This window comes from Phymastichus coffea, unplaced genomic scaffold (genome assembly GCF_024137745.1).
Source record: "Phymastichus coffea isolate CEN01 unplaced genomic scaffold, Cenicafe_Pcof_1.1 PCOF00126, whole genome shotgun sequence".
NCBI classification, from domain to species: Eukaryota; Metazoa; Arthropoda; class Insecta; order Hymenoptera; family Eulophidae; genus Phymastichus; species Phymastichus coffea.
In genome coordinates this window covers 145,086-198,770 of record NW_026706937.1, presented here as the reverse complement: position 1 = coordinate 198,770, position 53,685 = coordinate 145,086, and the positions used below count along the sequence as shown (strand labels likewise).

Below are 53,685 nucleotides of genomic sequence, written 5' to 3'. Positions count from 1 at the left end.
GCATTCGAAAAAATCTGAGCTAACAATCGAGTCAGTGCGCATTCATTTCTAGCTGAAAAAGTCCATCCGTAGAGCGCGAGAGTGGGATATTCGAGTAACTGGGAGAGAGTTAACCCGCATGTGCGCGCACAGCTCTCTTTTGCTCCTTCTCTCGCTCGACGGTGGCAACGATACACCCGTAACAGCAGCTAACAGCAGCAGCAGCAGCAGGCACGATGGCGGCTCTCTCGGCACTCCGCAAATTTTCGAACGCGCGCAGCTCTCGTTTTTGCCGCCTCGGCCGCGCGTCCAGCGCAGATCAATGGGGTTGCTAACACGACTCCCTCGCTCTCTGCCCGTCGCGCTTTTTCGTTTTGCCGCTGGCCTTCCACTCTACCTACCCGACGATTATAAAGTCTCGACTAATTGTAAGCGCTCTCTTTTGGGCGGGGAGAAGGCAAACTTGGACGTCTTTTTTCCCACTTTCGCGTGCGCGGATAGAGAGGGTGGAGACGGCAGCGCTTTTAAGTGCGCGAGTTAGAGAGACGCGATACCGTGTGGTCGAGTTGGGCTTGTTCGGGACTCTAGTAAGCTTGTGTCTTTTGTTTGTCTTGTTTCGCGCCACTTCTCGCCTGGCCCTTTTATTTACGCGCTGTCGTCTTTTTAATCGAATGATAAATTCACTGGCTCTCTCTCTCTCTCTCTCTCTCTATGTTCATTCGTACCACTTGAACAAGCGGCCATTCTTCCCGACACTTTATGTTGATTACAGAAAAATACATTGCTTCGGTTTTTTTAACGTCAATCCAATGCAGCTATTACGATTACAATAAGAAATCTGACTTGAGCCCGCAAACCAATAAAATGCCTTTCGTTACAAAGATGTCTCGTCGAGCAACATCAAAGGCAGCGATCGAGTCGATGATAACCCAATTCCGATTAGCGGCAATTATCTACGCGTATCTTCTAGTCGACCACTAATCATGAGCCGACTCTATCATTCGTTGCACCACAGCTCTCGTGCCAGCGACGGACCTTTTGACGTTCCTCTCCCGTCAACAGATCTCTCTCGCTCTGTCGCCGCCTCTTCTTTCGCCAATTCACTGCAGAAAGAGAGAGAGAGAGAGAGAGAGAGAGAGAGAGAGAGGGAGTGAGAAAGGGGGGGGCGAAGGGAAAGGGGAAATCGATTCTCTCCGTGTCGACTAATGAGTCCAATCTACGTGTCCGTGAGTGCTGCAATTCGATTTGTCTACTCGGACCTCGAGGTTTATCGGGCTTTTGATGAAAAGTCGGGCTTTTTCTCTCTATAGTCGGCGATGCCCAAGCAAGATATCTGCTTACGACGAGTAACATATGTTTATTGATCTCGCTCGATTATGCTTTTGTTCACAACATTTTTTTGCATGCAAAAGTTGATCATTCGTCATGTCTTATAATTTGCAGCTGTTTTTATTTATAAGCTTGAACTGACACTTTTACTGTAAAAACCAGAATATTTCATTCCGAAGTGAAATCTTGCATCGGCAAACACGGCGAGTCAGACGAATAACGTTTATTGCCGATGAAGCTATGGGTGTCCAATGCACAAGTATAAAAGGCTATAAGGTAGAACGTGAAATTGGTCTTTCTTGCTTCTGGTGCCGAAGCGCGTTATATATGGTAACGGTTGCGCAGTGCGAGGGAATGCATCATCGCGCCCGCTGATCCGGCATCAATCGTCCTTCCAATTCATCGGCTTGCAAAACAATACGCGGCTGATTACTCGCCTCTGTGGCTCTCTCTCTCTCTCTCGCTCTCTCTCTGTCGACCATTCATATATTGCAAGCCGAATTCCGCTGCCTATACTCCCTTCGCCGCGCAATCGAATTATATCTCTCGGCGCTACGCCGCAGCAGCGACGCGCAACAACAACGACGACAAAAAAAGAAAAAATAAATAGCCGATTCGGCTGGAGAGCCACCGCCGCTGTCGTTGCTGCTGCATGCCCGCGACTGGCCAATCCGACGTGCATTCATACGTGCTGATTGACTGACTCCCTGATCGCGCCTGGCTATACGTATGCGTGTGGTCTTACGAATTTCGAGGGAGGTATTTATTTTTGGGTTTTCTGTAATTCCCTTTGCTTTTATACTTGAGATTTACTATCGTAATCTACAAGTCACCCAACGTGTTTTTATCAGAAAAGCATAGTAATTAGTAAGATTACAAGTTGAAGAAATAAGATTTACAACACGATCATGCACGAAATTAGTACTCCCGTGTATACCAGAGTGATTGCAACATATTTGACAAACACCTCTACTGTATTTCGTTTACCGATGACACTTGATTCCATTTACATCGTGAGCGTACTCAACCTTTGGAACGAAAAAGTGGATGGTTTTTTTTTTGAAATATAGGGAAATCATTCGGTAAAATATCCAATCAATCAAGCGATCAATAACGTGAAGTATATTTGAATTTCAGTACTCGAAGCTGGTAAAAACATAATCCCCTCCCGAAAGTTCCACGCGCAATTTCATTTCCGTCCATTAAGCTCGATCATTGAGATCGCACAACGCAAAAAAAAAAAAAGACAGAATCCCTCGATCCCCCTAATTCTCACGCTAATCCTCTTCAACGCGAGCAGAAAGAACAAAAAAAAAGTGCATGCGCGCGCGCGAGAGAGAGAAAAACCATACCGAATTCGCGGTGCGGTCTCGAGAAAACATCTGTCAGGTAGAGAGCAGCATCACTCCCCTCTAGTGTCCGGGTTCAACCAGCCGAGAGGATGCTCGCTCGTGTTTTCTCCTCTGTGTAGCAATGATCTATGTAACGAGTAGTATCCGCATGTACGTCTTTGTTCGAGTGCTACGAGATATAGTTCAATTTTTTCCCTTCTCTCTCTCTCTCTCTCTCTCTCTCTCTCTCTCTCTCTCTCTCTCTCTCTCTCTCTCTCTCTCTCTCTCTCTCTCTCTTTCCGAAAAGTTAAGTTTTACGTAAATATTTGGGAGCGTGCTGCGACTTTTGTGTATCATGTCCATTGTACGCCTCCCAAGAGAGCGGCGCAATGGACACACCTCGGGGGCGCGCGCGCGACAAATGCTCTTTTCTTCTATTCTGCTTTGGCTCTCGATGAATGTCACGCCGAAGTGCGTCGAGATATTGATTCGATTTTGACAAAAATGTATATGTAGAGCAATCGAGAGGCTTTGACGTTTTCATTGGTGGGCTTTCGGGCACGAGCTATACGTACGCGCTCCGGCCTCGCCAAGCAGAATTCTTTTGTCACGGGAAAACATTGAAAAAAAAGAAAACTACTTTCTCCGTAAACGAGGGAGTTACCTTACGGAATGAGTAGGCATTAGTGAACAGCGGGCATTACATTGTACATATTCCATTATTTTTCCTGAATCGGATAGATACAACGAAAATTTTCTTTTTCACTTCGGCACGAACAAAACATTTCACGGCGCATTTTTTTTGTACACAAATATTTAGCGCAATCCGTGTCCAGCTGACACAGTTGACTTTCCACAGTTTGTTTAGCCTCTGCAAGAGAGAGCGCAACGATACTGTACGAAAAGAAACAACGGTAAAAGTGACTTTTTTTTATTTATACGGATCTAACGCTCTACGTGTCGGTGTTCACACACAAAGAGTGATATGCACACTGTTGGACTTTTATTCATTAATTCCATAATTTCAACAAATGGCTCGTAATTGAAAGTTGAAATTCGTTTCGATGTGAGCATAAAACGTATTTGTATAACGAACAACGTAATGTTTACCTCCCTAAACTTACAAAAAAAAGACTATATTCAAACACATCAGCAGCCGTGAGTGCGATCCATTAATCCCGAAACTCCAGAAGGGTTCTCAAGACTTTCAAGAGTCTTCTATCTCGCGGCAACAATGCGTGAACTTCCAGCGCAGCGACACTAATCCGCAAACGCAACAAAAGTGTCATCGCAGAAGAAGAAGAAGAGAGAGAGAAAAAAGCCACCTACAAGCAGGTCCTCCGCCTCGCACACAAACGGCGAGTGTAAAGAAGGTGTGCGCGCGCGCCACGAAGGGATTGCACTCTCAGCTTGGGAAAACAGATTAAGAGTGGCGCCGCGAGGTATATCGCTTTACTGCGTTCTTGGCTGAGCGGGCCTGAAAAATTTTCGAACAGACGATATCGGTGTCCTAAGAAAATACGCCACTGGTGTTCTCCTGCTTCTTGGTTTTGTTTGCAGAAAACTGACACAAAGACCCAGAAAACACTGAGCCGCTTCCACTAAGAACGGAATCCAATGAAAGAGAGCCCCAGGCACTTACTGTAAACGACGACGATGCTTTAAAGCTTGTCATCGTTATTGCTTCTCAGATCCTTGATATACTCGACGCTCAAATAGAGCATGAATCTTTTATTTTTTTATTTGCGATTATATATCGGCGATATATCATTTTTTCTTTATCTCGTTCGTTCAACGGTCAAATTCATTCAAATGTTCAGTTTTCTTAAATGTTTTGATACATCAATCGAAAATTCGTAACACATTGTTCAAGTTTTAAAATCAGTTGCACATGACTTGTATGTAATGACTTTTAATTTCAACTCGAAATTCAGAATCTGTATGAAATGAAAACTCGAAGCGAGATTGTCAATGGTTATCAGATCGATTCAATTATACTTCGTAAAATAATGAAAATTCGGATAATCCAAAAATCTCTTTATTTCAATAAAATAATACGTTTTGCGATAAAGATCGAAGACTCAATTGTAGCAAAAGCTGCGGAGAGCTAGAATCAGCATAAGCTCCTTTGAGCGCATCCTCATCCCCTCCGATAACAATCATCGGTCTCGTCAAAGCAACACCGCCGAAGCAGATCGTTTGGTATATATCAGTTTCAGTAAACACCTTATTATCCTAAAAAAAAAGATAGAGGAAAAAAACTCGGATGAGGCTAAACAAGATCTCGTGCATTTTGCGCGCGCGTGCCCTCGTCGACAAACAAAAAATAAAAGAAGAAAAAGGAGACCGAACGCATCCCACAGCGGAATAACATCTGGCTCCCGACTTTTTTTATGAATGATCCCGCGGGGACATCTCTTCTCCACACTTGGCCCACGGCCCATCCGATTAACGCGTGGACGCGCACAAAGCGATGATTCTCGGCTTCTCTCTTTTTTTTCTGTGTGTGTCATCGCTCGGTGCACACGAGTGTCTTCATTGAGAGAGAGAGAGAGAGAAAGAGAGATAGAAAGATGCGCTCCGGAAATGGTTTAGTAGGGAGGGGTGACAATTGATTACTCCTTGTTCACTCCTACTTGAGTTTATGTAGCGTGATCTGATGAATGGTACTAAACACTTTTTTGTAAGCAGATAGCTTGATCGACGACCATTAAAATTTTCTCCCAAAAAATGTAAAATAACAAATTACGTGTCCGTGTACAGCCAGAATTACAAATCGCGGCATCCTCCAAATATTTACTTTTTGCCGCGAGACAAAATCTTATTGCTCTCGTTGTTCTCTTTTTTAGGCTCAAGTCGGATCAGCGTTGAAATCCGTTCCTTTCGAGTGGGGCCACAAAAGGCTTGAAGTAGGAGTCTTTTGAATGTCACGCTGTAAACTCCGAAAGGATTTGGCTTTTTCCAATTACAGACCTAATCGTAACTGGATTAAGGGCGAAATCCTCGTTTCAATTGAAAGCTCGAGCAGAAGAATAGAAGAATTTCAAGTAGTATGTATCAGCAACCGATAGTATACATAAAAGTGCTATTGGAAGGAAAAAAAGTCATCGTAAAGAAAGTTGAACAAGTAAAATGTATTATAATTTTGTAAGAGGTGAATATCGAATTTGAGTATTTTTCTAGTCTATCTTAGACATTATCTTAAATTCAATTATGAATAACTCTAATAATCACCAAATTTTTTAACTTTCCGAACTATAATTTCTCAGAAGTACAGACATAATGCCAGCGCACCGAACCATTCGCAGCATGCGTAAATACAAAATGCGAGCTAATTGTATATGAAATAGATGGCATTACGAAGTAAACTCAACTTGAATGAAAAAAAAAATTCTGAAATAATGCTAATTTAGCGTAGAAACATTTCCTGGAAAATTTGAATAAGAAATAGTCAATGATCTTGAAACTTGCAATGACAACCGTCAGAGATTGCAAGTATAGCAGTATGCACTCAACAGATATACGGCCTTTATCAAGTATCTGAAGCTATAACAAACTCGGTGATTTGAAGCCTTTCGTAAACGACGAATTCATTAAGAATCTTTCCTCTTTTTCTCTAGCTTGCCGCGTCGCGTCGTCGGTAAAGTTGGCCGACAAAGAAACTCGCGCAGAGCGATTGGAAACTCGCTAGACGCGGCAGCGTTTAAAGGTGCGATGAATTATAGAGCGAGCAACTCGCTTTGCGCGAGAGACATGAAATATGCAGCTCTCTAAGAGGGTAGTTTCCGAAGGAAGGGTCTCTCTCGAGCTTGAAATGGAATTAACACCAATGGCGAGCGGCCACCCTTAACCCGCCTACTAATACACACTACGATGTGCTCGTACAGTCATATAGCACTGGCAACCCCTTCGTTTCGGACGACTACTGTCGCCGCACTATTGTCTCTTTCTCTTCTACCCAAGACTATCCACGTGTGACTACGTCTTCTTGCAAGGAGTTGGATAGTTTCGCAAGATTGAAGTTATTAACTTGGTAGTCTGACGTTGGGAAGCTGGATTTTTCTCTACGAGCACGCCAAGCGCCAAATTTTCATGATTTAGTTGGACCACTTCGAGCTCTGATTTAATCGAGCAATAATCATACAGCACTAAAGCTCTCGGAAACTAATTCATCGCTATTCGGCACCAATCATGGTCCAGATGGAGAGACCCATCAAACTAGCGGACAGTAACACGCATCAATTTGCCGAAGATAGTCAAAGGCGACGTAATTGCCGACGAAGACGGTCACCGGAAATTGCGCGGGTGACCTTACTTAAGGAGCCTGAACCATTAATGAGATAATAGCGTGCCCCCTTGAGTATTACAATCTCCAAGTCGATGAGCCATCCGAAATGACAGTCCACGGCACTTGAACTGCTCACGAACCATCGGCCGATGCTATGTGTATGTGTCCGTCGAGAGACACTAGAACTGCGAGACGCTCGTAGTAGCGTCGGTCGCTTGTACTCGAGCGCGAGAGAGACGAACAAGCGCGTTAATTCGGGAAATCAGGCAGAGCTGCTTGACGGAGTGCCTTTGGCTTTGCACATTACGAGAGTGCGTGCACGTACGAATTCGCTTTAAAGTTCCAATTGCTTCCGTAGGTTCATTGAACGCTTATTACGAGCGACCGAACGGTTTGGCGAAGTGTGCAATAATTTTTAGCTTCTGGCAATTGCCAAAGGTCGCTTCACACATTAAAAACTGTCAATAAGTCGTCCAACGCGGCTGTCACTCATAATACTTTGAAAATGACAATTGAGGGCTGCTCATCAAAACGCCATAGATCAATCAGAGCAATTTAATAAAGCCCGAGAATATAGATCGCTGAAAAGTTTGTCGAGAGAGCGCCAAGTGTGCATTGCAATATCGCATAACAGAGGATAGAAACTGGCAGGCATAATCGGAGGGTAGGCGAGCTTCCCAATAAACGCGCGTATATCCAATCTCGGCTGTGCAGCGGCGCAGCTTTCTCCGCGCGACTCCCTCATCCTTAATTCGAGTCAAGATTACAAATTGATTCCGTAGTGGCGCAGTCCGTGTATGAATCAGGGCGTCACGTGTTCGGGACGCACCCCTCGGAAAAGCCAACTATATCTCCCTCCTCTCGCGCATGACTCCGCTCGCTATATGCGAATATGCTCTTCTCTAAAGCACTAGCTTGCACGAGACTATTATATGCACGTTGCTTGGCTCCGTACTAGTATAAGAGATGCGTCATTGTTTGTTCAACGATCTTTGCGATTCGAAGCGACGGCGCGCCGTCAAATTTATTCTCGCTTCCGAAGTATTGGACTTCGGACTTCGCGCGACAAGAGGGAATTCCGAAGATGTGCCAATCGCGAAGCCGCGCCATCATTATCGCGTCAGCGAGGGTCCGAAAGGGAAAAAATTGCGCGCATGATCGATGCGATTCGTCACGCCTTCGACTTTCGGCAACCGGGTAGAGCATTATAGCCGCGAGGCAGTAACCCTTGCCACTGTGAACGAGAGAGAAAGCAACCCCCCGCAAAGCGTGCAAATGGCCTGCCTACGTGACAAATCTTTAATTGAACAATGCGCCCGCCTCGTCGCCCGAGATTGCCGCGCCGCCGCACGCGCGTGCGTGCGATAAGGAGGTGACGCTGCACGAACTCACGTCTTTCGGACGTCATTTGCATTGACGCGCCACGGTGTATGCGTATCGTTAATTTGACGGGCGGATCGTTGCCGACAATGGGATTCCACGCTGGCGTACGTTTACATATGTTCATTTGGATAGGCTTATATAGGGGGTGCATTTAAATTACTGACTTACCGGGCTTTGCCGCGATTCAATACGAACCGAACCGTTCGGCGTATTATCGTTTTTCACGATATGCCGAGTTCAAGTTAGAATTTACCGTTGCGTCGTGAGTTTTGATTTGAGAGCCAGAAAACAGCTTCATCACCTGTGGCTTTATCCCACGAATCAACTTTACGGAATAAAGCTGACAAGCAGAAGTAAAGTCGTCTCAAAACAGCTTCTTGGTGTATACATCGTAAGAGAAGTGAGAGAATGAAAGAGCAAATGTAAATGATCCGAAGAACAAGTGTAACCAGCGCACGCAGCAAAGTTTACCCGGCGGGAGAGCAAAACAAGCTCGTGCGCGCGCGTGAAAAAGTGACAACGAAAGGGAAGAAAAGGAGGAAGCGTAGGTGCTGTGCACACGCGTAATCCACGAGACGACGCAAAAGAAGCAACTGGAGTGGCATCGAAAAATAGTCTACAGCGCTCCAACCGTAGGGAAGAGAACTCGAAAAGGTGGAGGCTCGGAGTGTAAAAAAAACCGTAACGAAGGGCGAAGCGCATGATATAGCGTACATAGTGGCAAAAAGAAGAGCGCGAGAGAGAGAGAGAGAGAGAGAGAGAAACGGAAACAAAAGCGGGAGGCGGCGCAGTATGGCGGTGCTTCCGGCTCGCTCACCGCACACAATGCACCGGTCCGTGTTAACTCCAGTCTCTCTCGCTCGCACTCTGTATACACACTGTGCTCTCGCAGAGTACACATGCACTTCGCTTTCTCTCTCTCTCTCTCTCTCTCTCTCTCTCACCCCTTTCACTCGATTTTTTTCTTCGCCACTGCACGCACGCCTGTGTTGTTGCGCGCTCACGCGTCGCCGGACAGAGCTTTTCCACGGGTTGACCAGCCGTGTGTGTGTGTGCGCGACTCTGTGTCTTGCCACCGCTGCAACGTTCGTTCGTTTGCACACGCGCGAGTGTTGATCTGTCCTAATGCATTGCTTCGAAAACCTGATTCTCGGCTGTTTGGACGGCGGATACCTTCATCAGCTATTTTCTCTGTACTCTTGGGAACCATTATGTAGCGACGATTTTGATGCCTTCAACGCCACAAAGAGCGCACGCTAACGATTCTTTTAATGTGAAAGAAAAGAAAGTCTTGCGGACGCAGAAAGCATCATTGTTACGAGCTTTTTCGTTGAATATTCATCGAACAGCAATGGCAATTGCATATATATGATTTCTCACGACGAACTCGAGCATTTGGAAAGCAAAAGAGCTTTAAGACTTTATCTTATTTGAAAACATTCGATTGGAAAGTACAAAGTAATCTAAGGTAGAAAAATTGAAAATTCTTTTACGTCGCTCGGAATCCGTCAATACTTTAAATAACGAAGTACTCGATCACATCTGAAACGAATCCAACAGCGATTGCTGGATTACCTGAAATTCAATTGAAAAGCCAAATTATTTGGATCGAGTATGACGAAGGGATTTGAGAGCCAAGTATAGAGATCGCAGGTATAGGTATGGTGCAATAGGTGCTAGAGGTGCGCGCGCGCGAATGTTTACGCTTTGGTCCGCAGGTATAGGTAGACGTGTGCGTGCGTGGGTGGGTGTATAGGTGGCGGCGGAACAGAAGTGCGACCGGCAATCGAAACGCCAGACGGACGTCGGATACGTCGAGCAAGTGATTCGCCGCCTTCTCTGCCACCTGCGGCAATCGACGTCGCGTGCTCGCCTGTGTGTGCCTTTCCGACAAAATATTCGACGTTGCGCTACTGTTTGCACATCAGCTTCGTTACGCTCAGCCTTGTACTGTGGGAATTCACCAAGTTTCCACGTATTGTTGGTCAACGATTATAAAGGGCTGCTCGAGCGCTGTAAAATTCAAGAAAAGTAGTCACTCTTACATTGCACAGCTTAAAAGTATTGTAAATAAAATTTCATGTTTTTACAACAACAAATTTGTATTTTTAAAGCTTACTGAAGAATTTATTTGTAATCATCTCGTCACTTTATAATAATTTTTCTTTTTCCTGTGCGAGCCTTTTGAAATAATGAAAAGGAGTTCAAACGAGCATACGCGTGAAATGTTTCTCCCTACATGCTCATTTTCGAATTGCGCTTGTCTTTGGCTGCACTAGACGATATTAAAAGAAACGACATCGTCAACGAATGGGGAGTAAAATTTTGTTCTTCCGGTGCACTGAAGCGGAAACGGAAGCGGTGCATTTTAAGAAATTAGTTCTTCTTATTTGCAGCATGAAAATGCCGTACCTTGCTCTTTTTTTACACCCTTGTGTTTTTCTACGCCGTTGTTGCCCTGGCTTTGTATTTTGGTCTACTTGTATGCCTTCAGAGCTTTGTTCACAATCATTCCTTCGAAAAGCTGACTTGTGTTGACATGCTACAGAAATTTTAGACTATGAGAGGAAGATTGCAAATTGAAAATGAGGATCATGAAAATTATTCTTTACGCAATGTTGTATTTGAAAATAATTATGCAATTTTCATATTTGACTAAAGATGGCACTGGCACTTTCATCTCAAAACGAAATATTTCAGATCTTCAATTATAAAATTAAAGGAAATTCGAAGATAGAATAATTGCGTGAAATCTAAAAAAAATTTTATGATAGAACAGGGACATAAATCCCAAAACTCAGCATTTACATAAATATAGTTTAAAATTTGGGCAACAGCTCCCTAGAGGCATAAATCACAACAAATACAGTTGTTGGTTTACGTAAGCCTTTCCACAGAACCGTTACCCCGTTTTTGCATCTAGAGGGTACCTACTACTGCGTAGCGAAGTGCTCTGGGTGAAAATCGTTAATCCCATCGAGACACTAAAACTTTTTTTCTCTGGCCTCAAAGTGCACACAAAGAGCGAAAGTATTTGCATAGGCGTCCTTGCATAAGAGATTATTTTCGGAGCAGAGCAATATTCCGCTACGCAACCGAGTTTTATTTTTTTTTTTTTCTTTTTTCAAGATACACTTTCCCGTAGGCAGCACGGCTACGGGAAAGTGTCACACCTGCACTTTCTCGGCTCTGGATTATATTGCCGAGCCTGCACTTTCTCGTAAAGCAAGGACTCAGCAGCGTTGACGAAGAGAAAGGTGACGTAACTGAAGATGCGCGCAGAGGATTTGAGAGAAAAAAATGGGGTGAATTTCTTACTAATCCTCTTGGACGCACCAACATCGTATTTTTCGGTGCAGTTTTTGATGCCGCTACTACTACTGTTGTAGTACTGGCAGCTCTTCCCCGCGAGAAAGCTCACTTTTCACCTTCCTTTCTCTCTCCAGCCTCTACTTTTTTTTCGTCGATCCCCTCGTTCACGTCAGCTTTTATCTGCACTTAGATCAGCATTCATTTGTTTACAATTGTTTGCTACAATATTGGGTATTACTTTCCCTGCCTAGTTTTAAATTTCATATACTCAAAGCCGATCCTCGGCGAACAAAAAAAAATCATCTAATAACTCTACGACTTACATTTTTAGTTTCTGAAAGTTGTGTTGAAAAAAAATGCTTTAGACTACAGTGATATTTTTCAAATGAAGTCATATTAAAATTCGTCTTAGTACTTCAATTTTTTAACATGCACTTCTAAATGATAGAACAGAGTGGAGGAATGTGGACCCTGTGGGCGATATGGATTACTTATTGTATTCTATGAAGGCGACTATCCTAGATCTCGGACTCTTTTACTGTGTTAGTTACTTTTCGACACTCCGTGCGGAAAGTGCGTTTTTCTCGCACGCTCGGCAAAAAACGTGTGTTGAAAATCGCACTTTCCACACGTCGTATCAAAAAATACGGTACGGCACATGTTCGGGAAAGAATTTCTCGCTTCGCTCGGGCGTAAACGCCACACGAGACAAGAATCTACTTTCCCGCACTTGTATCGTAATGTACTATTACATCATATTTCATAAGCTTTTGATCCTCGACTCAGATACTGGCATTTTTATACGCTTTTGAAATTTTTCACATTTCTTGATTATTATTGGGCGTATAAGATATGGACATTTAATCTGGTGGAATTATAGAGCAAAAAAATAAGAAAGTAACACCTAAATATTATAAATAAAAACTATCTCCACTCAATTTATTTTGTGAGTGTGTTTTCTGGTTTCTATGTATTATATTATGAGTAGTAACTTGACTATATTGTTTATTTTATTTAACAAAATTTACGATAAATTGTTTGTTGACTCATAGCAATTAATAACGTAATCTTGAGAAATTCTTCAATTGCGTTAATATGTGTTTTTTATTATCCGATTTGACACCATTTTTATTGTAAAATTGTCATCATGTTTTTACAACCGATTGATTAATTTTTTGAATGAAGGATTTGAGCCTATAGAAGATAAGCCAGCGAAAGGTTGTCAAAAATAAATTTAGTGGAGACAGTTTCTTTTTGTAGTATTTGGGTGTACTCTCTTATTTCTTTGCTCTATAATTTCGTAAGATTTAATATGATTGAGAGTAATAATATGGTAAATTATATAGATATTCATTTGGACATTTTTTCCTCGGTTTACTCAGTCAATGATAAATACCATGTCATCCTCGAAATTATTTTTCATCGACATGGAGCTTCCCTATACTTCTTCAAATAAAAAAAACTTTAAGGGATGTATAGACATACATAAATGCATCGTCAAAAATATCATCATAAATCATTTTTCATCTTAAAGTTCTTGAAATATAAGCTTAAATTGTCTTGTTCGCCAATTTTAAAAAATCTTGAACATACGACTCTGAAAGCTACTATAATATAACACTTATACTCGTATATAAATATATACCTATTGAAAAGATTTAGCAGCGTGTATAATATTCTAAGAATAAAGTGAGCAGAAAACTTCTTCGCACTTTGACCTCCAAATCGCTCCTTTGGCTCTTGTTTCCGGCTCTTATATGTGGAAAAATACTATCCTTAACTGATACGAAAAGGCTTTTTGGCCAAACTCGTCACATCACTCGCCTCCGGCTTGTGCTGTAATCTTCTCGTTTCGTCAAAGAAGCCATTGCTCACCCGTTCGGAAATGTACTTACTACCTCGAGATAAGAAGTAATTTTTCAATAAAATTATTTTTTTTATATCTAATAAGTGGCTTTTTAGAATATTATTGAAATTAATTTTGTACAATTTATCAACGAACAACTCTTCAATTATGGTAAATAAATTTTATTCAAAAAGTGTTCTACTCATCTCAAAGTCCAGATACTAGCGAACAAAATCAGCCTTTCAAAAAGATTTGCGTTCATTCCGACGCTTATAATTCAGAATCACGTATACGGCGCTACATTTGTTAAATAAATAAAATGTTACGTTGACAGTGACTTTCTGGGATATGCATTTGATATTTTCGAACATTTTACTAGGAAAATTAAAACTTAATCGGAAAACGTTGAGAGCAAAACATTTACATGACAATTTGTTATTATAACGGGTTATACAAGCTAACAATTAAAATTTAAAGTTTTGAATATTTAACATTGACTGATCCACTGATACTGCCTAAACTGTGATTAATTTATTCTACTGAATGAAATTAATATGAGTAATAATTAACCATCTGCAATATTTGATAATTTTTATGACTTTCGTTGCAATTTATTTGTTGAGTGTATGATTGGATGTAAATTTTTTTTTATTGCATGAAATAGTTTCATAATTTGTTAATTATATAAAGGAACATGTATATATATTTATACGTATAATTAATATTTAAGTAAAATTGGTATATTATTATGCTTTAGTGGGAAATACGTAACATTCTAATATTTTTTGACTCTGTAGATAGTAAGTAAAATAATTTATCATTCATATGAATTTGTTTGAGTAGTCTATATTATCGCTATCTTTTTTAAAATACGTTTTTGGACTATATTGTAAAATTAAAATGTATGGTATTCAAATGTATAGTAGAAAACAATGAATTGTGATTTGCAGCTAGGCAATTGACATGTACGGCAGCCGATTAAAAATTTTTGCTTAAGTGTACCCTAATGTGCAGGCTTGCTAAAAACCTATGTGGTTCATAGTCCTTGTGTTCATTAAAAGAACAAAGCACGCACCTATACTAATTGAACACACCCTTGATCACATAAATAAAGCGATCGTCGTGTCTGTAGTTTTACGCCTCTCCCTAAATCCAGATGCTGTAAAAGTCACTCGAGAACCTCATCGAATAAGAAATTTCCGATTTCATCTTGGCTTTTACTTATAGATTTATAGCATAGCTGACTAAATGCACTTTACCGTATTTATTGTATCGCAGGTACGAATTCTCGTCTAACCACAAGCTATTGGATCACAAGCCAAATACCAAAATCATAAATAAGCCGTTGTAGTCCACTTTACCCGTTGACCTCATGACTTCGTGATCTCGTGGGGACGAAGACAAAAGTATGCGTCCCCATGTGGCAGCGCAGTGAAGAAGCGAAGACGCACTCCTGTCTCTCTACACCATTTCGCAATAAGTGAAACGCCAAATCAATAATCGGTTAGCGCAACAAAGATAGTAAGTCGCAGTCTTGGAGCAGTCTCGGGCAGTGCTCACTGAGAGAGAGAGAGAGAGAGAGAGAGAGAGAGAGAGCAGTGGCAGCGGCTGGGCAGTGCAACTAGCAGTCGGCGTGGAGGTTTATTGCCCGAGAATTGCACGCGCCCTATAACGTTTCGGCCTTAGGTAGGTAGGTAGCTGCTCACTGTCGCTGACCGCCAAGCAATAAAAATATGAAACCCAATGGCAGACCGTACACAATCTTCGGTAGCCCCGCGTGCGGCCTGTGCCCGCGAGGTCCCCTCATCACAAAGCAAACCCAGATTTGGAAACTTTTACTGCTGTCGTCTGTTTTCGCACGCGCCAATGCAGCACCCTGTTCCTTTACTTTTGCCACTTTTCTTCTCGCGAAAGGAAAGGAGGAGAGAGAAAGGAGGAAAAGCTATGCCAGAGGCTGCAGTGTGTCTGCCGCGCGAGCTGCTGCTTGGAAGAGAAATTTTTATTGTACGTATCGGCCCTTTTGCGCGACACGACTCTCAAGGTTTTTCAACTTTTGCGCACGGTACAACAGAACCCGGAAAAATGCTTCCGGAATATGTATTTATATACTCCGTGTCCACTGGAAAGGCTCTCGCATGCTTAGAGCTCTGTTGCTCTGCGCAGCGCCAGGCTTTCTCCGGAAAAACTATAAATTACGTAAGCGCGCGCCACGCCAACGTTTCCAGTCTTTCAAAGGCCTGGGGCTTTTGCCAATTATATTTCTATGAGAGGGACTCCTTTTTTTCTTCATCCGCATGGCTTGTATACATTCGTTTTCAATCCGAAAACAATCTTTCAATTAAGTAATTACAAAACTACACAATCGTTGTGCTTGAGATCGACGAAAAAATGTTTGGTAAAAAAATAAACGTTCCATACCGTTAAGCGAAATCCGCCGCAAAGATCTCAATAAACTGCAATTACTAAGGTACAGCAGTGACTGAAAACCGATCGTTCGCGATTGGCTATGATAGACGCACGTGTACGAGGGTGCAGGTGGGTGGCCGCCACGGACGCAGCTTAAAAGCGACGGAGGGAAAAGAAAAGCAACAACGAAAGCCCAGTGCCGTTAAAAAAAAGAGAGAAAGCGAAGTGGAGTGAGTCATGAAAGGGAGCATAGGTACGAGTAGAGAGGGCCGTGTGCTATAGCCACGTGTCTCTCCCTCTGCTCAAATCACAAGGGAAAGAGATAAAAACGTTACGATAACTAATAGTGCGTGGAGTAGTGGCAACAATACTGCAGGCAATCTGCAGGAGAAAATCTACTAAGCCGACACGCTGACCCAGTAGAAGGGTTTTGCTGCGAGTAGCTCTCTCTCTCTCTCTCTCTCTCTCTCTCTCTCTCTCTCTCTCTCTCTCTCTCTCTCTCTCTCTCTCTCTCTCTTTCTCTTTCTCCCCCCCCCCCTCTCTCTTTCACTCTTGACCGCGGGTCGATCTGTGATGCAGAGGTAGTCTCTGCAGGAGTTTTAGCGAAACGGGACATAACTGCATGCAAGGGTTGCCTCCTTGTACGTCAAAGTGCTGCATACTATCGACTTGCCACCGTAAATCTCGAACACATGGGCGGAGAAGGTGTTAAGGTGTCCGACTGCGAAGTCCAAATATTTTCTAAGAGAGAGAGAGAGAGAGAGAGAGAAACCGACCGCTATACTTTTTCCTTGTCTTCATATTATACTTCATTTCCGAAAGGTAAAGGTCAACTTTACCGAAAGAAGGATCGACAGAGAAAGTTGAATGCGCCAGTAGGATTAGTAACCCTTTGGCTTGAACCGACTGAAAAATACGATAATTGAGGAATTAGACTTAGCTAGGATAATACTCATGGCTCGCTCTACGTGAAAGCGTTGACTTTTTGACTTCTTAATTAATGTTTTATATTGAAAATTGTTCGGTTTCCTGAAGTCAATGACTCCTTGGCTTATAACTTAACCCTTTCTCAGCAGTAGGATTTTAGCTGAATAATACCTTGCCTGGCAATGGCGGCTTCCTCTGCAGTATAACTTCTTGCTTAGCAATATATACATGATTTTTTCTAGATTTTCACGTGAAAATGTTTTGTTAATTTATATTATAAAATTTTTATAAAATTGTTCTTATAAAACTACTAATGTACTTAGAGTTGGTTTTCATTACGAACAAGAACATGAAGCAAAAATAATTTGTTTCAAGAACTGCAGACCACATTCATAAGGAGAACGATAGTCTCTTCGACCTAACGGACTGTACCACAGCTAATATTCGCAAACAGTTCTACTTTTTTATATTCAATATAACTGACGTTTGCAAAGTATACTGTAAATTTTATCTCACAAAGCTCCAATTCTAAAAATAAGCAGCTTGTGAATGATGATTGATAGGAAGACTAATAAGTTACATGGTGAAAAATAGTTATTTACGTACCTTATTTACGGCCTCGGACGCTCCACTGCCCCCCTCTCCTTCCCAAAAAGTCCCTCGACGTAATACGACGTGATACAGCCCAAGGTACGTAAATAACTATTTTAACAATTTCTATAAAAGGCTTTATAAAATATTAACAAAATCATTTTAATAAATTTTTTATAAGAACATATTTATAAAAATTGTATTTTTGAAGTTTTAATTTGTTTCATAAACATGAAATATATACGAGGAATTTTTACTCACAATAACCTCAAAATGATGACGAAATTAATTGAATTTTACTCTTTGCGAAAGTTTAACTTTAAATAAACAAAGTTAACCATAAAAGATATAAATTGGCAGATTATCACGATAAAATATTGTACTGTTTCCCTTTTATTAAGTTACGTAAATTATTAGAAAATTTTTTTTGTAAATGCGCTAATTACAACTCTGAACGTTCTATACCAAAGTATGTTATTTACATTGTGAAGGATATGATTATAGAAAAGTATAACGCTTTCAGAACTTACAATACATTTGTTATCGTGTTTTTTAATCTTTTGAATGATGATTTTTCAACACAGAAATCATGAGTGTATAACTGCATATTTACTTACCAATAAATAATATCGTTGGCCATCTCTCATCAAATCGAAGGAATATCTAATGCATATTGAATTTTCGAATGTTCTATTTCGCCAATGATAATGTGATCTATATTTGTGAATTAAAATAAATGTAAAAAAAACTGGCGCGCAAAGCCCGCTAAACACCATTTGTCCTCTTTTAAAAATGAGAATCTGACAAAATGATGCTAGTTTATTCGTGATCTGATTGGTTGAAATCCTCCACCTCTTTAAAAAAAAAACCTGACAAAATGAAGCCTGATGGGCTGAAAATTAGTCATATGACCAGCTGTTATGAAATAGTATCTATTTGTTATATACGGTCATGAAAAGTTACTAAAGATTTTAGTAGATGATTAAATGTTCGAAAAAGTAATCGGTATTGTTGGCATGAATTTAACACGAGTTGATTGATTTAATCATACTAATCTCAAAATAAAAACTTACGGATACTTCAAAAGAGAAATTAATTAAACTTTGCTTTATACAAAAGATTAACTACGAATAAACAAAGATTATAAAAGACATAAATCAATAGATTATCACGATGACATGTTATACAATAATATTGATTTTATCAAGTTACGTGAAATATTTAAAAAAATGATCGCGCAAAGGGCGCTAAATATCACTAGTCTATATAAAAAAATAATGGCCTGCCAAGTTAAGGCATGGTATTGGTGATCTGATTAACGGAAAGGTAGTCATGTATGATACCACCATGTGGCAGTATGTATGCGTACGTGTACTGAAATTAGTTATATTATTAGCACAGCAGCTCATATGTATGGTTAATTCGTGCTAATAAATATCTCGAGTCGTTTTATATCTATTTTATATTCATTAGTTAAGTAAATAAAAATAAGTAAGACGTTTTGTAAGCATTAAAAAAAATAGCGTTCACATTTACTCAATGGTCAAACCTTAAAATGATATCGAAAATAATTTCAATGCTTATCAATTACATTTCTTCTTTAATATATGTAATTGAATTGTAATTGAACTTGTAAATTTATTGAATACCTCTGTTATAAACTTTAACTGTGAATAGATATCATTAAAAATTAAGAAAATAAACTGATAAATTATTTCACAAAATAACTAACTTAATCTTCTCTTGTCCAGTAATTTATTCAAAAAAACTTTTGCAATTAAACTTATACGTAGAAAAAGAACCTTTAAATTATCATGCATGATTCGGTAAAAGGTGACAGCTATGTTGCTGGAAGTGAAAACATTGAAATATAGTTTGTGAAAAATACTACTCTAAACGCGCCGAAACCCGAAACTAACTGCGGGTTTCAGTATTTTGGTTAATAAAAAAAATGATTAAATTTATTTAGAAACGAGAAGGAGACACAAACTTGGTACATTGGCTGTTATTTACAGCTTATCTATAATTAGATATCAACGTAATTGGATTTTTATTTTTAATATTGACAGATTAAGTATGTCAAAGCATAGCACTATTTTTTATATGCAAGTTTTGATATGATTGAAGCGTGAAATTAAATATTAATACAAATGAGAGGTTAACGAAACTAGTATTACTAGAAAGCGTTAGTCAATTCAATTGAATCATATAATTGGATTTGTACACTAAACTTTATCGGTTGAAAAATAAATACAAAGGTAGGCAATGAAATGGACAACGAAGCCGGATCGACGGACAAATGTGTTATAAGAATTGATTGGCAATCGCATTGAAGATTAAATATTAGAACGAATGACAATTCCAAGCGCGCAATGTCCACGACAAAATATGTAGCTATCGATTAGTCGAAGTTGAAGCCGTTACGCGAACGAGCCCCTACAGCTGAGTGCACTAAACAGGTGAGCAAATGAACGTGCAATTCCAATTGCTCGTACTGGCGATCAGCACGCGCGGGCCAAGCCGGAAGAAGAGAAAAATAAGCGCGACGGGCGATCCACAATGCCGTCGCGTGCGAGATCGATCTCGCGCTGCGAGGCTTATGATCCGCGAGCTAAGGAACTTCAACGAGCGCAACGAAAGCGAAGATGAAGGCTGCGACGAACAAAGGCCCCGAGGTGAGCGACGAGGGAGCCGCCGCGCGGAGCGTCTGCCTTTTTCCTCTCGCGCAGGCCCGCGCCGGCTGCCGAACCGGCGCGTGTCGCAGTCATCCCACCCCCTCGATGATCCAGACGCGAGAGCGTGCCAAGCCGGGCTCGCCATCTCGAGACGGCGAGGCAAACCTCGAGATTCACGCGGTGGAGGTGGCTCGGCAAAGTTCAGTCGCGAGAGCTAGAGAGAGAGAGAGAGAGAGAGAGAAGAGAAGTCGGTGCCGGCAACGAGGGCTGCGGGAGCGAGGTGGCGGGGGAAGGCTCGGCTCGCCACGGAGGCCACAACACGACCGCCGGTCCTCATTGGTCGGGCGGCGCGCGGCTGGGCGGGAAAAAGTCTGGCCGACGCTCGGGTGGGGATAAAAAGTTCGCCCCGCTCTCTCTCTCTCGCTCGCTGTTGCGTCGTGAAATAGTCCTCCGGCCAGCCAGGAAAAACTAGAACCCGCTCTGCCGGCATCGAGTGCGCGTCGCACTTGCAGCCCAGCATCGCAGTCCAGATCCTCGGGTGCGCTCGGTCAGTGAACAAGTGTCGTTTTAGTTGAGTGCCTAGTGGTGAATCTCCCGTCGTCGAGAAGCACAGTAAGCACAGTGCCGAGAAGCATGCTGATAGCGGATCGACCGATCAACATGGACCAGTACAACACGCTCCACGACGCCGTTCGCGCTTTGCACGGCGAGAACCTCGTGCAGACCGGCAGTCCGGCGATCATGTGCAGCCCGCTGCCGTCGCACTGGAGGTCCAACAAGTCGCTGCCCACGGCCTTCAAGGTCGTCGCGCTCGACGACGTGACCGACGGCACCCTCGTCACCGTCAGCGCCGGCAACGACGAGAACTTTTGTGGCGAACTGCGCAATTGCACCGCGGTCATGAAGAATCAAGTGGCCAAGTTTAACGATCTCAGATTCGTCGGCAGGAGCGGCAGAGGTCAGTGCATTTCGTCGTTCTCGCGGACCTCGCTCTCCTCTCTTATCTCCATTAGCGCATCAGCTGCTTCGTGTCTTCGACTAAAGTGCGCTCTCATTTTTTTTGCAGGAAAGTCCTTCTCGCTCACGATACAAATCAGCACTGTGCCTTTTCAAATCGCTACCTACACCAAGGCCATCAAAGTAACGGTCGACGGACCACGCGAGCCAAGGTCCAAGTCGAGTGAGTATCTAATATATAGTATCTAATATCGCAACATTGCATTCAACTGAAAATCATTGAATTCTAAATGCGCGCTGTTCTGTACGTTGCAGCTTACCAGTACAGTCATGGATTCCCGGCGTTGGGTCTGCTCAACCCCTGGATTGACGCGGCTTATCTAAGTCAGTCTTGGCATTTGCCTCCTCTAAGTCACGTCAAACGTAAGCATCGATATTTTTTAACATTCTTTCTAAATACTTTCCGTTTCAATTCCCTTAGCCGAATCGTAGCAAATAACAGGCCAAATCTGCACATATTCTTTTTTGGTAACACGCGTTGCGAGTATATCGATTAGCGCCTGCACATACACACCTAACTACGCATATACATAGAAAAAGAGAGACGTCCGATGAATCATGCAACCGGGGATGTGGACCCCTAGCCGGTTCTAGCTTTCTCTCACTCGCGCCCCAACTGCAACGACAATGCTCCGACTTAACGCCCCTTTTTCATCTCGCCCCCCAAGTCTCTCTCTCTCTCTACGCGCGCGTGTGTGTATGTCTATGATTCTCGGCCTTCTTTTTTTCCTTTCCTAATTAAAAAAATAAAATGACATCTAATCATCTGTTTTTCTTTCTGTTCAATAGCCGGCACGATAATACCGCCAGCGGACATGTTTCCACCCGGTTTTCCACCAGTTATAATGCCACCGGCGTATCATTTTTCCGATCCACTAGCCAACTACCATAGTCCGCCTCCGGCACCACTGACAACCACTCAGACCACGACGCCTGTTTCGCAAAAATCCGCATCGTCGGTACACTCGACCTCACCACCAGCAGCAACGACGAACAACTGCACGACGATAGTACCACTACCGAGTACACCACCAATCAGTGCAAGCGACAGTGGCAGCGAATCCGAAGAAATCCGCAGTGCGTTCGTGCCGATCAGGGTGAACAATGTACCGTCGTCGTCGCCGACGGACAAACCGAAAAGGCCGGTGGAAGGCACGCGAAACGAGCTGAAAGCTCCGCTAGCCTTGATCTCGCACCGACTATCCACCCTCAAGAGGACTCCGTCGCCGACGAAGCTCCAAGCGACGCCAGCTCCCAAACCCGTGTGGAGGCCCTACTAACGACGACAATACCGGCGCGAGAGGCGACTATTTCAAGGCTAGTGACATGCGGATAGACTCCTTGAATCACGTGTGTACGTGGGTGTTTGTGTGCGCGCGCGCGCGACTGCAAGCCAACGTGTTTGATCGATATTTGGCTTTTCTTTCACGTACACGCATACGGGGAAACTTTCGTTGTATTTAGACGCGAACTGTGACAGAAATACTATGTTTCCAAATTTATTTATCGGTTGACTAGCTTCTCGATAGTCAACGAGATATATGTATGTATGTATAAGGAATTATCAAGCATGCCAATTTCAGTGTTTGAAATTGGTCATTGGTTGATTTAAATATGTGCGTCGTGATGTTGCTTCGATAAGAGGCCTAGTTACTTGTATTATACATGGATAAGGGAGGGGAGAGAAATCAAAGATTGAAAATATTGTTTTCATATAAATACTTGTAAATAGATCTTAAATGGTGCATATATATATACGTAATGTATGTATGTATATAAATATGTAAATATGTAAATATGTAAATACGTAAATACGTAAATTCGTAAATACGTAAATACGTAAATACTGATCGTGCATACATAGTATGCGAAATCGATCTACAAGAGAGAGAGAGAGAGAGAAAGAATACGAATAAAAATACGATCTACATTAACAAATATTTTTGCAATGATCTCAATGACCTTACCTTTCCGTATTGAAAAGATTACTTTTCAATTGCCTAATGAATTTCAATAAAAAGCAAATTTCCTCGAGGTAATAAAGAAAAGGGAACTACTTTGCTCTCAATTTAGCGTGAATCGACTGCGGCGTCGACCCACGCAGCGTATGCGTCCGCTTATTTTCTCACCCGCTTGCGACGCCATTTGACAAGACCGACGAAGAGAGAGAGAGAGATATGCACATCACCGAGTTTCTTGTTTACAGCCGTTCCGCATATGGCGGTAGCATGTGCCGCTCAGAGGCGCGAACATTAAACAAACGATGGCTTTTTTGCGTTTCCTCAATAAACGCGCTCGCGCTTCGAGATCGGAGATGAGTTGCGACGATGATATAATCTATAAATACTCTAGGCTGGCTTAACCGACGACGACCTCTCCAAGGCTTTCATCGTGCAGCTATAGTGGCCGCCGCGAGGGTTATGTGCTTTTGGTTTTTTTTTTGTGTGTGCGTGTGCGCGCGAGCCACGCGATTTAAATCTGAATGGTGTCTCCGACAGAATCATATATATATGCGTATATGGATATACATATGCGCATAGGGAGCGACCCTTCCTGAACGCCGGCCAGAGCCGTTGATGGCTTCATTAAATTATAGGCGCGAGCTCCGACTACACGAGAAAGTGACGATTATACGTACGAGCATCACGTTTCTTCTTGTCGGGTCTGATTGAGAAGTACTCCGTTCTGAAGGTTTTTGAATTTCTTAGTCCGGTTTGTCTACAGGCATGCGTTATAGTGTGCAGTTTCTGATGCGATCACATGTGAGCCATGAGTTTCATTGAATTAATGTTAATGTTCTTGATTTTGAATTAAATTGGAAAAAACGGCTATTATCTGAAATGTCGTGTATAAAAAGTTTCGCTCTAGTATTAATGATAAAGAGGACACAGTCGAGCTCGGTTATAAGCCTATTACTAGTCTCTTGTGAAACTGATTGCCTTGTTCACAACGTAAAAAGGTACGATGTTTTACTTTATTATTCAGTTGACAACATGGTTCAAAAGCGATTACATGCATATTTGGGTATGACGACATTTAATCGCAGTCGATAACAAACGAGCTCGTGGGAATACGTCTGAGCAATGTTTGAACTAGTTTTAATATAATCCATAGGAGATTTTGCGACGTTTCGTTACTGCTGATGAAACGTGGATTCATTATTAGCGAATCTGTGCCGATAAGAGCGAAAATCAGCCGGAAAAGTCATGGTTATAATATTTGGAACTCCACTCGTATTAATCGATTAACTGTAGAAGGGGACAACTATTACAGGAAAATATTATGCTTCGTCATTAGATCGACTTTATGCCATATTAAAGGAATAGCGGCCCCATTTGGTTGTAAAGAAAAGTTCTTTTCCATCACGATAATGCACCACGTCACGCGAGTTCCATTGCGACGGCTAAATTGTTTGATTTACGTTAGAAATATTTCTATGAAAACTTGGCTTGCGGCTAAAATATTTTCATCAAAAGAAATGGTAATTGCTTGCTAATATAAAAGAAATATTTTAAGAAGTTTGATAAAAATAACTTGTGAAAAGACCTAAGAAAGCTTGAACACCGCTATAATAAATGTATAAAGTTAAAAGAGGACTGTATTGAAAAATAAGTTGAAATTATTCAATAAGTAGTGCTTTTCATTTTAAAATCATGGATTCATTGAACCACCCGCGTAGGCATCGATAGGAAGTCATACGTTAACTGTGCAATGAAAACAAGAAAAAGAGATGGTATATCACTAAAGAGAAATATAATAAGCTCATTCGCGACTCAACAATTCTATATCAGTCACATCCTAATCCACTTAGGTACTCAGTGAATCCCTTTTTACCCTTGCGTCCAGAAAAAAATTAAAACAAAAAAAAAATATGAAATCCAATTTGGCGTCTTAGTCGACACCCCGTGTCGTCGCCGCTACGTACATGTGTGTAAAGGGAGAGATGGACTCCCCGCTGTCAGACAACGAAGTCGTTACACACTCACTGAGCCAATCGGGCCTTTCGGGTACGAGCGCTAACTAATGTTTGCCCAAAGAATCGCGATGCGTATAATTGAGTTGGGTGAGAGTAAAAAAAAATGTTTTTTTCGAGTGCACTGTACGTATGGGATGCGCTTTTACGAGCTTGACGGTATTGCACGAATCTAGCTTGACTCGGTTTTAATGTTTCGCCTGAAATCCACGGGTGCATTTTTAATTGCCATCGAACTTATTATTGACTGTCTGTTCAACAGATCTAATAAAATAAAGCACTAGAGAGATTAATTGCAGTTGGAGACGTGAAAAATATACGTTCAACGGGCATGCCAGCACGAAAATTTTTTTTTTTCCGCATCCTTGCTCATGCTTCATTTGCAATTTAATTAAATCGTCAAACAAAAGATACAGTTGAATATTCATATGCAGTAATTAATCATCGTATCGATTGCACCGGGAATTTTCGCTCCTCTCAATCCAAACGTATCGAGTAATAAAGCTGCATGCGTGCACGGAGGCCGCGAGATAAAGCACACACAAGTACTTAATTTAAATCCACGCAAAAACCAAACGAACGTGAAGCTGCAAAGTGAAAATAAAAAAAAACCGAGTAATGAAGATAGAGAGAGAGAGAGAGGAGAGAGTCGGAGAGTAACGCGAATACACACAGAGCTCGAGAGACAGAGTCAGTCGGGCGATTTCCACGCGCAGATTCGCGGGGGGTTTGAGGGTCCTAGAGTTAGGCAATCAGCGCTGATGAGAGAGCGAGTCGGCTCGGACAATTAGCGAAGCTTCGTACCGAATCTCCACGTGTACGTGCGTACGTGTGTGTCTGTATGTATGCATGTATGGACCCCAGCAGACGCACGTAAGTGTGTCACGACACGTGAGCAAGTGATTTTCAGTTTTTTCTCTCGATTCCTAGGGAGAACTGCCCCTGTGACAAATAGATCTAGCGGTAGGCATCGACTCGCTTACGAACCTGATTTCTTGGAATTACAAATCGCAAACGAATTGTCGAGTTCCGAAACAGCTAGGTTTCCAGTCGAATTGCCATTTCGACTACTTTTTGATGTTGATAGTCGTCGATCAACTTCGTGATAAGAGCAAAGACGAGGTCTAATGAAAACATTCTCGTAGGGCGATCAGACTGGCATACCTAAACGCAACTCATTGGGAACGAAAGAGGAAAAAAGCGATCGGAATTGAGTGAGATCGGCGCGCTGTCGCGCAGCTGGCCGCGACCACACTGCCACTGCACAGCGCGCAATAGCTGGCTGTATAGTGCAGGGGAGTCGACCGATTTGCAATGTGTTTACCCTTCGCCTTGCGGACTTGGCGCTGCGATGCTGTAGAACGTTGGCTCTTTGTGCTGCACACCCGCGTGTAGTGCGCTTTTCCGCTCGAAATTTTCACCCGTGTGTATACATGCGCCCAGCCCGACGGTGGCTTTACTGCTCGCGCTCGATACTCCTCCCACCCTCGCCACTCCTCCCCGCGCTAATTTTCATGGATAGGCTTTTCTCAAATATACCGATTTCGTGTTGCAACTACATATTTTCTTTTTACGAAAGTTCCCATCACTTTTAATCACGTGTAATAATGTTCTGAGTATGGAATATGCGACAGCAGTGGAAAAACATTGTCAAACAACGAAAATGACGTTTCGGTTTTCAAATGAAAAAGTCTTTTCGATGTTTTGGGTACGTATAAAAATGTCCAGACAATTATTCCAAGCTGAAGTGGCAAGTTTCCCGGAGGGGTTTGTCAACCGAAAATTCAGCGGAGATAAAAAGTAGGCAAGACCATTACGAGCTGCGAAACAAAAGCCGCTGGTAGCTCTCTCGTTGAAAAAGAAGACGTATACATCATGCAGAATAGAAAAAAAACCCCAAAGGTAACCAAAAGCGATTGGCGAATAATAAGCCGCTTATTCGCAGTGTGCCCCTAAAAAAAATAAGAAGAAGTCGGAATAATGGAAGCCAGCGCGGTAAACGAGAAAAAATGTAAAAAGAACGAGGCAACGGATAATAAGGAGAAGAAAGTACGCGTGAAAGCCCGTGGCAGCACGCGAGCTGAGTGACTTAACGAGCTGCTTTGCATTACACGCGGGGCGCGGATTTCGAGTGTACCTAAAGCCAAAAGAATAAGAAATAACCGACTACTCTGGCGCTCGCGCGGGGGCTGCCTCGTTATATTGGTTATCGATTTCACTCTTTGCGGGTCGAGCGGTTCCCTCTGTGCGTGTTTTTTTTTCTTCCAAGGAATAGTTTACACAAGTTTTCTGGAACGTTGCTGTAATCATAAAATTTCTACTCTGGCTACGGTAGAACGACTTTTGCGGAATTTCTTTTTATAAATGTAAATGTAACTGAAATTTTCCGCTTTAACGGAAGCAGTGCAATTTCAAGAAATAACGTCTGCTTAATTCGTGTAACGAAGCGCGCAATTCACTATACGTAGAAATAGCGTTTCGTCTTGTTATCGATTATGCTCTGATAACGTACCTTCGCACATTGTTTTGTAAGCATGCGGAAATCAAGAAAAATTATGCAAACTTAGTGGATTCTGAAGGATCATTCGTAAAATGAAAACTACGAGGTAGGCACCGTAGTGCGCAAAGGGTTTATTCTTATGATTTACGATACAGGATTAGACACTCAGTAAAAGTTAATTATTTGCAGAAAGTCAAATCCAACTCGTGCGTCCAACTGGGCCACTAAGAATCTTTCTATGCGAATGATATATTATTTATTGCTAGCGGTCAGCTGACACAATGGATGCTCCCAATGAATTTCAAACTTCGAAGCAATGAAATTTTGTGGCGAAAAGTTAACTTTCTCCCTTTCTTATATATGATCCAGCAGCTTAGACGAATTTCGTTTCACTGACCCTTAACTTCATTTTAACTTTGACAAACAATTGTCTTTTATAGAGATGAGCTAGGCTGAATGTATAGCTTGAGAATTCCCTCGGCCTTATATCAACGAAGATAGAGTGCTAAGGAACATAAGCGTGCATTCTTGTTGCTTATATACGAATACAAGCTAATAGTAAGCACAAAATAAAACACGTTCAGTTGATCTGGCGGCCGGATTCCTTGGAGATTTATAAAAAATTTTTCATCATTTATTTTTATTAATTATGAATTTTTAGATAAATGTATATTCTTTGTTGTATAGACAAATATTTTGTAATTTTTAAATTGTTATCTTGACACAGTATTCAATCTGACTTAAATTTGTTTTGTTCTCTTTTCGATTGCATCATGAAATTAGATATATTTTTGAATCTGTACATCTGCACATATGGAAATCAATTGATATATTTTTTCATTAGTTTTTATTCACATTATTTGGTTTTAACATTTTCTTGGAAATGAAGTTTTCTAGTTTATTTTGTCTTTAGTGTTTGGATTTTTATTTTATTTTGTTAGCTCTCAACCACCTACGTATAAATAATCAAAATCCTTTTCCAAGATTAGTCATAAGAATATAACAAAATCATATTTTCGTGTCCATGAATGTTTATGTGTATGTGCGCGCCCGTGAGCCCGTGTATTTCTAAAGGTGAGTATTTTATTTCATGGATTTCCTTGATTCTTCGTACATTTATTAGGTAATGTTGAAAGATAAATGAAAAAACGAATTTCAAGTTGATTTATAAAAAAAAAAAAAATTTATAGCATTTTCTTTCAAAATTTTTACAATGCTTTGTCAAGGTAATTTTGTTACAAACACACATACTTTTTAAAAAACAAATTATGATTTTATCGTCTCATCGAAACTTATACTAGTAAATATCTTGAAAAATCAATCATATGTAGGAGATTTAGATTTAACAAAGAAGCGAAATTGTGAGTACAGAACACGAAAAACAAATAACTTTGAAATAACAACATTTTTACTCCAAGAAAGAATCTTCAAGTGACATAGTATAAGAGAGGAATAAAGATAAGTGGAAGCATGAAGTCTTGTGGTAGTTCAGAATAGATTTTTGGTAGAATACGCATATTCGGTATGCGTCGCTCACTGACATCTCGTGAAAGGCAATAAACGGCAAAAATTGGCGCGGCGCGTTTATAAAACCGCATCGGCGGCCATAGGGAGAACCACGCGTGGTATTCACTCACAGGTATACATCGGCAACTGCAGTCCTGCAAGCCCCAAGAGAGAAAGTCAAGCTTTTATGGCTTCAATTTGATTTTGGGCATCGATTTTACGTTAAGGTTCCCCAAGCCTCGCTACTGCCACCACCACCACCACCACCACCACCATCCCTACTACTCTACAACTACTACTACTCCTCTACTACTACTATTACTACTACACTATTACTAGTGCATCGCAGCATTCTTTCCAAAGGCAAAGGAAATTTGAGGTAAAAGTTGCGGTTGTCGGGCGAAAGTGAAATAAAAATTTACGATATTGTTTTATAACTTTGTAGAGAGCAGGAGACCCTGTCCCTCAAAAGAGCGGCAGAGCTGCTTTCCATGCGATCATGACCCGAACAGCCGCGTACTTCTTCAGGGCAACTGTCGTTTTGCTTGGCTACGGGCCGACGTTTTTCTTTCTCTTTTCAGGAGAAATCTTTTTTAAGACTCTCCCTTGGAAGTGTACTTCTATAACCAGGGTACAACTATTTTTTGAGCTCCTTAAGGTAGCCAATATAATTGGCCATCATTTTATTTCGATGAAAATCAATAAAATCATTTAGCGAGTGAGAAAAGAAAGTGAAAAAAGAAATTTTGCCGACACTCAAACGCTCCCTGTCCCTTTGGCTGCGCGCGAGGAGACACATTTTACCCTCGATTAAATTCTTTCTCGTCTGTCCCGCACGACCGAATAATAAATTTCACTTGCGTCGCGCGTAATTAGCCGCGACACTTCCGCGAAACGTCAACCGCTGCCGCCACCGCCGCCGACAGTGAAGAGAGAGAGAGAGAGAGAGCGAGAGAGAGAGGGAAAGATAGCTGGATTTTTGCATTTGCAGAAATCGAGTTTTCCGCGCGGAAATTGCACCTCTCGGATATGAGGCTCTCGCGCACGAACGCGACCGGTACGTAGATGGACTTCTACACTCGACCTACTGCTCCCTGCATTTCTGCCTCTCTCTTCTACTTTTCCTTTTCGCTTTCAGCCAACGCTAGGCCAAGAAAAAAAATTGAAAAAACAAAGAAGGATAGAAAAGTGAACATGTACAACCCGCAATAATTTCGATTTTAAGAGAGCTGATTTTCGTTGTTTGCGCGCGCAGTTTAATTGTCATTTAAAATTTTATTTGTGTGTCTGAAGTCTATTCTGATCAATGCTATTATCGCATTGTCGATTGCAATCGCAAAAATTACGTTGTAACATTGTCGAGAAATCTGTCCAAGCGTCGCCCAACTTCGAACAGTGCAGGATCGACCGTTACCCGTCAAATCTGACACACAAGGTTAAAAGCATTTTCTTGAAGCGACTCAAATGTTCGCAACCCTTTCAGTGTAGGCACGCGAGTACGAGGAGGAGTTGAACTGGCCGTGGCACGGCGGAACTCATCAGTTGGAAAGGAAGTGGACACGTCGGGACAATTTCCTTACGTTACTTGAGCGTCTGGGCCCCTCTTTCGATTGACCAATTTGCGCGGGCGAATCGATTCACCACGTCTCCACTGTTGATGACGTACAGACTGACTAACGAGCTCTCTCTTTCGGTCTCTTTTCTTTTGGTCGCTCGCGGATCGCTCGTCCGGCCAATATCGTCGACGTTGATTAGGGAGCACGTGCGACAACCAGCTCTAGAATATTTGCTGCAGCCGTCTAAACGTTTTGCATCTTCCATCCGCGGAGCCTGCCTCCGATGTATTTTTTCTGATACTATCAACTTATACACGGATCATTAAGAAATTTATTGCTTAAACAGTTTTTTATCAGAATACATTTGAAAATGCCTTGTCAAATAATTGACAGCTTTATAAATTATTTGTAGTTAAAATTATAATTGAACAGCGTGCACGTGATTTTTTTCTCCCGCAATTATACTGAATTTTCAATCCCGATAATTTTTTTTTTTTTCGAAAATATCAAAGAAGCCAATTTGAATGATAAATAAATTATCTTCTGTTAGGACGCACACAGAAAGGAGGCTTGATTTTGCTGGAAATGGTTTTGATATAGTGCGTAAAAATGACGCCGACTCGATGAACATAAAGCGATTCTGCTGTGAAAAAGCCTTTTCACGCATAAGCTGATTTTCGCATATTGCACGCGCGTGGGTCGAAAATGCTTTCAGTGATGCGATGTAACTCGATGAATCCAAAATTAAAAAAAAAAAAAAAAACACGCTGCGCTGCGATGAGCCCGTTGCAGAAAAAAACATGCTGCAGCGAAAGAGAAACAAAAGATATACTTTTTGCGGAAATCCGATCATTGTATAATAAAATAAACCATTGTCATAAAACTTTGCATTCATTCCGTGGATTTTAATAAAGAAAATATTTTTGATTCTGTATCGCTACGCACGAGTTAAACGAACTGAATTCCATGGGATCGTGTTACTATCTTTAATTGATATAGCGAAGTGGCTATATTTAGCTCACTAAATCTGCCTTGATAAATCGAAATAAATGAGAATGGTTATTTACGGACAGTCAAATGGTAGTGCACATAATAATCTAAATAGCCTATTCACTTATTAATTTCATTGGAAATAGTTAAAATGTTCCTTTTGATGCAAGACATCGACAGTGTTGTAGATATGTAAAAGTATAATCGTATAATTCATTTAAAAAAATATGAATGCCGCTGTATAAAAATTGACGAAGTTATTAAATAATTTTATGAGGAATGTAATGATCCAACATTCAGAAGAAGAAACTCTATACTTTATTGAGTCTAACAACATAAATTGTAGTGCCGTCAATAAAACTTTCTTCTTATATATAACGTACTAATAACGTTATCTTTTAAGGTTATTATTCAAAGACGCCACCTTTTAATTTCGCTGTTGATTCAAATAAAAAGAGACCTCTGATCGCTAAAAATAATAAATATTAACTGTATTGCATGATTGCCAAGGAATAGAGAATTGGAAATGAAGCCCAGTGGTAATGAAATTGAGGAATGCCATCCAAAAATTAAGAATAACTGAAAAAAATCTTGGAACAGTTGGAAATTGCCTGTGAAAGGTTTTTTAAATGGAAGCTTGATACAGCAGATAAGCATAGAACGAGGGCTCTACTGAGGCAGATAGAGACGAGAAAAAGAAGGAAAAAGTGTCGATTAATCGAGTTGTCGCGGCAGAGCGGGCGCGAGAGAGTCGAGAGTTCTTTGCGCGGCTAATAATTCTCGGGGGCGAAAGAGTGAGAGCGAGAGAGACACTTTGTAAAAAAGTGCACTACACTTGGCCGATCCTATTGGCCAGATAGATTGGCTCTCGCGCGTGCACGGGAGAGAGAGAGAAAGAGAGAGAGAACTGAAAAATTATGGACGGGGGCCGGCGCTGCGAGAGAAGCGACGCTTGCATGTACAATGTACGCGCGAAACGGGACTGGGGCGCGTCTCATCCATTTAGGTCCATCACACATGACTGGATGGGGTGAGACTTAGCCCGCAGAGGTTCTCACGTAGATTACCATCGCCCGGCGCACCGCCACCGCGGCGGCGCCGCCAACTCGCTACGAAAAACTCACGTCTGTGTGTATGTGTGCGCGCGCCTCTGCCCCCTCAGCTTCTTCTTGTCACGGATATGCCTTACGCGCCGTGCCATCTTTTTTCGCTCACCAGGCGACCGACCAGGCAAACGCAGCTTTTTTAGACGTCTGTCTTCGTTTCGTCGCTGGGCACGAGGATTGGCACTTTTTCAAAAACGCTTTCAATCATTGGTTGCGCAAAGAAGGTCCTCGTTAAAAGCTCCGAGGCATCCGCGATAAATCGTGTTTTGCGAACGAAATGCCAAAAGATATGCCAAAAGTATCGCCGTCGCGTCGCGCGAGTCCCCTTCTCGTCAACGCCGTACTGAGGCACGTGTGAAAAGAGCGGCCAATAAAGTGGCGCATACGGGAATAGCTTTGAGAAAGAAAAAATGAAATAGACAAGTTGGTAGCTCTAAAAATCTTTTGAAGGCGTGACTGCATAATTACGAGGGATTAACGCTGGTTCCCTCTCTCTCTCTACGCCGAGGCCAATATAAGATAGGCAAAAAGACCGCGCATGCGGTTATTTCCATGTGAAAGCGATCGCGGACGCGTTTGAAGCTCCTTCGCCCGGCGTTCTGACGTTCTTGATGCGAAGTAATAAAGGCACGCTGAACCCGTGCCACTTAGCAAACCACTCGCAGCAGCTTCCCTCCTCTCCTTGAATATGCATTATCGCTTCGATGAATAGTTTTGCCAGCGCGCTACCCTATATATCATGCGCGAGCTTCTGCCTCTTTGCATATACGTCCGTCGGCACAATGCGTTACTTTTTTTCGGGCCCGATCGAAGATAAGGCTTGCATTTTCATTTTCGAATCGCTCGGCGTAGATTATCTGCGTGAGAGCTTTTCTATTGGGTCGCATCGTTTCTCCATTGAGGCGATCTTTCTCTCGTGTGAACGGCAGTTTGTTCGAAGCTGTCGAGATAATCGACAGAATACGCGTGTTTCGCCTCTCGGTAAACGTGACTGCACACCAAGGAAAAGGTTAGCGTGAACGTCGGTGTCGTAAAACGCCAATGGCAGACTGACCCCACGTAAGACGAACGCGCCTCAAGTAGCCAAAGCACGTCGTTTTGGAATCCTCTTGCTGCTACAACTACACGAGCAGTGCTCATCGCGTACGATTTATTGATTGTTCTCTCTCTCTCTCTCTCTCTCTCTTCCGCTGGTCCAATCTCTCCCCCCCTCCCAATTTCCAGTGTATATGCACACGGCGGTATAGTTTTAGTTTGGCGAGATGCTTGCTCGCTCCCCCTTTTACGCTGGCTGGCGAAAAAGGGGGGAAACGCCGCGCTGCCTCGAACGCACACGCGTCTTGCTTCATTGAGAGAAATTTTAGGGAAATTTTCGGATGGGGTGATGGGGTCGTGCGCCACACACACACGCGTGCGCGCGCGGCGCGTACGCACACCCCAAGAGAGTAGGTTTTAACTCAAGACCAAGAGCGGTGCGCCGCCGAGGCTAATCAAAGCGGTCGGCTCTATGGTTCCCTCTCTCTCTCTCTCTTTCTCTCTCTCTCTCCCTGTTTTGAAAAATTGATACCTTGATATATGCCCTCAGATTTTTCTTTCTTATGGTAATGGGCGAGAATGGTACTCTAAAGACTGTTTATCCTTGAACTTCATTTTTTGACCGCGATTTTTTTGTTTAGTAAATTTTATTTGCTTGCTTATGCTTGACCGTTTCTCTCTATTAATGCTTTTTCTCATAAGTCTACATTTTCAAGAACTTTTTTTTTTTTATTTCGTTATACCTAATATTAAATTGAATGAATAGCGAAATTTTTTTATAATTTCTTATTTTTTCAATAAATCACAAAATTTCAGAAGAATACCACAGGTTCTCGAAATAACAGATATATCTATCGAATCCCATTGCTGTCATGAATTAATTGAACACTATCTGGTAGATTTATTGAAAGATTCTAATATACAAAGTTGACAAAATCAGTACACGCTATTGTAATAGGTCAATTACCAGAGATCTTTCTGAAAAATCTGTTATCGTTAAAATAATAAAAATAATATATCGACATTAATAATAATTTTTTATTAAAGTTGCCGATGGACTTCGAATAGTTTACGATTAATTTTCAGAGTATACAAAAGAAAACTCTTAATATTTATACAACCAATCACATTCGCATGCTATTACCGGAAAACGAGTACTTCCAAAAAATGATTTCATCGCAAACAAACGAACATAAAAGCAAAGAGAGGCAAGCTGACAGCTCCTCATTCCGTATAACAGCAAAACAAACAAAAAAATTAGCCTCGGAAGAAAAAAAAGAATGAGAATCGCAAAGAGCAGTAGCAGTGGCAGCAAGCCGCCAAACAGCCTGGAGTCCCTTTCATCGCTCATCTTTCTCTCTCTCTCTCTCTCTCTCTCTCTCTCTCCGACACTCGAGTGGGAGAGAGAGAGAGAAAGAGAGTTGTCGGCTAGCCGCGCACGCTCGGCATAAGGGCAGCAGCAGCAGCAGCCGGCTAGGCGTGCGCAAACTCAGCCCTCGACGCATTACAGAGTATAGGATCAGCAGAAGCAGCGGCACGGGGGGAGTAAAACCGCCTTGGACGGCGGCGGCTCGGGAGCCCGCAGGGGTGAGCCGCGACAACCCCCGTAGCAACCCCTCAAAATCAACCGACTCTCCCTTCCTTATTGGGCCGTCGACTTACCGCGTCTTTGCCGAGAGAGAGAGAGAGAGCATTCAACGCCGCGATCTCGTTTGCCGCTTGTGCACCCTGCATGTATACGGCCCTTCTCCATATTCGCCACGCTATTATTTTTCACTAGCACACTTTCTCTCATTCTCTGTACTGCCGCTTATTGTGAGGCGGGGTGATTGAGAGTTTGTTTATTCGTCACTGGGTCATCAAAGCTTTTATTACTTCATCGCCTTTGCGTGATATTATACTTTTATGCGTCATTCTTCATTCTCTGTTGACACTGCGTGATACATCATGCATCAATGACTCTTGAATTTTGCGAAGGAAAAGCGAGAGAGAGAGAGAGAGAGAGATCTCGAAATTTAAAGATAAGCGCGTAACTTGCCAAGATAACGATCGAACCGTCGTGTAGGGATAATCGCGCTATTCTCGTTTATACCCCCGCATCATTCTTTTTCGCTCGTCTCGTTAGGAGAGCTCGCTTTCATTGCTCGCGAGCGTTTAAAGTTTCAAAAGACCGCTCTTTTACAACGCGCGCGCGCACACGTACGCAAAGCCCAGAGCATCGGACACTCGATATCTAATCGACGGTAGCTGCAGCCTCCCGTACGCGTGTTCGCGCGTAAAGCGCCGTTTGTCTCTCGTCTCCTTTCGCCCGCGCGCGAGCGGCAGCTTTAATTAATGCCGTGGCCGGTTCTTTTTTTCTTTTTTTTGCGCTTCCCCGCCGCCGCACCTGCGCGCTAAAAAGGAACGAACGAAAGCGCGAGAGAACCCAGTAAATTTAATGCCGGATGTTTTACAGGCCGGAGGAAAAATTTTTCCGCTGACTATTCGCTTTATCAATGCTTCGCGCGCGCGCGTGCGAGAGAGAGAGAGAGAGACAGATAGCAGCGAGGAAAATATTGTTGACCTTTGTATCGCCCGCGCAAGCTTGACTTTTTTTTGCAAACGTAATATAATTTTGAAATCGCGGTTAGTTACCTGATACCACATTCTTATCCCTTTTTTCTTCTGACAGTTGGAAAAACTAACTTAATTTGTAAAAATACATGGTCTCGCAAAGGAAAATTAACGATTCGTAAGTCTGAATATTCCAACGCGACACTGTATATGCAGTCACGCAAGCGTGATATCGCAGGTTAAGATAAAATGCTCGCGATCGTAAAGTGGGCGTAAAGCCATCGTAGCATCGTTTACGGCACTATTATCAAATGCACGTACACAAGCGATAATCTTTATTGCAGCTTAAGATGGTGTCGATGTTTAGCAATTCATAAATTCACTCTCGCTGACGACACAACTGTCATCTTTCCGGGTTGATCAAGCCAAGCGCCGATTCGGTAAATCTCGCGCATCGCTAGACGCCATCACTACAATGCCAATCGCATTAGAGGGAGGGAGAGAGAGAGAGAGAGAGACTGTAAAGATCCCTGACAATTCTGGAAACAATCGTGACATCTGTGCCGTGAGAGAGCAAATCAGTAGGGCATATTAAAAGGCTTTTGTCTTTCCTCTTTCCCGCGATAAAGATCTGCAACACAAAGACGCTGCGAGCTCGCGGCAATGATTAAAAGTATGCTTGCAGTGAGCCGCTCGGTAACTTTAGCGCAAACGGAGGTCTCTCTCTTTGAAGCGGCAGTGTAATCATCGTCGCCGTCGTTCTCGTGACATATGTGTTTGCAGCAAGCTCGTATACGTTTCTTTGTGACTTGCCAAGCCGAAGGATGGCGGGTGGGGAGAGGGGGGGGGGGGCGTAGCTACACTAACACCATTATCTAATACTACCGAGCTCTCGCCCATATGTGGTACCCCCGGCGACGAGCCACGTACGCGCTTGCATTCTTCAAAATCTCGGGTGGGCTCGGTGAAAAATTGATGCCCCAAACGAGGCAATCCAACCCCCCTATGCGCGGCGCGCCTCCTCACCCATTCGTTAGATTTTGCCGATATTGCGGCACAGCCATGTCATTGGCGTCATTAGCTCCTGTAGGAACGTTGGAGGATTTTGACAATTTGGCCGTTCACTTCGACACACGCTGTGGATCGAGATCAACGAAGATTCATCAGAGAAATCCGCCAAATGACCGACCGTCACAAAAAGAACGAAAAATAAAGCAAAGAGCCGACCCGTAATTGGCCGTTTGGGCGCACGAGTCGCTGCATTAAATAAAGAAATCAAATCCCTCTCTCTCTCTCTCTCTCTCTGTCTCTGTTACGCGCGTTTCTTTTGTATTGGGAAGGCATGCTTGTAGCGCCGCACAGGCTGCTGTTGGCGCGGCGCGGACCCTTATATTCCCATATTCGCCGTGTCGCGCGCCCGTTCACCCTCGAGATCTAGTATTCCGGCGCGCCCCATTATTTATTTTTCCGAGGCCTCCTTAACGGCCTTATTTATCGTCCAGAGCCAACGTCAAATACATCGGCTACCACTGCACTGCACTGCGAACCATTACATTTGCTATTGATTTTTCGCGGCCCGTCGGCGTTCGCCCGATTATATTTGCATGTGCTCCCGGCAAATTTGCGTTCTCGCTCCTCGCGCACTTATCGCGCGATCTTCATTTCGCCGTATACGCGCGCCCGATTAAAACAACGGCCTCAACATTACTCTGGACACGTATTTGGTACTTGCGTTGACGGAGAACTCTCGGTCAAGCAGGCGTTTTCGGGATAATATCGGGCGCTGCTTATCAAAAATTTCACCTGTCGTCGCATTGTCAATTTGTTATGAACGTGGGCTTCGATGGGTCAACAGGTTTACAAATACTGCTATAGCCCCTACAATAAATGTTGCCAGACCCTTTACGGTATTTGCTTATCGCCCGTCCAACCCATTTCACACTGTTTAAGAACTGCACTAATTGCCACTTCGGGGTGAAGAAACGATGATTGGCTTTCTCTGCTAACCGGACAAACGATTTACATGCGGAAATATTGTTTCTTTGTTTGGACCGAGATAATTTTATTGTCCATCGTCCCGTTAGGTCATATTTGTTATATTTTCACATTTACAAGTTTAGAAATGTTGCAGTGCTGAAATTTGATTTAAATGAGCATCCTGTCAAAATTCGGCAATGACCCAATTATCGTAGGGTTAATTACTGAGGAGGCGTCCATATTGTCATTTCAATTTCCCCAAACATTCTGTGACTAATACTGTCCGGCAGCTGAAGATAAGGAGGTAAACAATTGTTTGTAATTCATGATTTGTAATAGATTGTAAGAGTTTGAAAACTCGTTGTCACCAATCAGGACGAAGTTAATTATCGACATAATCGCTTCAAGTCACACGATGACTGTAATGCGTGCGGGCATTAGTGCACAGGCATTACAGGCGATATCCGCGCAGAGACCTTAGCCAAGGGAATGGGGAAACATGTTCCCTGGGAAATGGGGATACAAAGGCAAGCGCGAGAGGAGGGAGGGAGAGAGAGAGAGAGAGAGAGAGACCGCGATAGCGACGTTTAGTTGACCACAGGTGCGTTGCCGCGAGCGCTGATCTGTCCCGAAGACACGCGTGTAAAGGCTTGTCGAGTTGCATTTAGCCAACACACGCCATACAAGTGCATGCTAGCAAACGTTTCCGTTGCCAATGGGCCGATCTGTGTACTACTAGCTACTACTGCAGCGACTGTCCTGCGCACCCTCGACCTGTCGGTCTCTCCATGTCGGTCCGCTCTCTCAATTAACTAAGTTGTTTTGGACAGTTAACTTTCTCCTTATATGTCTACCTGATCTGTGAAAGTTGATGTTGATTAGAGAAATCCAACGAAATAACTGTCCGTAATGTTTAATAGTATACCGAAGAAAACTAATTTGGCGCCATTAAATTTTGTCAAGCCACTTCTTGGACGCAAACAAGTGATTTTGTCAAAGATAAATCGTGCCTACCTGAAACTACGAGAATCTTGAGTATCGGCAAGTTTGCTTTCTTTCATGACTAAATAAAGCTCCTTCTCCCTCTGCACTACCGAAAATATTGCGCGAGAGTGAGAGTATAACCTGTTGAATCTTTCACTCTCTCGGGCGAGAGAGCACACACAGAAGAGGCGCCGCTTCAGTTCGAGAAGCAAGGAGAAAGCACTGCAGAGGCAACTACTCTCTTCTCTGTAGACAAGAGTTTTGTGGAGATTTGAGAGAGCGTGAGGGAAGTTCGTCGATGCGTGCGCGCATATCCGAGCAGCGACCGAAGCCAGCGGCTATGCCGTAAATATTTGGATGGATCTTGAAGCTTCTCCTCGCGCCCGCCCAACGGATAATCCTTCAGTGCAAGACGACGATTAGTACTTCATATATACACGTGCGCGCGCGCGTGTGTGTGCATAGCCAGATATTCTCTAATGAGCGCCTGGCCGTGTTTCAAAGGAATTATGTTAATTTTCAAGTTTTATGCTTAGGATCACGTAGTTTTTTTAGTTTACCACTGGAACATTAAAAGGTTTTCCGAACAGCCACCCTTTTACGATTTTCACTGCGTTTGAATATCGATCGACCTTTATCCGTATTTTCTTTTACTAAGCAATTTCGTACCTCGTTTCGAGGTTATTTATCTGCATTTATGACTCGAGCAAACTCCCAATGAACAAGCTGCAACGTTTGCGTTGTTCAAAGAGCGTTGCAAGGATAGTAGAACTTTCCGTTTAGTGACCACTTTACCAATACAAGGTGCCAAGAAAGCAATCAGAGCTGCAATCTGCATTTTATAACCGAAATACTCGAGGTCTTGTTGACAAGGCAAGAGGTATTTGGAAAAGGTGCTGGAACTTTACGCTTTATTGCACCCTCCGATCCCTTGTCTAACACGTCTCAAGTAGCGCTCAAGGAACTGCAAACGATTCCTCATCTTTTATTATAATTGAAAATTGTTGGTGAATCTTGTAGTATCCCAATTAACAACGATTCAACAATGCTTATAACCTGACGGACACTATGGAAGAAGCAGATAACAGGAATGTTTTCTTCGCAATTGTGACATAAGACAATGTACATAAGTTGTTCAATTTGCCATAGTAAAGCATTAACGAAAATTCATGAATGATATCGAAAATGTAATATGAAAGTTGTGTATTCGTAACACTTAGTCTTATAATCATGGCGGTGAAAAATAATAAAATGGTTTCTTTGGAAAGGCAATTTTAAACACTACCAAATCGTCAATAATCTTTTCCACAAATCAGTTGAATAGCAACATAAAAGATCAATAGTTGTAGACAATACCGAGCAAACAACGAACTAAAAAGTAAAACGCCAAAGTCAAACAAAAGAGCATAGAGAACGATTCGTGCAGAGCGTTTAAACAAGATAACGTTTCGGAACCTATAGCAGAATGTAGGAGAGACGAGGAAATGAAAAAAATACAAGAAGCCGAGCCAAGCCAAGAAGAGAGCCCGCAGAGGCAGTAAGTCGTAAAACCCCCGTCAGCTTCCCTCTCCGCGAGCGTGCAGCCTCAACAAAGCTTGACCCAATTAAAAATTAGAAAGCTCGGGTTTCTCCGAAGCCCACTGCCGAGCCAAGGTCGCGCCGAGAAAAATCTGCGCGAACGAACGACTTCACGGCTTGACTCTCGGTGTCAGCGGAGCAACAGCAGCTTTGCTCAACAACGCGGACAACCTTGAGGCACCAAACGCTCAATTATCGGAGAAGCGTGCCGACAACTCTTAGCGATGTTTTCGCCATCGGGCAGCACGATACACATTTTCGCCCCGATTGTTTCTTGGATACGCCGACAGCTTTGAAGACCGCCTTGAAAAAAAAGAAGAAGGAAAACAAGGAAAGAGTAAAGTGTTGACGGCTTTGTCGTGGAGATTTATGCGCGATGGCGAGTCGAGGAGGCGCGACAACCAAAGATGAGCGTTTGATGCACCGACGCGGTTTATATGCTGTATATTTGTTTAACGGCACGTTCTCGCGGACGCATTTAATAAGAGCGGATTGGCTTTGGACAGAGTCGAGATGGAGCTTCGTCGTAGTTTGATTCATGGTCTTACTGCAGCCACGTTATTTATGGGCTGAATTTCATTTACGTGAGCCTGTGTACGATTTAGTTTTCAATAGCATTGTGATCAAATGAGATTGAAATAATCTTCACTGTGAGCCAGTGACGACAAGGTAAAAAACTAAAAGTAGTCGTGGACAAAGACGCAAATCTAAAGAGTTTTATTTTGAATAGCATCGTTCCGAAATAAACGTAAATGTTTTCTAAGCTGATTTCATTTCTTCGGAATCAGTGGTCACGCCAATGGTCCCAAAATAACGCATCTAATTTATAGTTGTCCGCGATTTATTTTCAAATAAATATACGGCTATCCCGTCAAGCTGATCTAATTTTGCGAAATATTCGGCGCATTTGGAATGGAAAAACGAAAAACAAAAAAAAAACGTGTTACTTCGGAGAAATAGACGATCGCGTGTCCCAATTTTCGAACGAAAATCCAATTTCCATTTCGGAGTGAAGCGCTTTGGAATCTAGTGAAAGCATCTTGGCGCATTGGGAACGCATCCGCGAACGAATCGAAAGATCGCCCATGGAAATATCGATGACAACTAGATAGCTGTCGGGCGTAGTGTATTTCGAGCGAAAAAAAGGTATCCAGCGAGAGTGGGCCATCCTCGTGAGAGCGAGAGAGAGAGAGAGAGAGAGAGAGGACTCCGTATTTACATTCACAGCGCGTGGGCGCGTGTCTCGCCCATCCAACTTTCACGTATTTTTGGGGTGGCGTGTATATACACGAGCCGAGCCACGCGCTCCGTTTCACAAGGCCACTGCATCAATATTTTCTCTGTCGTTCGGCAGCAACAGAACGAGAAAGAGAGAAGAAAAAAAAGGTGCCTTTGGCTTTCCCTGCGATATTTTCATCACTAAATTACCCCCGTAACTCGAAAAAAGGTGGGCCGTCTCTGTTGCTCGGCGGAGACTGCAGCGACAACGACGACAACGCAATAGCTCGCGGTGGCACACGCCATATAGTTACCGGCCAGCCCCGGGCGCGGAGAGCGCGCAGCCCGGCGAAAAGGAAGCGAAAAGAAAGGGGCAGTGGGAGAGAGAGAGAGAGAAAAAAGACCGCACGCCGGGAGTACAAGTCGCGGCTCGTAAATCGTTGTTCCGTCGTAAAGCCTCGTGCGCCTCTCTAATGAGAGGACGCGCGCGATCCTTTAAGGCCCGAAAGAAGAAGGCATAAATATCCGTCTGCGAGAGCGGGCTGCGTGGAAAAATGCCGAGTCCCAGTGACCTAGAAGCCTTCTTCTCGCTCCTGGAAAATCGTCAAGACCGAGTGGTCGTCTCTGAGCGTCGGTTACGCAGCCAGAGGGGTTTCCCTTTCTCCGCGCGCGCAGAGTCGCCAAGTTGTGTGGGCCCCGTGTTAGGGCAATATTTTGCCAAGCGCACCGCGCACCCGCGGATGGATTTATGAGATGCAGCCTTTTGTCCTGCGGATATTACGTAACTGCCAGCAGCTTCTAGATCGCACGAGTCTATTGACCCACCGAAAATGAGTTGTATATCTCTGGTCCGGATCGGGGTCCTAGGCCATGAAGGTAAGCCTGTTTAAGCGATTTGCGCAATGCGGTGACGACTGGAGTAGATTGCGCCGACTTATAGCCGCTGCCGTCCCGTGGCGCCCATATAAAAATAAATCACGCAAACGTCCTGGGCAAAAGCGTTCGCCCGGCTAAATAGATGCCAGCTTAAAAATGCCCTAATTTTTCGAATTCTTTTTCTTAGCGAGCCTCTTCTTTCCGCACTGTTTTATTCAAGCAAGTAAAAATGGACCTAATCATTTTTAGGGCCACCTCCGGTAGCCAATTTCGCTAAAACTACCTCAGTGTTTTTGAGGGCACGATACAATGAGGCTTGTCTTTTCTGTCCTCACAAAACATTGACTGACTTAGTTGTTCCGAAATGCGCTCAATGGATACGATGAACCAGACGACTTCGTTGCAAGACTGAAATGTCTTTGGCGCATCTTTTATGATTAACGTAATCAAAAAAACTACTTAAAACTCAATGACAACTGTATTAATTGATTCTTTCTCTACAGCGATTAATTCTCTCTTCGCTCTGCAAGCGTTCTTTGGAGTGTTCAATCTTAACAATCCAATATTTCATTTTCATAGAGAACATCCGACACGTAATAGTCTAATTTTAATCCGAAACGTAGAGTTGCGACATCTGATAACGGCGAGTCGTGTGTAAATTTTCTCCGACATTTTGGACAATATTGGATTCAAAATGAATTTTATAACGTTGAAATACAATTTCACGAATCAATTTTTAAATCCGCCAGCAAGAAAGTACATCTATTGAAAATCTCAATATTTTACGCGCCCATTAGATAAGGGAAATCGCAAGTTCAAGAATCGTTGCATCCCTACGCAAGCGTGGAGTGTCTCGTCGAGAAAGCGACCGAGGAAAAAAAAAAATAAGAAAAAAGAAGTCGCGAAAGGAAAGTCGTGAAAAGCCGGACTCTCGGAGCTGTCAATGGAAAGGAAGATCTTGGCGCGAGGATTCTCCCACGTTAGAGGTGCTCTCTCTCTTTCTCTCTCTCTCTCTCTCGCTCTCGTGGGCGGAGATGACAGGTATGTATACGTGTAACAGCGAGTAATTGAGACGTCGTCAGCCTCCTAGTAGAGAGAGAAAAAAGTATCGATCGGCAGCGAAATTTCTCGCGACTGCAGGCGGCGACACAATGCGCGTGCGGATGAATCAGGAACCCTACACGCGCACAATGTCGACCGAGAGCATAATGCCCCTCGCGGGGAGGCTGCTCTTCTTCTTTTCTCTAACGTCTTCTTCTCCTTCTTCTTCTTCTTCTTCTTCCGGGGGCCAATCATTCATCCTCACACTAGCCGCGGACCGCAAAGTGCACGAGAAAATCCCACGATCGTTGAATAAACGAGATCGACGAACTTACTTTCGAGGAAATTCTTCCGATCCAACTTTTTTCCTCTCCCTCTATCGCTCTTTTACGTCGCCTCACTTACTTATTTATTGCTCTCTGGCAAGCAGAAAGGAAATACAAATTTGGGAGCTATAGAAATCCAAGTCAGTGCGATCAATTTTGGAGCTCCTTTACAATTCTTCGTGTTTCCTAGTCTACTGAGTTTATTTAATTAATTTACATGTTTTATAAAAAATTCCTTATGTTAACACTAATGACCTTATTTTAGATCATATATAAAACATACATTCAAACATTTCTAATAGAATTTCAAAACTATTTTCTCAATGCACTCGAGTCAAAATAAATTATATTGTAATCGCTAGGTGGATCCAATTTCAATTTTCAATTAAGTAGATTCAAGGGATATTAATATATGTTTACCAAGACGTATAACAAATGGCCATTCATTTAATGCAATGCTCCTGTATATAAACCTTGTTCCGTATGATGTAAATCATCGATCGGTGATGTTTGAATTTTATCAAAAGCTGCAAAATGCACTGACGTACACACTCAGCTGATTGAAAAATATTACAAAGCAGTACATGTGTCAGAAATATTGTTTTCTGCCAAATTAAATAAAAAAACATTATATGAACAATCGCTTATTTGGAATATTTAAATGTTGATAAGTAGGAAAACACTTTCAATCAATTTTTAATTTTGCACTAAAAATAAAAATAGACTTTCAGAATTATAATGTGGGTGAATCATGAAGTTAAAATTGAAAACTGAAAAAATTGTATCTTGACGTTGTCTAAATTTTAAAAAAAGGAATCTATCCAAGCAAAATATATTATAACAGCTGAAGCATTGATCATTATATCCATGATGACAGCGGCAAACACGAAAACAAACAAGAAAAGTACCCGAAAAAATTGGCATAGTATACAAGTCAACAAGACGTAACAAAAAATTTCCGCTCCGCATCGTTTGAAAAATTCGAAAAGACGCATCTCGGCTACATTACCTTATACACCTATACAGGCGACAATGGTGAATAAGGAAAACATCAGCTTCAAAAATTCCCATCCAAGATTACCAAATAAAATCGAGGAGGGGCGTGGAGGGGGGTGAACGCGCGCACGCAAGAGAAAACATATCGATAATAATTTCCCGTTCCTCTTCGTGATTTCGAAGAAAAGCCGAGTAAAAAAGAGCAAAAAACTGACACAGACAAAAAACCGTCGACGGGCTGGACTTTGTCCATATTTGCCCGTTGGATCATTCCACACACGAGGATGCTTCGCTTTTTTTCCTTTGGTCCGTTCCGCTTCCACTTGGCTTCGTAAGTAAAATAAAAAAAAAATAATAATAAGAGCGAAGGTGTCACATTATTGTTGGCCGATGCGGGAAGGCGGGTGCCGCCGATGTTTGCCCTTTGCATAAAGCTCACGCGTGATTTATGTCGCGCGAGCCTCGGATCCATTCATACGTCGGCCTTCTGTATGCGGAGCTTGGGAAAAGTCGCTTGCCGTCTGCCCGCGTAAGCCGGACGTCTCAACTCCAAGCTGACTTTTTCCGTGGGTTAATGTTTTCAATGTTTGTCGCGACGACACGAGCTGACGGATTAGGCCCCCTTTCGCTATGTTGGCGACAGAGACGAGAAGAGAGCGAGCCGATCTAGCGGTATAGTGGCTTCTGCATTGTTGGATCAGGCACAATTAGGCTATGTGCTCGCCACGCTATGGAAAGCGGATTTGATCTCTATTTTCCATTTCCGACCTTCGTTGAAAATTGTCCATAATGCACGTGTCAAATGCGTGCTTTTGTTGGGATTAGATCTCGACTCTACGCCACTTATAACGGAAATGTCATCTTGTGTACAAATTATTCAAATTTCGTCTTTCAAACTTGTCATTTCACTTTTACGCCATTTATTCTAATACCTTTTTTCTTTAAATTGCCGGACTGACTGACGGTAATTATTCTGGCGTGGAAATGTGAAATTATTCGAAAACCAGTAAAAAGTACCAATATTCGTATACTGCACCGAAGGGGAAGATTTTTTGAGCGCATCTTATACAGTTTTGTATGAGACTACAATCGTTAAATCAGCAATTCAATGGATAGCATTGCATTTTCGAAGCTAATGATTATGGTCTAAAAATAATTTAGTTTTGAAGAAATGTTTCGCTAAGTATCTGGCTTTTCAATATTCAGTCGTAACGAGAAGGAAATATTTCGACTAACACAGCAGATAAAAATAATAATTAACTCATCGCCTTTTATTTATAAAATTACTGATTCTGTTATTATAAAATTAGAAGATTCGCTAAATTCAATATATCTATAAAATAAAAATAGTAAGAAATTAACATAGTGTCGCCGTCAAATGGTTATTATTAAGTAACTAAGAGGACCAGACGCGCTTCGCGTGCTTTCATATTCTTTTTCATTTCTTATCATATTGATATTTTTATCGTAAATCACTTTTATTAAAAGGGAATTTTTCCATTTTTCTTACAAAACACATTGCAGGGGACAAATGTGTATTAATAGAACAGTTCCGCGCATTCCAAATTCGTTATTTATCATATCGAAAACGGTTATAAATAATCTTTTAATTCTTTTTAACTATAAGAGTCAAATAACTATTAAACGTTTATCCTACTCTTTGAATAAACATTACGACATTATAACATAAAATAAAATTCAAATACAATGCAAGCGGCTTCTATTTTATTGCTTAATTAAAATAAAAATCGACATTAGTTGCCGCTGGAGTAATATTTCATTCGGGAATGATCTCTTCGTACATATGAATAAGTCACTACGCCAACTTGTTCAATCGTGCTAGATCTGCTGACACGTGAAAATCTTGCCGTGATTTCGTTAGTAAGAAAGTTAACAATCACAAAATAGAATTTTCCTATTTTTGCGATAAATGCTTTTCCAACGAAATACATAATCATGCCTGAATGATCAATGAGCGCAGGTCGTTGTGAAGTGTGCAGGTGCGAAAGGTAAATGCGTATTGACGAGCAGCGGGAGCAATTTGTTGATACAGTCGGCGGTGAAAATAGGTTTTTAGCACCCGTCGCGTACCGCTGGCGCTCTTCTCGCTTCGCTTCCTTTCCCATGGTCGCAACCGACTCGCACAGGTGCTGCTCTGTCGCAGTCGTGAACCGGTCGGAACTGCACCACGAGCGCGGCTGGACATCTCTCTCTCTTTCTCTCTTGGCTCCTCGAGTGTGCGAGTTCGCGCGCTCTTTTGTGCCTGGCCAATTGGCCTGCGAGGGCGGACGCGTTCTTTCAACGTTCCTTCCCAGGCAGGAGCTTTATAAGAACTGGTATGCGAATAATGAGACATCGAGACGAGAGTTATGGGGTGTAGATGGATCGATTGTTTAGGTGCGGTTCACTTACCCTGCTACTGTTAATATACAAAGCGTTTTCGTCCTGAGTTATGTAGATTTTTTTATCTACTTGTTTGAGCTTTAGACCTTGTAGCAGGTAAATATGTCAATTTTTTTAATGCGAATAAACGTACATACTATAAAAACTAATATTTTTCATGTATAAAGTTCGGAGGATAAACTTAAGATATTGTAATTAAAATAGATCCTTCAAAAACTAAGTCATTTTCTGATTTTAAAAAACAATTGAGGTATTTCAAAAAAATAATAATAAAAAAGTGACGGTATATCATAATATCGTATCACACTATAGCCCTATAGAATTATAAATTTAAATAAAAAATGATACAGTGGAACTTTTGAATTATTTTTAACAGTGTTAAAATTGGAATGAAAACGATTTTACGATTTTAGTCAATTTTAAATTCATATAAACGGGATATAAAAAGTGGCATAATATATGACTTTCTGGCATTTTATTATGTTCTTCATATTTGAGATGGCACTCACTAAAAAATATTTAGGCATAACAAAAAAGACATTGGAGGCGACATGGACAAATAAAAATCATTTACGACTTGTCCCAACAAATGGTGCTGCGAAAAGGGCGCACGATTCACTCCAAAAATGATTTGTCCTATAGAAAAGTGTCGGCAAGGAGCGCGCACACACATAAGGTCATGCACCAAAAGAAATTGTTTCCTGCGGAGCTGCAGGGATCCGGGAATCGGACTCATTCACAAATTCCGCTCTCTTGACTTTTGCTCTTTCTCGCTCGCTCACTCGTGTTTATACGCAAAGCCCATTATGTAGCGGCTTGACCACGGGGGTCGACACCGTTATGTCACCTTTTTCCCCCGCGGGTGAGATGCTTCATTGCTTTGTGCTTTTCCGCTCTCGCGTGTACACACGCGCGCGCGCGTTTACGCTCGAGAGGCTTCTGGATTTTCGCGGCTTCATTCACCAGGAAAAAAATATCTTCTTCTTTACCTTTTTTTAGAAGCGGGAGATAAATTAATGATATATGCGTCCGACCTGCGAGTAATGGCGAGGTGTTTTTTTACCGCGAAACATGGGGCGGAAAATTCGTGCCTTCCCTTCTTCTTTTATCGTCGGAGGTGTAAAAAAAAATTTTCTAGCCTAATAAATACGGACACGCGCTGCGGGTTGCCTTAAAAAATCAATCGGTTTCAAAGAAATATTTATCTGAATACTTCCGTCTGATGTTCCGACGATCATTTATATTGCTTTCAGTGAAAAAATCAGGAATGCAGTTTTCATATGAACAGGAAATACTTCGATCGAAGCTCTATAGGAACTTATTTATTTACAATGTTTGTTAGCAGAGAGAAATCGCAAAGTGTTCTTGAATCAAAAGTAAAAGCTCTATTGACACTGTAAAATATACATGGAAAAACGTTGTCCAGGACTTGAGATTTTGTTCGGTAGGTGGCTAATACTTAGCTATTTTTACTCTATAAAATGACCACGATAATGACGTAAATATTAAAACTTTTCGTATTCTTCAATTGAAATTTGCATACAATATATGCCTTGAATTCTTTATTTTCGTGTGTTATACTACTCAGATTATTGAAACGTACTGGGTCTAATTTTTCATCGATATTTTTGTCATTTTTTGCGAGTGACGAATAGGGCGTTATAAAAATAACTTGTTTCATTCAATATTCCTTCAATCATGTTCAACGATATGCGTCTTTTACCCTTTCGACCAGTAAAATACGAAATAATTATTTGACTTGTGAAACTTTACGAAAGTGACGGAAAAAACGAGAGCTTTTAGTCATATTACGAATGAAATCTGAAACGGAGCGACAATTTGTAAAGTGTCGAAAATAGATCGTGAAAGATCTCGCAGGGCGTTTTATAACCGTAAATGAGGCACCGCGACTGGCCGCCGCGCGTGCAGAGTTGGCTCTGATGTTTGTATGATCGGTACTTTTGATCGTCGATTAAAACGCCCGTGGCGCGCACGCGGATAGCGAGGCTGGCGCGGGCCTTAACGAGGCGCCACAAAAACGTTATAAACGCCGGCCAGGAAAATGCCATGATGACGCCGCAAAGCTGTTTCGGCACGCGCGCCGCTGGCCGCGATATTTTTAGGATTATCCCCGACGCAGTCGCGTGCGCGCACTTTCGGCTCGCGCAAAGACACGTTCGCGCTTAATTTACATCAGCTCAGCCTAGGAATCACTAAATCAATCGGTTTATTTTCTCACTTGTACACGCTAACGCCAGCAAACTTGAGGGTTAAGTGAGCGAAAGTCCGTGATTAAAGTCAATGATAGCGTCGGACGTGAACGAGCTAAGTATAGCTCTTTTTACGATCGAGAAGCAAAGGCTTTCATTTTTTAACGAAAGAGAAGCAAAGTGCCGGCATGAACTGTCTAGGCGTAATTTGGAAAAGTCGCCAGCGTTGCGTTAAAAATTCGAAAAAAATAAGAGTCCGTGCATCAATCAGTGAAGCGGAAAAAACGACTTTTCCTACTTCATTATTCATGCCAAAGGAAAAAAAAATCCGAGCACGTGCAGTCAATGATGACCGTCGCCAAGTAGTCGCGTGCGCTCTCTGTCGGGCGACGAAAACGATCGGAGGGCGTCGCGCCAGACACGGGGCGACGAAAAAAAAAACTTTCACTTTTCCTCTCGTAGTAGTCTCCAGGCGTGGGCGCGCGTGCGTGTGCTGCACCTCTTACCTGCTTCACGGTGAAAGTCGATTAGAAATAGAGGAAAAAAAAAGGGAGCAGGGTGCGCGCGTACGCGAGCAGATGGATAAATAGGCGCTGAGATGTGGGACGGAGATTAGGGAAAATAGAAAGCGTGAAAAACGCGCTGACAGACGGCAACGCGGCCCCGGAGTCGAGCTCTTCATTAACGAGCCACAGTTGCGCCGCACTCCGATACATCTAGACATTGTCAGGGAATGCCTTTGTGGAGAAAACACTTGGCTGCTGAACATTAGCAATCTTATCGATGCGACTATCCGAGCAAGTCTTTGGTTTTACTTTTGACGGTTGGCCAACCAATTATCTTCCTTTAAAAATATACATCAAAGTTATCGGTCTGAAAATGTAGAATGCACGCAATTCTCAATCACTTGCCACCACCATATAGGAAAAACTTTTACTCCATACCTCAAAACGTCGCGTTATATGAAATTATGATGTATTCTGATAGGCACAACGAAAGCGCGTTCGTAATAAACTCTTTTGCATATTCGACTTAAATTTAGAATTTAAGCTCGACATCAGTCCGTTTGTTGAATTACTTTTGTTAATTTCTAATGGAAATTGAAATCGCCAATATCGCCGTGTGTAGGATAGAAAAATTCCCAGCAAGTTTCGAAGCACTAATAGGCCATTAATGAAGCGTTCGGAACACACATTGAATAGTGACGAGTCAATACAAGCATTTGTTAAAGCACAGACCAACCAAAATAGAGCAGCCTGATAAACGAGAAAGAAATGATGACGGGACGAGGTTGAGAGATAAAAGGCGGAAGAGGGCGGGCGCGCGTCGATTAGCATCTCGCTCTTTGGTAAGTCGGAAGGAAAGAGTACAGCGTCGTCGTAGTCGCCGTCGTCGTCGCGTCGACCAGTCGTCGCCGGCCCCCCACAAGCAGCGCGGCCAGCCTCCGTGCCAACCCATAACGAGCTCATCTCCGATAGCTTCGCTCATTTTTTCTCCTCTCTCATCTTTTTTTCGCGTAGGCTGTTCGTATGCTTGTTGCAGGCCTTGCGTTCGCTTATTGTTAAATTTTTTGCTATATACTAAAGAATTTTTAAGACCAATCTTTTCGTTTTTTTTCACTGAGATTGTTAGTTTTTTGTAAGGACGCGAGGAAGCTCGGGAACGAGGCTGAGTTTTTTTCCGTTTTCGAAAGAAGCAAAGAGGGAGCGTTTTTTACAGTACCGGGTATTTGAAAAGTTCTAAAAATGCTGATGATTTCGATTGTTTTATGAAACTCTGACTCCGGTTTATCCAAATCCGAAGATGACCTCGACTTTAAGACTTTTTTCAAGGTGAGCTTTGATCTCAATATTGAAGTAAATTGTCACTGATTATGAAAAGGGATTAAAGAACTTAAAATCTTCAAAGGACTAATATTCAATTTCCCGGTCTGATCTCGCTCCGGGAAGAGCGACTTTTACGGACGCCGTAACCAGCACGCGTCTCTGATTGGTCGAGAAAATTTAGCGCGCCTGTGTGATTGGCTGGGAAAAAAGAAGCACTGACCGATATACTTGTCTGAATTTCAATTGCGATCACTTTCCTACTTACTGTTGGTTTTTATTATAGCCATACCGACTAACAGCGGTCTGGCGGTTTTTTTTTTTTTCACAAACTGCCGTTTATAGTTTCCTATATTAGTCAACGAGAATAATGAAATTGACGTTAGAGACACGACCAAGAAAGCTCACTGATGCAGACCATCAAAATATCGCATATAAATGTGTAAACGTACTTTCTGCCGGGGACGAAGAAAAATAGTATACGACACTCGGCCCGACAATGTGAGTTATTGGACTGCGTATCATCGACGCAACCCCGGAAATCCAGCTTTTCGACGCCGTATTACAATGTATCATTAATTCTCGATCTTTAGATGGACACGACTTTTTATTGATCGATCAAAGATTTTATAAAAATTCGATTGAAGTTGACTGACTGGCAATTCTTCGAGTCGAGTCAACGGCCAAACGGATACGACAAAAAAATAAAAATGCCGAGATTTATTTAATACAGGCGGAAGCATAAAAAATAAAATAAGTAAAATCATGGCAAAACAAAGTGTTATTTGACAGCAAGTTATTCGTCATACTTGGCTTTACTTACGTGCACGTAAATCTGAACATTTTCACCGAAAGCAGCTGGTCAAGCAACAAAAGCTTGACAAATGTCGTCAATTTTATTTAAACAAGCTCGCGTCATTGTGAAGGCCGAGGACACATAGAATCTGTGGGGTTTTAGGTGGTCGGTGATTCTTTTTCTTTTTTTGTCGACGGCAACACGAAGCCGCATGCGGACAGCTCGTTGTGTGCCACCCGCGGCGGCCGATAACGTTGCTCACATTGTTCGTCGAATTTGTATGTTTGAAGGTGGCGGCGGCGGCGGCGGCGCCGGCGGCGGCGGCTGTCGGACGGAGGCGAGTCTCGTGGGCCGCAGCCTCGGGCACAACATGCTTCTGCAGTAGGATTCGCCGGTGACGACCGAAGACGCACGGGTGACTCGTGCGGGGCGGCCTTGCCTTGATGCGCAAGAATCCTCGTGGCTATTGTCATTCGACTCCGCGTGCGACGGAACGTTATTCTCTTCTCTTTTCTCGCTATTAGTTGGCGACCTAGGGGCTCTTTCCTTCTGATTTCTGAAATTAGAGGTTTTTTTTCTTTTTTTTTTCTCGGCCGCCTAGGAGTGCGCGACATTATCCGCAGCTTTGCTCTCGCCCCGCCTGGCCTGTGTTGCGCCTTTGAGGTCAGCCTGAAAACGTGCAAACTGTCTACCGGGAAACCCGATTGAATGAATGTTTCTGTTGCGCCGATCGCCCAGCTATTTTTCACGCTTTTCTTCTTCCTCGTCGTCGGATGCTCTTCGATCTTGTCTGTGCCACTCGGCTCGTGCGTTTTTCAAACGCCAAACTAAATTGGACGATCCATAGACTAGCATCGGAGCTCGTAAACGAAACTATTTGACACGACTACGTACGATTTTATTACTGGCGTTCCGCATTATATTTAGCCGTAGTGGTGGCCGACGCGTATAGACAGAGGAATGGAACTCCGGTAGGCCGGACTTTGCGGGTGTTTATGGAGTAAACCCGCCCATTCGGCCACCGCGCCGTTCGTTCATTCAAGCAGGCACTTTCGAGCAGTCAATTTTAGTCTTTACGCTTGCGTGCTCTACGAAATTGTTTTTTAACAGTGCTAAAACAACATTTTCTTTTTTTCAGGTGTTTGTACAATGCC

The 53,685-nt window shown here is 42.5% G+C and overlaps 1 protein-coding gene across 1 annotated transcript; it reads left to right on the top strand.

The window, feature by feature from the left end:
- Positions 1 to 20,534: 20,534 nt before the first annotated feature.
- On the top strand, positions 20,535 to 23,007 carry LOC131671450 (segmentation protein Runt-like). The gene is made up of 4 exons (XM_058947867.1): positions 20,535 to 21,025; positions 21,134 to 21,247; positions 21,340 to 21,447; positions 21,874 to 23,007. Exons 1-4 carry the CDS (start codon positions 20,701 to 20,703, stop codon positions 22,362 to 22,364), a joined length of 1,038 nt encoding a protein of 345 aa, XP_058803850.1. The 5' UTR covers positions 20,535 to 20,700; the 3' UTR covers positions 22,365 to 23,007.
- The last annotated feature ends 30,678 nt before the right edge of the window (positions 23,008 to 53,685 follow it).

Coding starts and splice junctions, on each gene's coding strand:
- LOC131671450 (XM_058947867.1), top strand. CDS start 20,701: ATGCTGATAGCGGATCGACCGATCAACATGGACCAGTACAACACGCTC. Junction 21,026..21,133: donor CGTCGGCAGGAGCGGCAGAG/GTCAGTGCATTT, acceptor TTTTTTTTGCAG/GAAAGTCCTTCTCGCTCACG. Junction 21,248..21,339: donor CGAGCCAAGGTCCAAGTCGA/GTGAGTATCTAA, acceptor TGTACGTTGCAG/CTTACCAGTACAGTCATGGA.